At 37.5% G+C, this 72,089-nt stretch overlaps 1 protein-coding gene and 1 long non-coding RNA gene across 3 annotated transcripts; one reads left to right on the plus strand and one right to left on the minus strand.

The window, feature by feature from the left end:
- Window positions 1-10,819: 10,819 nt before the first annotated feature.
- On the minus strand, window positions 10,820-45,945 carry CAND1 (cullin associated and neddylation dissociated 1). Its single transcript, XM_037514034.2, has 15 exons — window positions 45,476-45,945; window positions 36,748-36,891; window positions 30,727-30,881; window positions 29,287-29,410; window positions 27,828-28,084; window positions 27,636-27,741; window positions 26,203-26,348; window positions 22,793-23,085; window positions 20,695-20,836; window positions 18,753-20,246; window positions 17,955-18,050; window positions 15,560-15,729; window positions 15,311-15,475; window positions 12,984-13,091; window positions 10,820-12,356 (listed from the first exon to the last, which is right to left on the minus strand). The coding sequence occupies exons 1-15, from the start codon at window positions 45,541-45,543 to the stop codon at window positions 12,132-12,134; spliced, it is 3,693 nt and encodes a 1,230-aa protein (XP_037369931.1). The 5' UTR covers window positions 45,544-45,945; the 3' UTR covers window positions 10,820-12,131.
- A 158-nt stretch (window positions 45,946-46,103) lies between these two features.
- On the plus strand, window positions 46,104-51,927 carry LOC129145961 (uncharacterized). Of its 2 annotated transcripts, none has more exons than XR_008552210.1 (3): window positions 46,104-46,208; window positions 47,177-47,389; window positions 50,117-51,927. It is a non-coding gene; the product is annotated as an uncharacterized LOC129145961 (long non-coding RNA). The 2 variants fall into 2 exon arrangements; XR_008552209.1 differs by having other exon boundaries at window positions 47,177-47,385.
- The last annotated feature ends 20,162 nt before the right edge of the window (window positions 51,928-72,089 follow it).

The following is a 72,089-nucleotide window of genomic DNA, read 5'->3' on the forward strand; positions in this document are numbered from 1 at the left end:
GACAAAATTAATTTCCAACCTCCCCAACAATTACATGTAATAACACTCAATGAAGTCTTAAAAATTAAGAAATTTAGGGCCTCCCCTGGTGGCGCAGCGGTTGAGCACTGGGCTGTGAAGCTGCCCACAGCCTGTGCAGTGCCAGTTCGATAGCTGGCCGCAGGCAAGGGTCCCACATGGTGCGCAAACCTCTCCTGCCTTGTCCGCTGCTCCCCTCAGCAGTGTACTTCGTCAGTCTGCCTGTTCTGTTCCCCGCTCTGGCTCTGGTGAATTCTCTCACCCTCCCGTGCTTCTGAATGTACCCAGTGCTTGTATAAATGAATAAATAAAATCTTTTTAAAAAATTAAGAAATTTAACCCCAAAATATATATCACTAGTCTTTTATCTATATTTTGACTGTTGGGGGTAGAAGGATTAAGTAAAAAGGCAATTAGAGAAAGAAAACACCAGGAGAGTGGTGGAGGGCAAGGGGCCATCGTGGTAGGAGGGCAGGGCATGTCTTGGACAGGAACAAAAGAGAAAAGCAAACGAGAAAGGAAGACATAGAGCAAGGTAGTCTCAGGGGAAAAGAGAGCTAAAAGGATACCATAAATCAAGTCATCTGACACAAAAGTGGCCCTATCAAAAATACATTAATCTCTGAATCTTTTTTTATTAGTCAATAGTATGCAAAACAGACATTGCTGATATTTACTGATCTATTAACCCAATTCTGCCTACAAGGTCTTTTGTTTTCTGTATTGCTCTGCTGATTTCCTTTACAGTACATGTTACCACCATTTATATATATATATTCTTACATATATGAAAACATAGCCACACTCATACACATAGCATATTTAATATTTATTTTAGGTCTGTTAAAACTGAGTTAACCTATAAGGATGTCTCAATCCTATCTCCAAAAACTATTTTAACAAAGTTTTTAAATCTTAGAAATTCAACAGTTTCATGGCTTAGAGAAACAAGCTATCTATTGGAAATCAAAACAAGGATTGTTTATGCCATGCAGACTTGAGAATAAAGGATCACATTGTGTTCCCGATGTGCAGCCCCAGCTTCTCACCTCAGGGTATAGGAAGGTCCACAATAGCATAATCCTGACTCCCACAACCTAGAATCCATCCTCATGGTATTCAGAGCAAAAATAGAAAGCTTCACTAAACAACAACTTATAAATAAAAAGTATATTAATACTTTTAAAAGAGATAGGAGGTGATTTTTTTAAACCATTTAAGATATAGACAGAGACTTAGCCTAGAACAATGACTTGCAGTACAATGGCTGGTGGTTACACAGCTAGCCGGCAGGGTGGCTCCTTGGTGAGGCAGGACAGTTTGAGTGCTGGAAGACACATGGAGCACAGTATGGAAGGAGTTTAGTAATGGGAAACTGCAGGGACCATCTGACCCATATTAATCCTAATTCACACCCGATGCATGGTAGTTAATGTGATGAGGCTGAATATCTGGTACTCATAAAGGGGACATTATAATGTGGTTAAAACAACAAGGAAAGAAAAGTTTCTCAATTACAAATTACTTAATAATTTAATTTTTAAACCTAGAAATTAAACATGCTTCCTTTTTGTTTGTTTTGGCCACACAAAATGTCTTCGTGTCAATAGAACAAAAATATTCATTGCAGCATTATTTGAAATAGCAGTAAGCTGGGGGAAACTTCAGTATAGGACATCAATGATGGCAGAGCCACACAATAGAATATTATGGAACACTTTAAAAGAGTGAAAGATCTGTATTTCTACTAACATATGAGATTTTTCAAGTTACATTGTTAATGAAAAAAAGGAAGAAGAAATAGCTACCTGTAGGGACACAGGGCAGGTTTTCTATGATCCAGCAGACCAGGTAAAGGAGGAATCAGAGTCCTGGAGCCCTCAGTGGCTTTTTGCAGGCTTTTATTGGGGTTTACCAGATACACAGCAGGCAGGGGTGCTGGGGAGCCAGGAGGCTGGCAGGCCATCCAACCCCCAGCAAGTCTTCACTCTATCTGGGCTCTCCGGCGTCCTCTGCTTCTCTCTCGGCTTCTGCTGCTGCTGGCATCCCCGTGACGCCGCCCTTAAAAGTCCAGTCTCTCAGCCCAGGTGTACCCACTTCAGGTGCCCGCCAACAGGCATGCATTCAGGACCACAGGGTTCCCTCATCTATCCTAATGGCGGGAGGGCAGAAAAGCCTGATACCTTTTACCTACCCTACACTACCATTTGGGTTTAAAAAAAAAAAAAAAAAAACTACAAATAAGTGCTTAAACAATTCCTGGAAGATACATAAGAAATTTAACAGCAGTGCCTCCCGAAGAGAAATTAGACAGGGATGAAAGGGAGATTCTCTTATCTTTTAATTTTCTTTTTTTTTAATTTAATTTTATGTATATTTTACATCATTTTCCTTTTTGAAGATAGCAGGTTTTCTCCTTTCAGGTGTAGTCCCCACAAAATTCCCATCACCAATTCACCTGTGCACCATCACCATAGTCCCTTGTGTAAGAACACATTCCCTCCCGTTTTGATCCCTCTCCCTCTCCCTCCCCTACTGAGTGTCTCTGATTAATAATTGCCTGTTAATTTTGCTTTTTAATTTAACTATTTTTCCCTGATCCCTTATTTGGTTCCCCTACTTTCCTCCTATAAGTTAAATTGATATTTTTCTTTTTCCTTCTGGCTTATTTCACTGAGCATAATCTCTTCCAGCTCCATCCATGTTACTGCAAATGGCTTGAGTTTATCTTTTTTTGATTGCTGAATAGTATTCCATGTGTATATGTACCACATCTTCTTGATCCAGTCATCTATTTTTGGGTATTGGGTTGTTTAGAGAGCTACCTATTGTAAATAGTGCTTCAAAAAACAGAGGGGTGCAGGTGTCCTTTTGAATTAATGCTTTGTGTCCTTTGGGTAGATTTGGAATTGGGTAGGACTGGAATTGCTGGGTCATATGGAAGCTCCATTTTTAGTAGTTTGAGGAACCTCTAACACAGCTTTCCTTACTGGTTGGATCAGTTTGCACTCCCACCAGCAGTGCAGGAGAGTTCTTTTTCTCTACATCCTCGCCAACATTGTTGCTTCCTGTTTTTTTAATATGTGCCATTCTCACTGGTGTAAGGTAGTATCTCATGTGGTTTTGAAAATCTTTTGATTTTCTACCATATGCACATATTATTACTGACTGCAAAACTGTCCAATGTAAATGCAGCAGCCACAGTGAAGCTGTCTTGTTTCTGGCACTAAGATGATTCTATCAAAACGTGTGTGTCCAAAGATCACAGAGCTGGAAATACCATGTGGAATATCTAAAAAATATGGAGGTTATTTATTCACATTTTCACTCAACTCATCATTGATTTACAGCTGTCTACTATGTTTATTACACATTAGTGATACAATAAATCAATAGATAAAATCCCTGCCCACAGGAAACTTAAGAGAAATGCAATTACTGAATGCTATGCCTCTCGACTAAACCAGAACATCCGGGAGCAAATGCCACCAATCTGTTTTAACAAGTCTTCTAGTTGGGATACACACTCTTTTAAAAACTGTTCTAAGAAATGCCTCATATATCAAGACATTTCATCTCTTCAATTAACCTTTTCTACTCTACCCATACAGGATGGGTCATAGGACCTGCATTGCCCTGAGTTTACGAGAGTATGAGAAGTATATACTTCTCACACAGCAGATTTTTATTGTACATCCTTATATCAATCTTTTCATGGTTCCCAGCATGCTTCTTCATGACGGCCCTGTCTCTCACCTACATATCTCTCACCTGGCAAGAACTAGCAAAGTGCTTAATAAGCTTACTGAACAAATGAACATAGAACTACCAGATCTAACGCTCCACAGATGACACTTGGTGAAGGATATAATAAAAAATTTAGCTCTTACAGATGAGGTTTCAGCTTACCACCACACTCTCCCATAGCTGCTTAAACAATGTTTAGTAGTCATTTTCTACAGCACTGTTCATAATCAACATTAGAATTCTTTCAGAAGATACCACAGTTGCACAGGAGAGACAGTGCGTGCCATCACTAAATTGGATTTAGGTACGTATTTTAGCCATATAGTCATATGGCTTTTGAAAGTCTCTGAACTTAACATTTTCCATCTGTGCAATGGGGTATTATAAAGGATGTCTTTTTCTTTTTTTCTTTTTGGCAAACATTTGTTGAGTTGTGCATTAGTTTGTCTTTTAATGTTTCTTAGAATCTCAGTGCTGTATTCAGGGAGGAAGTGAAGTGGCAAAGCCTCCACCTAGCAGTGGCTGCTAGGTGGATCACCTTTTCACTGAGGCTGTCTCATGCCATGGTCCAAGAGCATGGACAGTGGATTGCACTCTTCCTTGGTCATGCCTTCCTGGTAGGTACCATTAAGGTAGCCATAGATACAAGGGTTTCAGATCTTCCAAGCAGACAAGGATTGATTTACGATTATAGGCACCACTGGTATTGACTATACCGCTTTCTTGGTTGTCCATGTCTACAATGATTCCTGCTATCAGATCTTTGTGTTACACATCATCTTAAAGAGACTGATAGCCATGTGTTCCCGGTAGAGGCTCATTTGGCTCAATAATGTGGAAACTAGGGTGGTGAGACTATAGGGTACTGCCTGGATAGTTACTGAGTCCTGAGTGGCAACAGAAAATATGATAATGAATAGGGGTTAGCTTGTCTGTCACTGGATTTGGAGACGTAGAACCCAAGGGTTGTCCTAGAGAGAGCCCCCTGTACAACACCCCGTCGCACAGCAATGGTAGTGGATCCTGTGAAGACTTCCCAGTCTTCCGTGTATTTTTGAGCATCCAGCAGATAGAACCAGTAGAAGAGGTGTTGCAAATAAATGGGAGGAGGATCAACTTAACCAAAACCTGCAATGTTGTAGAGAGCTAAATTCTAGGAGAGGTTAGTCTTGAGCTAAAAAAAAAACAATCACTTAAACTGTGCGGTGAGGATGGAAATGGATACGTTTCAAATAGGGCAGGAATGATGACTTTATTGATAAAATGAGATTAATGGTACTCTGCTTGGTATGGAGATGAGAGCTAAATGTAACAGATAGGGAATAGGAGAACATCCCTAAATAAAATAAAAGTACAAGTGATTTTATGAATAAACTATAAAATCAAACAGATTAAGACTGGGTGAAGACAGAAGTTTAGGAGTGGCTCAGAGGAATGGTGGGAAATAGACTAAAGGACTCTATGAGACCAAAAATCAGGTTAAGGATAGAACTTGATGAAGAAAATGTAGTAGTTCAAACAGTATGTTGCAATGTAAGTTGAAATCACTCTGAATGAAAATGTCCAAGCTTTAACCTTGAGAGTGAATGGTAAAAATAGTAACATGAAGGTTAATCAACTAATTATGAGGTTGGTATGCTGAATAAATCTACAATGAATAGATTGTTTTCACTTGGAAAAAAAACCCTGAAATATGAAGGCAAAAAACATTTCTCTTGCTTGGCCTTGGATGTCACATCTTAAAATTTGTTCACTTTGAAGATGCCAGGGTAAGTTATCAATAGGGAAGACAAAAACAATGAAGGGCGGAGGAAGAGGAATCAGGACATTGGCACTGAATGAAGAGCTGAAGAAAAATTCAGTGGCAGGATGGTTGAAAGAGCTTTGTGATAGGCAGGAATGTCTTTGAGTTTGTGGTGGTGTGTGCAATGTGACATAAGGCCTCTCTCCCCTTTTCTAAAAATGGATCGCTCTGCTCGCCAAATGAACTTAACTATTCTCACCAATGCCATGAGTCTTCAGCTTCTTCCCCACCAAATATGACCAGAAGTGGTGTATTATTGCCAGAAGAAAGCACTGAGACAAATGTGACTCACTAGTCCCTTTCCCTCTGCTATAGAAATGACAATATTCTGAATGGCAAGTAGCTTGGTCATCTTCTATTCTGGAAAAAGAGGAAACAGACCCCCTCATGCTACCCACAATAGATTTGTAGAGTAAGTTGTTACAAACCACCTATTTTGAGGGGTGTCTTGCAGCATAATTGTACATACTGCCAATATCCAATCAATTACTGTCCTGTCAATCTTATCTCAAACTCTTCCAAACCACACTTGTTCAGCATTACATTCCCTCATCTGTATAACTCAAGTGCTAACTAAGCAAAGTCTTTATTTCCTTCTTAACCACTTTCTGAACACCTAATCTTTCAAAGACAACCCTGATCACATAACTACTGAGCTTTTAAATCTTCGTAACTTTTCATCATCCCTGAAATTAAATCCAGTTTACAAGGCCTCCTATAATCTGCCTTTCTTAACTTCTCACTAATCCCTTATATTTCAAATTAGTCATATTCAGCTTCTGAATATACCCAGAACCTCTTCTCTATGCCTTTGCCAGTTCCCTTCCCACTATATGGAGTACTTAACTTTTAGGCTTGTCCTGATCCCCAAACCAGGAACCTCTGCCATGAATCATAGAAGCTTGCATTTCTATTATACCTAATTAATAGTAACTACATAGTGTATCTTCCTCACACTGCCCCCAATTTTAAGCAAATAGCACTACAGTAGGGCAACAGTAATTTAATTTGCCATTGGTCCATTTATAAGAGTGGATGTATGGTAATAAATTGTATAAAAATCTGGACATGTACAGCACTATGACTAGAGACTATGGTAGAACACAGATCAACAGTGTAGTAGCCTCTTATCTGGGCAGTCACATATGCTGAGTATTTGACTGTACTTTAGAGGGGCAATTGATGCTAAAAAAAATTTCTAAACCAACTTTTTATATAAAGGTTTTAAAGACTATGAATTTCATGGTTTCCAAACTCAGCATTCTGGACTTACTCCAACTCTGAACAATCAGACTCGTTAATATTCCTCTAACATTTTATAAAAGGAAAATGACTTAATTTTGCTTATGCCAATTTTTCCAAGGGGAACTGAAATGGTTCAGAAGCTTCAAATACTCAATGATCTTAAATAGGAATTTGGATTTTCTGCCACTTGCCTCTTTAAAACCCTATGTGCAGGTAGCCTCAAGTAGATGCCTTAAGAAGTATTGCCTTGTCCCTTTAACTTTATATATTCTTTAGGAATCATAAATCACTAAACAGGAAATCATCTAACTAGAAAACAAGAAAGTAAATGGACAAACTGTTTCTTGAAGATAATGCAATCTTTAGTCTTTACTCAGTCTTTTTATAAGAACTGAAGGAAAATGCATGTTGTTGAATAGCTGTTTTTTATATATTCCAAAAGCATTCAAACTCTTTTATTGTAGCAGCCGTTTTATCTTATTTCTACCAAGTATAAAATAAGTGTTTTATAGCCAGACAAAAACAGTCTTAAGGGGTTTACTAAAGACCACTCATTTAAATCAGACATGATAATATACAAAATAGAAACCTACTGTCAATAAATGATGGTAATTCTAATTAGTGGAAGGATGATTAGAAGCAGCAAATTTTGTTAGGCAAATGAACTGACATTATCTAAAAATGTTTGAAGAATCTTAGTTGGATATATAAAGCTGATAAAAACAAGAAAAACTGTTCATTAAAACATTGGTTTCTCAATCAGAGCAATTTTATACTTTCCCAAACCTTCAACTCCACTGGGACATGACTCAACATCTGGAGGGGCAGTGGTGGTACTACTACTGGTATATAAGTGGGTAGAAGCCAAAGGCTTTAGTATCTCCCAGTGCATAGGGCAGTCACCCATGACAATCCAGTCCAAAGTAACAGCAAAGGCAGTTGAGAAATTCTGCTCTAAAAGAACAGGTGTTTCTATTAAAAGTATAAATTCTGAAGGAAAGTGGACTTTATTTCTAGATTAAGGAATCAGTAATTTATATCCAGACCTTTTAGGAAAGCTTAACTTAGTTTTTGGATGTTTCCAAGCACATGCAGTATGTCTTTTAAAAGTAATACACACTAGGATTATAGTAAGCTACCATCACATATTTACCTAAGCAAGCAGTTGGGTTTCTATTAAAAGTGATACAAATCAGGATTATGACAGGCTATTAAAACATGAGGTTACCATGGTATCATATATTAACTAGTTCTGGAGTATAATTCGTTAGATCTTTTTCATGAATGAGAGCAATCTAGAGTGAAAGCATTAATTACTTAATTAATCAACCATTAATTACTGATGATGGCTGAATACTGACTTCATATATTCCCTAATCTGGAAAGAACTTTAGTTCACAGAATATAAACTACTTCTCTTTAAGACCCACGTTCAACAATTCAATTTGCCCAAGTCACCACTGATAATTTAGACCAGACTTAAAAGGACTTGTAAAACTCCAAAAGCAAATTACTAAAAATCATTCTGAAACCTGCTACACAGACACTGCAGGGTAGGACCAAAAAAAAAGAAGTTATGTGCAATACTCCCTTCAGTACTTTTAACTGAAGTTGTCTTATGATGTCCAGCGAAGAATCCCACTTTGAATTTAGTGCTAACTTTTCTATTACAAAAAGTAAAAATATGTAGCTCATAGATTTTGAATTAAACTACAGTTATAGGTTCACACATTTTTTTCCCCCTAGTATTAATAAGTAAGCAACTTACTCTATTGTAATTTCCTTGTGCATTTTTAAGAAAATGGCCTTATGTGGTTTGTGGCAGCTTGTCACTAAATATTTCCATGTGTTCCAATTTTGCAACTAAAGGTATCAAAGGAATTTAACTGGAAGTCAGTTAAAAACATAATATCCTTTTACTGAACAGTAAAATGAACTCTCACTATATTGTCCATTTTCCATTCCACAGGGGATAAACAGGTATGACTCTTAAATTGGCAGTCTGAAAATTAGGATTCAATTTAAGATAGACTTAGAATCCAAAATTTGCTAGTTTAGTATCAAAACATTTACTAAATATGTCTAGAAATTGGCAGTTACTTTCTGGTGTGTAGAAACTTTTTAAATTGTTAAATATTACTCTATTATATGGCTAAATACAGTTCTTATGGTTTATTAACCAGTTAAATGAACTTTTCAGCAACTGAGGATTTTTATATATTTCATTGCTGTGAACCTCAACTGTGCTTACACAATCATATTTATACGTCCGAGACCTAAGATATATCCGAGGCTAAGATATCAGCACATCCCTCAGACTTGGTTAGACATGTCCCTACATTATTTAACATTTACCTAACAATAATGTAAAAATAATACATTTGGTTCTTTAATTATGATTATATAAAAATATTCAAAGCACTTGATGAAGTCATCATACTCCAAAAGCTTTTAAGAATTCTAATTCCCAATGATTAAGTAGTACGAGTTATTCTTCAATACATAATCACCATTTTAAAAACTACCAGTGCTATTAATTTTTACAGCTTTTTAAGTTAGGTATTACCATACCAAATTCCCTTTCTGCTTTAGTTTCAGAAGATTACCTAACCTCAAAACTCAACCCCATGTTAATCTTTCTTGAAAGAAATCAAGGCAATTTAAATGTCTTCAAGAAAACCAGCAGTTACTTTCTATTTTATCTCCAGCAAAACCTATATATGAAGAGATGCTAAGCAGAACTTTGTAATACTTAAAAACCTGTAAGCAGTATGTGTGGCGGACTCTGACTGGACCCTACACCTTGCCATTTCCATTCTATCAGGACCACATCACCAATCAAAGTACGGATTTAATCACTATGACTCAGCATCTAAAATCTGAATATTCTTCTGTTGCTAATTTAATGTGTTTATATATACAGTTGACCACTGAACAACGGGATAAGGGTACTAATGCCAGTATAGTCGAATATCCATGTGTAACTTTTGACTCCAAAGTTTAACTACTAAAAACTTACTGTTGACTGGAAACCTTATGAAAAGTATCAACAGTCAACATATTTTGTGTTGGAAGTATTGTATACTGTATTCCTACTATAAAGCTAGAGAAAATATTAAAGAAATCATAAGGGCAAATACATTTATAATACTGTACTGAATTTATCAATACTATAAGTATGTCATCTATTTACAAAGAAATTTTTGTGTAAGTGGACCCATGAAGGCAATACCCATTATTGTTCAAGGATTAATAAACCGTATATATAAAAACTGACCATTAACTATTAGAAAGGAACAGAATCTATTTTTGTATTTCAAAAGACAGACTTTCAGCTGTATTTTAAAAAGCTGGGTATCTTGCAAGGCTCAAAAGGAAAAAAATCGTGCATCTTGGAAGTTAAAAAAAAAGAGGGAGAGGGAGAAGAAAAGAAAAATCCAATACATGAAAAGTATTTGGATTTAACTTTAGACAATTAACTAAGACATTCACACAACATATGCATGTCAGTCTCCTATTTGGTCCTAGAGCCTGCAGTATTGTAATTTATTGTGAAACCATGTAACCAAATACTTAAAATAGATCCACAACATCTATACCACGGTAATGCATAATACATAATATACTAACATCTCAAAATAAATTTCTATTACAATTTTATGCAAATTATGGTATAAGATTATCACCTGCCACATTCTGAAATGGCACCGACTTCATGTAACATTCCATGTCAATGTACTAGTCAAAGTCCTCACTGGTGATGTTTTATGCATTATCATCTGAACACTAGAAAATAAGCTGTTAATCTGATAACCACAGTATGTTAAAATGATTAAAATCACTGCATATTCAGATGGTTAAAGCAGGTAATACAGCAAGAAAAGTATTTCTAATTCACAGTTTCAAAAATAAAGGGTGCAGTTTTCAAATATCTGATTGCTTAAGATTGGTCACTCAATTTAACAACTGCCTCCTTCAGTACATGTAAACTATGTTTGCACAGCATTAGGAGATGTCTTTTATTTCAGAAGTTAGTTCTTACTGTTACAGGAGCACCACAAATTTGAAGAGGCTACAGTGTGAAATGAAATCACTGAAGGATATGTTAAATAAAATTTTTAACTATTATGTAAGGTACTGCAAAAACTTTTGCTTCCCCACAGCACAGACCCCTTAATCAGGAAATATAGTCAACACTTATCAAATACAGTATGTAAATTATCTCTACAAAAAAAGGAAAATCTAACTCAACTAAAGAAAAAAAAATTATTTTTATCTAACAAACCTGTGATAGCCGGCTTCAGAATTTTCCTAAAAATAAAATTCAAAAGCATACACAGTATTTGTATCCTTCCATAAGGAATGTAGAAATCCAAAAGGAATGAAAGAAAAATCTGGTTTTAGGAATTTCTAGATGGAAACACACGCACACAAAATGGGTTAACTTAAAAAAAATCAAGTACTTAAATATTCAAAATTTAAATGTATACGAAAATTTATAATAGAAAAAAGTGGCAAATTGTTATGACTTGATTTGCTGAAAACATCTGCAAATTCACACTGGCATTAATAAAACCAAAGTTTCAAAAATTTACTCCTCTCTCTCTCCAAATATGTTTTCTGTGCAAAAATAAATATCTGAAAATTGCACTAATACAATAATACTTATTTTTAACTTTTGTATTGTGAATAATCTGCACATGCTGCTTTACAGACAATACATATTTGTAAACTTGCTCATGCAAAATTAGTGTGCAGCAGGGACATCATTAATCCCCGTACTTAAAAAAAATGACACTCATTTTTTAAATTGCCAAATCCTCTGAAATATAACAAATCTTACAGATAAATTCTTGTCTGCCAGCTAAAAATCAATTTATGTGGTTGAAACAAAGTTATACAAGAAAAAGAAACATGGTTTTGTCTTGCAGAATTTTTGATTTTTAAATAAGACAATTTATAAAAGAAAGGAATTCATGGTCACAAAATTTTAACATTTTAATCCTAAACATTACAGGGCAAATAGATACTGGACCCTATTTCCATATTCCATAAAATCTAACTTTTAGTTCCCATTTTAAATGTTGCCCTAACCACTGAAACATTAGTGGTTTACAACCGCTGGATTATGGAAATACATATTTCTGAAATAAATGCTACAAAAACAACAATGGAAGAAAGCCAAACAGTCCCCATGAAGGAAAAAAAGTGGAACATTTTGAAGCTCTTAAACACTTCTCTCTCCATGTCTTATGATTAACTTGTCAATTCAGTGCATCATATGGTCAAAGAAATGGTCCCCATATTAAACAAACATCTAACTAGTGTCCATTGATTCCAAGTTAGTGGATGATGAATCTTTTTGGATACTTTCAAAGATGGCTGCCAGTTCAGGATTAGAACTGATCTGTGACTGGAATTCACTCATTAGTGGACTTTTCTCTGCTTCTGGAATGGTTAGCAGGGCTGCTACAGCTCTCATGGCTGATCGCTTTAATTCATCTTGTTTTTCAAACTCCTGTTTTACTGAGTTTGCCTTTACCTGTAACATGAATAAATGTGTGTATTAAACACTATAAAAGACAGCTCTTACACGAACAAAACTCAAACACAGAAATTAAGGAAAATTAATTTCAGAGGTCCAAAGGCACATGAAACTTCATAGTATAAGCCTAACTGTGTTAAAGTTCACTCCTTTTTTTTTTAAAGGGGATATTTTACGCAAAACCTCATTATAAATAAGAGCCATCATGGTGAAACTAGGTCCCAGAGTCTTACCTGTTTAAAGTAAGTTCTGCTTTGGCCTCCAATAAGAAACTACACTACAAACAGATAACTGTGTGTCCTAATTACTTTTGTAGCACCTTCTGAATCTATGAAACCTATGACTTTCCACCTACCTATTCCACCAGAATTAAACAGTTCCAGTTCCTCTTTGGGGCATTATTACACTTTACCCCCATCGATAGCATTACTTCAAAACAAAACAAAAAAAGACCAGCATTTAACAGTGCTAAGTTTTCTATAACAATCCACACATCAACGGGTTAACTTTTAAAACCAACTGTTGCGTATGGTGCTTGCATGGCTAAACATTTGGAAAACTACAGAATTGACTAGTAATCCTGAATACACCAAGTTTGGCCTAAATTGATCTATCAATAATTACCTTGGTTGTACATGTGGCACGTAATGGCTCAACAAGTCGGTCCAATCTCTGCAGCACTGCACTTGGACAAAGGGTAGAGAGTCTCACCAACATTAAAAATGTTAGCATCTATTAGGAATGAAAAAAGACAAAATTTAGACTTTGCATTATTTTCTAAAAGAAAATTCCAAATCCTGACAAAGATTTAAAATGAAAATAACTAGCATGCACAATAAAGTTTCATTTTAATGTCATCTGTGACTTGGAATTACAGATTTGTCTTAAATTTATCTGAGGAATTTTAGTTTTAAGTACCAGTGAAAACTTACCTATAATGTGGTCCTAGAGTACAGAACCAGTGGCTCTCAATCTTAGCCACACATGAGAGCTGAGAACTTTGAAATATTCCTATTCCTCAATTCCATTAAAGACAGGATCCATGGATTCAGGTTTTTTTTTTTTTTTTTTTTAAAAACTCATATGCAACAGAATTTAAAACATCACTAAACAGAAAAATAAATGAGGGCCTCTCTAGTGGCACAAGGGGTTAAGCACTGCATTATGAAGCAATCCACAGCCTCTGCAATACGAATTTGATCCCCGGCCAGCCAGGGAGCAACCCACAAGGTGCAGACCTCTCCTGTCTCACCTGCTGCTCCCCCCTCAGCAGTGTATTTCAGTCAGTCTGCCTGTTCTATTCCCCACTCTGTCTCTGGTGAGTCCTCTCACCCCCTGCATCTCTGGCCTATATCCCAGCTCTTGTATGCATAAATAATCTTTAAAAAAAAAAAAATTGGAGAAAAGCTTTTATAATCTAATTTCCACTGACTTAGCAGATTTTCCTTAAAAAAGACTTATTAATTACTCCATATAAAGTCCAGTAAGCCATATTCTTTTTTTTCTCTTAAGACTATAAATTACACAATTAAATTGGAAGATCCTGTTACTACTACTTTTGGGGGCCCTCTTCATTGAGTGGAGAGTCAGGTTACTAAAACATATGGAAACACGAAAGTTGGAGTTCTGACAGAATGGCTGAATTACAGCCCAACTACTATTTGCCCTACTTGACAAAAAACCACGAATGAAAGAGGAGACAATGCAATTAATTTTTCGAGTCACCCTTTCATAATTTATATTTAAAACAGATATTAGTTTTCACACAAGAGATGATGGGTTTGAATTTGGATGATGATGTAGTGATATCAGAAAAATTAAACTAATCTGAATATTTTTTAAATGGAATGTTTATGGACTGAGTAATGGGAAGTAAGAATATATCAATTTTACCATGAAATATACTCATTCTTTTTATCTTAAACAATTTGTATGATAATTTTTTTAAGAAGATTTATTTTTATACAAGAGCTGGGTGGGGTACAGGCCAGAGGTGCGGGAGGGTGAGAGGATTCACCAGAGACAGAGCGGGGAGCAGAACAGGCAGATGGCGGAAACACACTGCTGAGGGGAGCAGCAAGCACAACAGGAGAGGTCTGCCACGCCATGTAGGAATCTTCCTGGCCAACCGGAAATCGAACCAGCGCTGCAAAGACTTCTGACAGCTTCACAGTGCTGTGCTCAACACGCTGTGCCACCGGGGAGGCCCCTTAAACAATTTGGAGCTAATTGTATTAGCCATAACAAAAATAAAGCAATACTATCCCCAAACATATAAAACAGACATGAACAAAGGAAAACACAGAACAGTTATAAGCAGAGTTCATTCTCTAAACCTAAAAAGTGGGATGATTTCTCTCTAGCTGCTTCTATACAGATTGCTTTGTATATCTGAAAACAATTCTTCCAATGTTATCCTTGGAATTAACAAAACTCTTGGTATTAAATTCAGTACACAGTATTTGAAAATAAAACTCCTTCATTCAGGTAAACAATCATCATGCAGAACAACCCTAAAGACAGCCACAGAGAATTAGCCAAACCAATGACAGGAAACAAATAAAACCCTCTGTAGGTGGTAACTATAGTTAAGAAAAGCCAAAAGGATTATGGATTATACTTTGAACAGCAAATCTGTCTCAACTGTTTTCTTGGGGGGTAGGGGGAAGATCGACGGACTATTCACTAAGAGAGCTGGGGCAGAGAATTTCTTAGAATTTTTTATTGCATTAGGTTTTACTCCCTCCTTCAATGAAAAGGTTTCTGGATTTCTCCTGTATGTCACTGCATTTTAGCATTGTTTCATAATTATGTTTGCATATTAGTTTACAGAACACACTAAAATCAAGACAAAGCAATTTCTCTCCCAAGAGCAAATACACAAGCACAAACTTCAAGTGTGATAATCATAGCAAAATTATCTTAACAGTCTACAGACACAAATCTCTTACCTTAATATCATAATGGTCCTTCAAACCATCTTCAACATGATTTAGAAATTCAAAGATATCTAGTCTATCAAGACAACTATCAAGAAGTGTGTACATACACTCAAAAGCTGCCTTTCTAATATCCAGGCCATCATCAACTGTATGCTTAAATGGACCCATTTCTACCTGTTCAAACAAAAGAATGTGTGGATATAGTTAAATAGTAAAAAGAAAAGTGCAGACAAAAACACTGTAATCTAAATAACTTACCTCTCTTATAAGCTCCTTTCTAACTTTTGTTTCATTGTAAAGATGTGGAAGAACAGTATCTAGAAGATCCCTTATTAATGATGGTTTATTATGTGCTGCTGAATTGAATGTGACCAAGGCTACCCTTCTTACATTCAAATCTGGATCTTCCAATGTTTTTAAGAAATCGCCTAAAAAATTATAAAAGAAGCAACAACAGTTACAGTATGTTTACAATCTGTTTTTCTAAATTGACAATTATTTAAGGGAGATCACAGAACATTATGAAATACTAAGTGAACTTCATAGTTTCTGTGGTAGCACACATTGTCTAAATCTGAGTGGATTTAGTTGATACCTACCTCAGTACCTATAAAACAGGGTAAAGAGGGAGAGCCCCAAAAGTTCCCCAGTTCCTTTTATAGACACTTTCTAAAGAGTTAGGTTGCACAGAAAAGTCAGTCAGCAACAAAGACTAGTAACCTGAATAATGATCGTTAGTTCAAAATTAGTACTTGCACTAAAAGCAATGAAAAATTGAATTCAAAATAAGATAAAGTGAAGACAGCTCTACCACTTGATAAAATATAACATTGTTAAATTACATTTGTTATCAGAAGGCAAAGAGAAAAATATGCTTTCCATCCCCATTTACATTCCTATCATCAAGAAACACATAAATTGGTAAAAGGGTAAGAACACAAAAGGGGGGAACTAAATTTGAAACCTAACATTGGACAAATAGCTAAAGAAAGAATTTTGCCACTTTAACAACAAATATAAGTCTGGATATGCTTGCAAATATGTGGAAGAAATATACTTGAAACACAGATAGTAATCCAAATCACTCCACAACTGTATGAATTTTAACAAGTTAAATTTAGGCAAGCGACTCAATTTCCCAGCTTATGAGTATTATAAAATTTTTAGGGATACTGAACAGAATAAATAGCATGTGTATTACTAAACAGTGCCCAATATATACCTGGTATTCACATGGAGCTACTATTTATTCAACATTATACAACTGCAACTTTACCTGCAGCAATCTCAGAATACACAGGGAAAAAGAAGTGTCAGAAGGACTTGAATGTATTACAACAGCCATTTAAAAAATGGGAGGAAATAAATACTTTAAATATTGCAGATGAGTTAATCATGACTGACCACCCAAGAAAGTTCCTGTACTGAATTAAAAAAAAAGTAAACCTCTGTTTGCTTAGAATCAGTAAAATGGTAAATTAGATTAGAATAAACTATGCCTCTGCTTTCAAAATAAATATGCATGTTCCAAAATATTGCTGGTATTATGGATAAATGGTAATATAAACTAGGATCAGTGGCATCCATTTCCTTGGCCTAAGAATTTCAATTTTCGAGAAGCTTCCTAGGTTGTTCTAATGTTTATATATTCACAAAATAGCAAACAATGTCACAATTCAGTGAGACTAGAATAATCTCACTGACTTAGCTATACCAGTGATACACATTGGTAGACTGCAATCAACCTGGACGGTCTATTGTCAGAATGTACATGTCTCTTCTTTTGTTCTATTGTGTATACCAGGAACACAAATAAACACTAAAACAAGAAAACAGGGTGGTAAACAGAGACAATAATCTCTCAACGAAGACTATTTCTAGTTCTGAACAATAGTACCCATCAATGCCCATGTCCTCGATAAATCCATTCTAAGTTCCTTTAAACTGTATTTTTTCCCTTTCTGGCCCACTGCAGAATGGCATGAAACTGCAAAGCTTCTTTGCAATATCCCTCTATCTTCTCTGCTGGCATTTCCATTCTTATGTTGTGAAGAATGCACCAAACTGAGTTCTGCAGGTTTTTAGTTACTACTAACTCTAGGAAACACCAATGATGAAAACAAAGGAAAGCAATAAAATCAAGAAAGTTAATCCGAAAAGCTGGATATTTCCTTTCTGGTTCTGAAAATTAGCTCTAACCAACTTTTTTCAATTCTTAAGCTTGTTTCCATCTTACATATGGAAGTCCACTAATCTCTTGGGAACTGAAGAGTTACAAGTAGTAATAGAAATTGAGGCCCTAACAACACAAACAAGACTCACTTATATCTGGGTGGAAACTTCAGAGTGGTCAAATAGATCAAATACTCCCTTATCTACTACTTATTTTAGGTCATCCTTAAAATAAGATTAAGAAATATTCAGCTGACTCTAAAGATAACTTAGTGTATTTATTAATTTCATTTCATTGTAAAATTATCTGGTAACATTTTCAAACTAAGTGATGATTAAATGTAAGATAAAAACTTAATTATCATTTTAATGAAATAATTACCAGACCTTAAGAGCATTTTAATTCCTGGTTGATATAGTTACTGAAATTAGTTTTTTTAAACCATTAACTATTAAATAGTTAATTAGTATTTCCACTTACCTATGCAGTTCTTTAATAATGGATCAATAGGTTGTGGATGATCAGAAATAGTAAACTTCACAGCTGTAACCACTGAGCTTCGGGCATATGATGAGCCTAATTAAAAATAAATTATAAGTCTATTGGGTATATAAGCCCACTAAAATCCACCAACACCTTAATCTTTTTCAAACTACTTCAAATAATAGTAATGTCCTCGATTCCTTAAAATTTCTCCTTGATCAAGAGGGGTATCTCTTATTGCTCTCAGGTTACTAATGGAGCGACGTTTACTAACCTCATGAAACATAATCCCATTAGATTTCATAAGAAATAATTTCTTATGGGAAGAAGAAACTAGGAAAGCAGTAGTGGAAGAGGTAGTCTTCACAAAAAGGTACTGGTTAAATCCATAAAAAATGTTAATAACCAATAAATTGCTTATTAAAAAATAGCTATTATTACCTTCTACTTGATCTACAAGATGACACTGGAAAATCTAAAACTCCAGGAGTTTTCATTTGAACTTTAAGTTCACCAATTTTAGTATTACAATTAGTACTAACAAGCTACTTAGGATTAATTTAGAGACAACTGTTTCGCATTTTAAGATCAAAGAGTCAACATTAAAATATAGTAACACTAGTAACTAGAACTTAACTATTACGTAATTACTCCTTATACTTTTAAATATGTCATCTGGCAGTTCATATTCTAACAAGGCAATGGCTTCTCCATGTAACAAGATACGGAAATATTTTAAGTTCATTAGGCATCTTTCAAGAGAAACAACTGCTTAAGAAAAATCAAGGTACCCACCTGATATCAAGTACCCCTTAAGCCGTGGAAGGAGAGTTTCTGGATCAATTAGGGTGAGTTTACCTAGACACTCAGCAACAACATTTCTTGTTCCTTCTTCAGCACACTCACAGTGCTTTAGCAATAAGGCCCAGATGTTTTCGACATATGGTTTAAGGCCCACCACTGATGCAGAGCTAATAATTTCCTTCAAGGAATGCAGCAGAAGGTACTGCCTTTTGGGCTGACTGGTTATCTCTTGTAAGACAAATGGCAGATATTCAGGAAGGTTGCCCACACTAATGCTGCCTAATGCATAGGATGCGGCTGACTTGACTTCTTCACTAGGAGATGAGAAAGCTTCTAATATTACAGATTTTAGTTCCAGCTGCCCGCTCAAGTCAATATGATGCCCAACTTCTCCAAGAGAGAGTAAGGCTAAGAGACGAATGGAATCTGTAGACCTGGAGTTCTTGACATCTTGAATAAATTGACCTACTACAGCTGGGCCTTCTTTAGGGCATGCTCGAGTAAGGGCAGCTACACATTTGGCAATGGAATAATAAGACTGCTTGTGAGTAAGAGCTGTGCTCTGAGAATAAACTGGACCGGTTAGCATGCGTAACAAATCCATGTATCCTAGATTGTTTGTTCCAGTGACAACCAGAGCTTGGAAAAAGTCTAGCATGGCGCTAAGAGCTCCCCCCTGCAACAAGGGTGATCTCACAAGTCCAATAAGTTCATTGAGAATGGATCCACTTATCTTTGAAAGGGAGGAGGGATAAACTTTTGCCAGTGTGGTGAGAAAACTGATAGCCATCTGAGAAACATGCATATCACTTTCGCTGATAAGGGGTGGGAGCTCATCTAAAACTGCATCAATCATGGCAGCTGTCAAGCTGTCACTGTAGTTTTTAATTAGAATATCTAGGGCAGAAAGTGTGCCCAGTTTCAAAGCTCTCTGGTTTTTCCTGAGAAATGAAGCAAGGATAGGAACCCCTTCTCCCAGGACAGGCCTCAAATCTATCTTCAGAGGCGACCCAGCAATCAGTGTCAATGCCTTCACTGTAGTTAACCGGGTAATTTCATTCTTTAGTCTCTCCAAGAAAATCTGAAGTGTATTAGGCAAGTCTGAACCCAAATTGTCTCCAAGGTTGCAAATTATCTGTCCCATACAAGAAATAGCCCTTTCCTTGACTTCCTGATCAATGTCAGCTGCTTTTAACCTTTTAATGGTACAGGTAAATAAATCTTTGATGTAAGGAGTTGCATCAAACGAGGAAGGCTGATCTAAAGGACGAATTACTTTGACAAGTTGTTGAGTAACAAGAAGTGCTTCAGATGTAATCTTGTAAAAAGGGTCTCCAACACAAGCCACCACAGGAGGTACCAAAGCCTGAACGTGAGGATGGAAGACTTGAGGAGAGTGGTTACAGAGGATTACATATAAACATGACAAAGCATCAATCTTCAAATTCGAAGAGCTTGACTTATCATTCAGTGAGAAAATGATTCCTAAAAAGCCAACCAAAAATATCCATTAATTTTTATAATGTTTTTATGAAAAAATTAGAAACTAGCCCCCTAAAATATTGCCATTTTCCATTTTATCACATCATCTCTAAATTAGCAGAAATTGCACAATCTATAGTATTAGAGCTAAAAATTTTAGGAGATATTTTGAAGTTTTTACTTTGCAAACCTCTAACTTTAGGTTTTCAATGTTTTTTTTTTTATTTAAAGAGCAGGTTTATTAGAGAAGGGATAGGAAAGTAAAAGACACTTGCACAGACACAAGCAGGCAGGAAGAGATACACGATTTTTTTTCTATAAAAAATTAGTTTTTGTGTAAATTAGGCAGTCAGAAATGTTCCTTTTGAAGGAAACAATTGTTTGACCTTATCTAAATTTTAATAAAATCTATACTAAGCCCTTAAAGTGATTAACTCTTTTTTTTCCATACCTGGTACAAGTACAGGAATGTGTTGCGTCAGGGCCCCGGGTAATACATTTACCAATTCAGTTAACATGTTAAAACAACACTGCCGGGTCTTCACACTTTTTTCTTTCATCTGTTTGTGCAGAGCTTTAACAATGTTGGGAACCTGTAATTATCACACACTCATTAGCTGGTTCAGCTATTGGTACCTCTTTTTTTTATTTAATTTTTTTTTTAGATTTATTTTTTTATTTATACAAGCACTGGGTACAGTCAGAAGCACGGGAGGTGAGAGAATTCACCAGAGCCAGAGCAGGGAACAGAACAGGCAGACTGACGAAATACACTGCTGAGGGGAGCAGTGGTCAGCAGGAGAGGTCTGAGCGCCATGTGGGCCCCTCCTCCGGTGGCTGGGGAGCAGCAGGGGATCGAACCGGCGCTGCAGAGGCTGCGGGCAGCTTCGCAACCCAGCGCTCAACAGCTGCACCACTGGGGAGGCCTATTGGTACTTCTTAACACAAATTATAGAAGACAAGGAGAAATGGAAGAACTCATCTTTTTTTAATTAAATTTTAGTTCTGCTAACTGCTAAACAAGATTGTTAGATACAAACTTTGCTGCATCTATTATATATGTTCTCTTATAACAGAGAAAAGTTACCACTAGATTTTTACAGAGCAGAGCAACAAAGATATCCTTGATTTTAAATTATGAAATATATAGGCTAAATAGAAATTTAGCCAAATAATTTTTAAACAAAATTTTAAGAGCACAAATTATAAATAGTATTTTAAAAGCACAAATAAGAACAAAAGAAAATTATGGAAAACTATTTAATAGATCTTTATTAGTTTACTGTTACAATGGAATCAATTTCACTTCAAATGTAGCTACCAGCAGCAGGGCCATTAGTCAAGACATTTGTCCTAATCTTTCCAATGTGTCATTAATAGGTAAAACCTACAGACTATTTACTAATAAATCTTATGGGTACCAGAATATAGACACATACTATGTCAAATAATTTTAAGAACCAGAGATAGACGACATCTGACATCTAATCTCCACAGCATCATTAGCATTCCCTGTAATTTTACCCGACCTATCTGCACTTATTTACATGCTTATGTCTACCATACATTGATCTCATTTCATTCTACAATTAATCTTCAAAGTTTACCTTTATGAATAAATTTACCCTAAGTTTTAAAATTCACCCTACTTAAATACAAGATATATGTGGCATATACATCCCCCTCCCTTGGTTTAGCCCCTTACAACATCTGTCTTGGAAGCTATAAAAAAATATGTACACCAGAGATGCCTTAAGGTTTACATATAAGATAGGTGAAAAAGCCTAGCAAATACCAAACATTCAATAAATAAAAATAAAGTTCAGAATATTAGAAAATACACGCTAAGGTGAGAAATATGTATTTGATTTATAAGAGTAGGTATTTGTAAGCATTTACTATGAGGTAGGCACTATATTAAATGCTCACAAAGATCTTCCCATCTCTCACTCTTTTGAACAAGCAGGTCTAAATGAACCCTTATTAAAGGTGAAAAAAAAATCTGATTCCACAGTTCAGACATCTCCATTAATATAAAAAACAAAGATTATAGGGCCTCCCCTGGTGGCGCAGCGGTTTAGTGCTGGGCTGCTGCGCAGCTGCCCGCAGCCCTCTGCAGCGCCGGTTCAATCCCCCACCACCTGCAAGGGTCCCACATGGCGCAACAGACGTCTGCTGCGCCCGCTGCTCCCCTCACCAGTGTATTTCGTCAGTCTGCCTGTTCTGTTCCCTTCTCTGGCTCTGGTGAATTCTCTCCCCATCCTGTGCTTCTGACTGTACCCAGTGCTTGTATAAATAAATAAATAATTTTAAAAAAAATACATTAAAAAAAACGAAGATTATAATGTTATTTCTGTTAAATCAAGAATATCAAATAGAATAAAAAATTTACAAGTAACATAATATGACCAGACATTAACTACTATACAAACATATCCCAGAACTTTGCTTCTCTAAAGATGTTCTTAAACTCACATTGCCATAGAAAAACAATTTTTAAAAAATCACCCTTACCATCATGACTTTTGAAGCCATATTTTCAAACTAACCTGACTCTGAAGCATTGTTAAAGGAGTTTCTCCTTGTTCCATTGCATCAGGGTCACAGAGCCAACTTTGCACAGGACGAGTTTGCTTCAAAAGAGAAAGGTATGCATGAAAAACATCTGCCTTTACGTTCTCTTCACGCTCTTTAAATCTGGATATCAGTGCAGGAGAGACGGTCTTGTAGAATTCTGGAAGCATTTCATGCCTTGTGCTAACTACAGCATCCAAGCACTTAGCAGCTGCACGTCTCACTTTCCAACTCATGTCATCATCGTCACTGTATTCATCATCACTCCCTAAAAAGAAGTTTCAATGTTACGAGGTTATTAATCAAAAGCTTATTATTTATTATAGAACATGAACTGATTTTCATAACTAAGACAGTTCTTTAACTTTTCACTAACATACACAGCAACAAAAAAATCTAGAAACTAGAACTCAGATGCAAGGTTTACATGTAACAGAGAACATGACCTCTACACTCCTGTATGTCCTTCTAACACTATAAAGCTGAATCAATTGGGTAACAAGTTAGGGGATCCAAATATATCAGCAGCTCTCAGGGGAGTCTATAATAACTTTGAAAATAACTGTTATTCTTAGATAGCAAAGACTGGCCCTGATAAGATTTTTTTTTTTTTTTTTTTTTTTTTTGGTGGGACCCTCACCGGCGGCCAGGGAACAAATCGGCGCTGCAGAGGCTGCGGGCAGCCTCACAGCCCAGCGCTCAACCGCTGCGCCACCAGGGGAGGCCCCCTGATAAGATTCTTGAGTGAGAGAAAAAAGATTCCATCAATTAATTGGCTTATCTTCCAATTAGCTAGAGAGCATTGAATGTATCCAAGCACTTAGCAGCTTAGAAATTAAGGTTTACTTAATTTCACCTAAGCACATTATAGGAAAACCCAACCAAATACTGCTATCTTAAGCATTTGATTTTTTTTCACCAATACCTATTTAAATAAAAATTAGAAAGTACTATGAAAGCAGATGAATGATTTTTGCCATAGCACTCCAACTATGGAATTTACCTCCATAGAAAAATTAATTTTAGTAAAAAAAGGTTATAAAACATTAACAAATGTCCTACTAACTGAAATTGTAGACTTTAAGGTACAGTAACTTTATGATAGAAAGATATTTATCACATACAATCCATATATAATCAAGCAGATGAAGAACTTGGTTTGTTATACAGCTTAAGTATTCAGCACACTAAAAACCAACGATCAAAACCTGGCACATATACCTGCTACTGCTCCTTTCAAAGGATATTTCTATTATAAAAGCTAGGATTTTCAGGCCTCCCTGGTGGCGCAAGGGGTTAAGCACCGCACTATGAAGCAATCTGCAGCCTCTGCAGCATGAGTTCGATCCCCTGCCAGGGAGCAGCAGACCTCTCCTGTCTCGCCCACTGCTCCCTTCAGCAGTGTATTTCGTCAGTCTGTCTGTTCTGTTCCCTATTCTGCCTCTTGTGAATCCTCTCATCCCCACACCTCTGGCCTGTGCCCCAGCTCTTGTATGCATAGATGAATAAATCTTTCCAAAAAATAAATAAATAAAGCTAGGATTTTCTGCCATTCATACAACACAATGAGTGCCTACTGCATGTCAAGCACCATCCTAAGCAGAAGAAAATTATTACACCATGTCAGAAGGTGATACAGTGTAACGAGGACAAATATGCTGAAAAAGGAGGGCCTTCCTTGGCCCAGGCAGTTGAGCACAGCACTGTGAAGCTGTCTGCAGCTTCTGTAGTGCTGCTTTGATCCCGGCCCGGCCGGTGAGGGTCGCACATGGCGTGGTAGTCCTCTCCTGTCTCGCCCGCTGCTCTCCTCAGCAGTGTATTTCATCAGTCTGCCTGTTCTGTTCCCTGGTGAATCCTCTCACCCTCCCGCTCATCTGGCCTGTACCCCAGTTCTTGTATAAATAAATAATCTTAAAAAAAAATGCTAAAAAAGGAGATAAGACTATGAAGTAAGGAGAAAGCCCCCTGAGATGGGAGCCTAAATGAGGTAGATGTATTAAGGGAAATAATCAGGTTATCCCAAAGATTTTGGCCTAAAAAGAATAGAGATGTCCCTCTGAGATAGAAAGGTTAAAGAAACAGGTCAAGCAGGGGATGGGGAATGGTCAGAGAGAAGACAGTTTAGACACAGAAGCAGTAAGTCAATTAAGTAGCTACACATATGAACCTGGAATTCATAGGAAAGATCTAGGTTAAAGATAAAATTTGTGTCTTTAGCTTACTGATATTAAAGCTAAGAGACTAGATGAGATCAAGAATATAACAGAAAAGTTCAAGAACTGAACCATGGACTACTCCAAAACTTTGTAAGTTTGATAAGAAAAATCAGCGTGAAAACCGAGAAAGGGGAATTGCAAAGACAGTACTAAAACTAGGAGAGATTGGTATTCTGAAAGTTAAATAAACAAATGCTGCCGAGATTGAGTAACAGGCAAAGTCAAACCCCCGAGGTCACTGGTCATCTTGTCCTATTACTGGAAGACTGGACTCCAGACTAAGGGGAAGAAAGGAATTGGAAAGCATTCTTTTGAGAAGTTTTGTTGTAGAAGAAATTGGGCAGCAACCGTTAGCATCTATGGGGTGAAGACAAGTTTCTTGTGTAGCGTTGCTGCTTTGTTTTTGAAAGATGGATTAAATCACCAATGTTAGAACGTCGTTCATAAATTCATTCAAAAATCAAATAAAAAAATTATAAAAAACAGGAAATTTGCCAAACCACATACCTAACTTACCTATTTAAACATCTATGAGGATTCTTTTAATACTAGCAGAAGAAATAAAACATAAGCAGCTCCTACGTCCTTGATTTGTAGAGTGACATTCTGTTGCTCTGACTGATGACAACATCAGTCTTAGCAGCCTCAGAAATGTTTAGGTTATTCAAGAATGTATAAATGGAACCTCAATAGTATTTTTTTCATTAAAGTAACAATGTATAAGTTGCTCTAACCCAAATCAATTTGAATATGCCTATCAACAAGGACAATTTTTAACATTCATTTCCCAATTTATAAAAATGCTTTATAAAATGTCTGAAGAAAAAAAAAATCATTTATAACAGCTAGGCAAGAGAAAAATACTAGCAATATTTTTTCTTTATATAAATAAAAAAACAAAACTGGGGCACATTAATTTTTTTACCTACTTTTTCATTCAACCTATTCACTAGTGTCTTTCGTATAACATGCATAATTTTTGAAAATACTACAGAATGGTTCAATACATGAATGCCCATATTTAAACCATTTGCTATTGCTGAACAATGAGGTCATTTCCACTTTTCATGGCCAAAACAAACAGTACATTTGGGATAAGAATCTCCTCCATCTATAATATTGGGTCTTTCATGAAAATTTAAAAATTCCTTCTTTTTAATTTAAAATACCTTGGTCATCATCATCACCACCGTCTGCATCCATAGCATTCTCATCTTCATCTTCATCATCGTAATTATAATTTGGATCATAGGTAAGATATTTAAGACAAATATTTATAATGGTGGAAACATGCGGATATACTTCCTTCGGACATCTGAAGGAAAAAAACAAAAGCTGCCTTAAAAAACTGCACTTTTCTCATTTGCCATGTTTTGTTTCACCAGATTTTTCTCTTCCCTTTAACACAATAAAATGGTTCCCACCTTTTGGACATCAATGACACTTGATCCTTCTCACCGACTATGTTTTAAATGACTTACAATTCAAATTACACTTACTTAATTTTAAGACAAATTCCTTCCTGTCTCCCTATTTTTAACAGCTCTTAAATTAGGATAACTCTTGTAATAAACACAATGTCATACTTAATGTGGGCCAGTATCGAGAGAAATATGTACATTTCTCCTCTCAACATATGACTAAAAGAGCAATCCCAGGTGAATGTTATTTAACAACTAAAATTACTTGTGAAAATGCCAGTGTACGTACATTTCAAGTTTGGTCTTCTAGCCATCTGTTAAGAAGATGGAACATATCCAACCCAACAAAGGAGTAATCTGTTTCTCAATTAAAAGGACAAAAATGAATACCACAATCTTTGCTTTTTAACACGTTGATATGATTATAGAGTTACTTCTCAAAACCTAAGTGTCAGGGGACTATGGTAGATAGCTAGTTAAGTCTCAAGACACTGCTATTGTATCATCAGGGCTAACCAAAAAAGAAAGGGGATGGGTGGGGGGGGGGGACTTGCGTATTCAGCCAGAACAGCCTTCCAGTATATATATACATATATGCAGTTTGTATTAATAGAACCATGATGTCCAAATTGAGAATCACTGTATTAGCCATACCTTCCCCAAGTTCTTTAAATAACAGTAAGAAACATTTAAAAAACATATTTAAGGGCCTCCCTGGTGGCACAAAGGGTTAAGCACCACACTATGAAGCAATCCACAGACTCTGTAGCACAAGTTCGATCTCCAGTTGGCCAGGGAGCAACCCACATGGCGCAGCAGACCTCTCCTGACTCGCCCGCTGCTCCCCTCAGGAACGTACTTCGGTGGATATGCTTGTTCTGTTCCCCACTGTCTCTGGTGAACCCCTCATTCCCCGCATCTCTATGCATACCCCAGCTCTTGTATGCATAAATAAATCTTAAAAAAATAAAAATAAAAAAAATAGTTGAGAGGATATTCACTTCAAATACCACACAGCCTATCAGTAACTGCTTAGTAAGAATTTAATTAAAACACATCTGAACTCTAAAACTCCATTCAATAAAATAACCCATTTCTCCTCATCTACCTAAATCCTCATCTTAATTATTCTGTTCTTAAGGAAAACTTTTATTTGAAAACTAGAAATCCTAAAAACTTACCTTCTTACAAATGATTCAAAGGCTTGAATGCAGTACTCTCTTAATTCGTCATCATCTACATTACAAAATTTTACCACCAGAGGAATTATCTTCTCAAGGTATTCACCTAAAAAAAGTATATTGGTTCTTACACACAATCATTTTTTTAATTAAAAAAAAAAAAAAATCTTTAAAATACTTAAACCCGCTTACCTATTCTATGACCAGCTTGCCTACTAATAGCAGCAATACATTGTATGTAGGTTCTTGTGGTTGACATGGAATCATTTTTGGACAACTCTGACAACAGATGTTCAATAAGATCTACAAAGACTATATTTCCACAGCTCATAACCAGATGGCCAAGAGCAATAATGGTTCTTTTCCTTACTGCAAGCCTAGGGCTGGTCAACTGGGGAAGTAGACAGGTCAGAATTGAAGGATGAAAATTAACAAGAAGTCCTCCTTGCCTTTAAAAAAAAAAAAAGAAGAAAGAAAGAAAACAAATGAAATCAAGATGTCCAAACACTACTAAAATGTCTGGCCTCTAAACTTAGCTGTCACTAATCCAAACTCAGAATGAAACTAAATTCTGTTTCTACCAATGCAAATGAAAACATGGAGTTTAGTGAATGCAGTTTTGAAATTTGTATCCCTGAAAACAATTATCCTCATTAGGGATTATATTCTTGGAAGTATATTTAAAAAGAGAAAAAAAAAAAAGTATTTTTCTTGACACTTTCCCCCTTCCCAGATCTCTAAATTTACTATATTGATAGCTTTTCCTCTAATACTCCTTTTCGCAACACTCATAATTTCAACTCTCAAGTCCTCCCTCTAATATTTTTTCTCTACACATCTATTAAATTTCATTGATCATATTAGAACAACCCCTATCTTACAAACCATTTCATAGATGCATCTAATAACTCAACAAAAGCCAGGCATCTAGGAGGAGGTGAGTGCTAGTGATCAAGTCACCCAGGATGGCCAAAAACAAACAAACAAACAAACAAAAAAAAAACCACAACTGAATTTTCACTACTCACCAAATTAAGTTACAAATTCCTCACTCTCTCTAATGTGACTCTAATCTAACAGAATGATTTCCATACTTTCTGATTCATTCTATATTCTGGAAAACTATAATACCATGCTTCCCAACTCCAAGACAACTTATGCTGATAGATTCTGAACCTGGGCACACACACTTGTGTCTTACCCATTTTTCAAAATAAGTTGAAACACCACATTTTCCATAACAAACTTTCTTGATCCTTCCATTTTAAAGCCCCAGAGATACTATATTCCCAATTATTATTGAGTCACATCGTGCCTTAGGTTATATACAGTAATTTGTGTTTTTATCTCCTAAAATACAATTTATTTATATGCCAGGATGTTACTACTTCACTCTAACTATAAATATGTACCATAAATTCTATTAATTACTTTTCAAAACTACGAAATACATGCTTACTATCCAACATTACATGGTAAATATAATTAATTCACTTCTCCCCTGATCCTTAACTATACCTATTTATAAAGCAGCCACAATTTAAATATGAATAATTTTGGACCATATTTTACTGTATTCACCCAAAGGGGTTTTTAATAAATGCACATAATATCTGCACTGAAAGTAATAAAAATAATAGGTATAATTTACCTGCTCAACATATCAGCCATAATATCCAATGCTTCTAGCTGAACAGAGACATCCTCCTGCTTTGCTATTGCACTGGTAAGACGTCCAGTAATCTTTTTACATACATTAGCAGCTAAAGCAGAGCCTGTATACACAAATATGAAACCAAGTTATTTCAAAGCAAGTATATTAAATTCCACTTTTTAGTCATGGCAGTTACCAAATACTCAACAATTCTAAACTTGATTATGAAACTGACTTTAGAGAACCACCTCAGAAAAACAGATTATTTTGTAACAGGTTTTGCTTTTTCTTCAATAAACTATGTATTAGACACAGTAACCTCAGAAGGGGGTCCATGACTTAGAGATAAAATGAATCAGCAGATTACCAGACAACTACTTCTATCCCCTGGTATGAATTTAAGCTAAGGAGTCAGTACAAACACAATGTAAAGATTCCATAATTCCATTACAAAGTAAACTGTTTTCCAGAAGACTCATAAATGAAGGTTATTACTACTTTAAAAGAGACCATGTGGTGAATAACAAGTGAGGAAAAATGGAAGACACTGTAAAAGGAAGATTCACAGTGGCTAATGGAATACTTTTTAGAACCAGTATAAGTTACAAACAAGTTTCAATGAAAGGGGGAAAAGTTATCAATGAGATGATTATAAGTAACACACTTCCAAGTTAATGAAATAATTTACTGATATAACTTGTATAAGAAAAATAACATTGGTATCATGTAAGAGAAAAGCATCAGTTTTGGACTAAATAATAGATTTTAATCTTTCACACCCAACCAGGTAATCAAAACTTTGGGTGAGTTAACCAAATCTCTCTGAATTTCAGTTACATCTTCAACAAACTAGACACATTAAGAACTCCCATTATGGCTGATGTAAATAAAATGATATGCATGCATCATCTAACATAACTAGCACAGTGAATGGTTAATAAATATTTGTTAAGGAAATAAAAGTTATATATCCAGCTTACATTATTACCATCTATATTTTTCCATGGGAGAAAAAAAATCTTAGCTCCCTTTGCAGATAAGACACTAACTTTTAGCCTGCTGGTGCTAGCCAATAGCTTAGCGGTCAAGACCAATTCTAAAATTTACATTACATTACTTCTGTCAGAAGACAAAAGTTAATTTCCTAATTAACTGTAATTCAAAAATATCTTGATTACCAAGTAGTTGTAAAAAGCTCAACTGTGAAGTTATTTCATGGCTGTCTTAATTATGTTGTTTTATACCATAAACTCTGACGTAAAGCAAAATAACTAAAAATAGCCACTCTGAAATAATTCATATTATTGTACAAAGGGTAACTGATTAAAGGGTCTATAAGGATAGACAACTCTCCTCTTCCTTGGGAAGGAGAATAAAAGAAGTACATCAAAAATAACTCCATGTAAAAAAGAAATGGAAAAAAGTACACTCACTTACCACTGGAAGCTGGAGGAAGTTCTCCAATTACTGTTTTAAGGCCAATACTTGAAATATCTCGAAGTTGTTCTTTATCAGAAAGCATGTTAGTACAGAGGGTATCTACAATGGTCTCGACTTGGTATTCTTTCACTTTACTCACTAAAGGACCAAGACTGTAATATAAAGAAAAAAAATTCTAACACACACACACACAAAACCCCCCAGAAAAATACAAACATTCACATTTCTGCCTAGCAACAATCAATACAAAGTAAATACACCTATTCCATATTTAAATTTTAGAAGCAAAAATTGCTTGCAATAAGCAAACATATCTGTGACACCCAATCACCTATAATCTATATTTTCTATTAGTATTTTATACTATTACAGGTTTGTATGTACACCCACTGGCTGAAGGTAAGTCCTTCCTTTGTGTCCTTCCCATAGAATTTAGCACACAATCCAGTAATGTTTCATTTATGAATATTCATTGAGAAGCCATAGTAGTCAAAACTGTGCTCAGTAAAACAAAGAAAGTATGGTCCCTAGCTCCAAAACTTTGCCATCTTGTTGGTGGGTAAACAACTCACATTAACTACTTGAGAAATTAATTTACGGCATTCATAACTTTTAAATTCAATGTTAGAATTTATAGGACAGGATATTGCACCTAAGACATTTTAGGTACTGAATTTTGATGGGATATAGTTAGCAAACAAGAGCATGTCAAATGGAAAAATCAGACTAGAATGAGTTGAATACATAAAGAATGAGGAATGAAAAGAATCACTTGACGCAAAAAGCAGATAAAAACCACACGAGAGAAGACAGGCTCCTAGGCTATTACGGAGACCCTTCAAAGTCAGGCCAGTGTGCTTAGGTAAAAGTAAGAATCGATGTGTATTTTTCAAGCATAAGTGACATGATGAAAACTTGCTCAGATCAATGTTTCACACAGAAATGTTCAATAAACACTGACTGCCTGACTAGAGAAATAGAAGCAAGTGCACTTTGGGTACTCTAGAGAAGGAAAGAAAAATAAACAGAAAGGTTGGAGAAATCCAAGAACAGTCTAATACAAAATGTCAGTGACAAGAGAGACATGACATATATGTGAGAGACATGTGAAATAACAAAAATTGGGAATGAAAATAGATTCCAAAAATCAAAGTTCTAATTCTACCTTCCAATGACAAAATAGCTTTGTTGCAATAAGCCTCCCACAATTAAAAACTCTCTTCTAGAAAATAGCAATCTGAATGATAAAACTAAAGCAGATGAAGAAAAAGTCCACCTAAGAATTCTATTTACAGTGCAATGACCCTTTAAAAAAGATAAATTCAGATAAAAGCTGAGAGAATATATCATCACCAGACCTATACCACAAGAATTGCCAAAGGCAATTCTTTAGGTTAAAGGATAATTAAACCAGATGGTTTAATATTGAATTCACCAAAAGGAATAAAGATGACCAGAAATGATTGTGTATATATAAAGATTGTACTTCTTTCTTCACACTATAATGCATTCATACACAAAAATATGTATTAAAAAAGCACAAAAGACAGAAAGATGGCAAATGTCACTACCAAGGTTTATATTATTTATATCAAGTGGTATAATATTAACTCTTCATAGACTGCGATGAATTTAAATAAATTTACAATCCCTAAGAGGGACAATTTAGAAAATAATACAGAGAGACCTATCTAAAAAGACAATAGAGAAAATCAAAATGAAGTATTATGAAAATGATTCCCAACTTTTGGGTTCTGGAACCTTCTCAATGCTTTAATAATCAACAAAGAGGCAGTTTGAGCACTCTCCATGTCTCCTTCAGTGTGGAAGGATATCCATGTTGAGGGGAATATGCTTTGAGGAAAAATCTCAGATTGGAGGCCTTCTGGCCAAGCACTTGCAATTTCATATTGTTGGAACATTCACTGTATCCCCGGGGGTTGCAGTTTTCTATTAGGTTTGCCTTGGTTGAACCAAGAAAGAAGGCAAACAGATTTCTACAGAAACTATGATTCCAAGAAAGATTTTTGAGGAGTCGAGAAAGGTTATCTTTCAAAATGCAAGTGATCTTGAAATACAAAGGATTTCTTTGGCTTGACTTCCATGGATGTTTGTCACTGAACTAGAAATCATGAATATTTGAGCTAAGCAATAGTTTCTCTTGGTGGGTGTAGGGGAGAGGAGAGAATCAATGACTATACCTTTTCTTTATGTAAGTTGTATCTGTCAATGTTTTACCATATTAAAAATTAAAGGTAACAATAAACCTATTATATGTTAACATAGTTAACATTTTTTACAAAAATAACCAGTCTCCCAAGAAAGTGAGTAACATTAGTTTTATGTTATGCAAATTCATGCTTGGACTTAGCATAACTGGATTCTTAAATCTGCATTGAATCTGTTGTGGTATCACTGTAATGTAGCCTCTAGGAAATTATACTCTGCACTTGTAAAATAGTAAGGGTAACTTAACCCTTTGCACTCCGCTATCCCCTCTCAGGGAGGGAACATTGGTAGCCAATGTCCAGAATGGTTCGGAGTGCAAAGGGTTAAAAGTAACATTTTTAGTATATTATTCATAGTAGTTTCAAAACTGTAAGGATCACAGATGTCCCAGGGGCCATGACTTAAACTTTGAAAAATGCTACTATAAAACATAAATCCAAAAGACAAGAAAAACCTTCAACAACAAAACACATACAACAAATTGAAAAAAAGAAAAAAGCACATCTAAATGCAATCATATCAATAGTTATAATAAGGACCAATGAATTAAATATTACTGAAGGGCAGAAACTATATAAAATTAAAGAAAAAACAGTACCTCTTGTTTACCAGAAAAAAATGTAAAAGACAGATAAAATTGAAAAAGGAAAAGAAACACTTCAAACTAAAAATGTTGGTGTAGCTCTATTAACTTAAAAGTATATATTGGGGGCCTCCCCTGGTGGCGCAGGCAGTTGAGCACTGCGCTATGAAGCTGTCCGCAGCCTCTGCAGCGCCGGTTCCATCCCGGCCAGCCAAGGGTCCCACATGATGCGGCAGATCTCTCCTGTCTTGCCTGCTGCTCCCCTCAGCAGTGTATTTCGTCGGTCTGCCTGTTCTGTTCCCTGCTCTGGCTCTGGTGAATTCTTTCACCCTCCCGTGCTTCTGACTGTACCCAGTGCTTGCATAACCAAACAAACAAACAAACAAATGAATGAATGAATGAATCTTTAAAAAAAGGGGGGGGGGAACTTTAGCAAGACATAGTTGTAAATGTGTATGCACCTAGTTTTACAGCTTTAAAATACATAAAGCGGGGCCTCCCCGGTGGCGCATCGGTTGAGCGCTGGGTTGCGAAGCTTCCCGCAGCCTCTGCAGCGCCAGTTCCATCCCCGGCTGCTCCCAGGCCACCAGAGGGTCCCACATGGCGCGCAGACCTCTCCTGCCGCCCCTGCTCCCCTCAGCAGTGTACTTCGGTCCTTCTGCCTGCTCTGCTCCCCGCTCTGGCTCTGGTGAATGCTCTCACTCTCCCACGATTCTGACTATACCCAGTGCTCATATAAATAAATAAATAAATAGATCTTAAAAATAAAATACATAAAGCAAAAACTGATATTATTTTAAATATGTATTTATGCATACAAGAACTGGGGTATAGGCCAGGTGTGGGGGGTGAGAGGATTCACCAGAGAAAGAGTGGGAAACAGAACAGGCAGATGAACTGAAATACATTGCTGAAGGCAGCAGTGGGCAAGCCAGGAGAGGTCTGCTGCACCAGGTGGGCAGTTCCTTGGCCGGGGATCTAACTTGTGCTGCAGTGGCTGCAGATAGCTTCGGAGGTTGCGTCTTAACCCCTTGAGCCACCAGGGAGGCCCCCAAAATTGATATTATTAAAGCCAAAAATAGGTAAAATGGCAATTATCACTGCATTTTTCTGTAAATCAATGTTGAATCTTATCAGTGCCTTGACAAGAAACCAGTTTTTTCACCTGACTTATTAACATAATGAAGTAAATATAATAATAAAGCATGTAACATGAAACTGCCCTTATACTCTTGGAATGAACCCCATTTAGTCATGGTATATAACACGTACTGCATTTTATTTTGAACATTTAAATGAAACTGGTCTGTAGCTTTGATTGGTGTGTGTGTGTGTGTGATCTTTAGTTAAGATTAGTTATCAGTATTTGATTTAAATAGAAGACTGGAAAGTTTTCATACTTGTCTGGAATAATACTAGAACTATCTGTACTGAAATTATCTGTTCTTTGAGGTTTCAAAGAATTGGGAAAATTTCTGGGCTTAAGTTTCTTTCGGATGAAGAGTTCTTTGACAACTTCCCCAGGTACTTAGTAGTTTATCTAACTACTGGGATTTTCCCTTTTCCAAGAATTAACTCTTGGTCTTCATCTCCTACTAGATTATTTATTTATATTGCAATTCTGTTGTAATTTTCTGGAAATACATCATTTCTTTTCTAAAACGGTTAATTCTAAATATAAAAAGATCATCAAAAGATCAGATTTCTCGTAAATAAAGACCTGTGTACCTCTTAATTCTCAATCTGGGAAAAAGATTACATTTTATTTCTATTCTTAAATGGTAATCAGCATATATTTTGAACAAAACCTAATTTTAATGTTTATATCAAAAGAAAAAATTAAAAGACAAAAAGTATGTTCAAAGTAAAATCATAGACTTATTTACAATATCCTACAATTTATCATTTTTTGAAGGCTCATTTTATTTAAACTTGCACACATCCCAAGTTAACGAAATTCATACTCCCTGTTTAGTAATTCTATGCTAACCAATGACGTCTCATGTTTCCTTGCTCTCACAGCAGGTATGTAAAAGCTTAGCCTAAAACAAACTTAAAACCTTTATAAGCAAATGCAACAGAAGAAAAATAATGAAACAATGCTTTATTTAAATTAATATTAAATGTTATATGATATACAAAATGACATAAAATACCATAGTTTATCTTAAAAGAAAGGCTACATTTACTAATAACATAATATGTAAATTGTTACGAGTGTCTAAAATTTGGTATGCATAAATTCATTATTGTTGGAGTTTACTACGAACTTAAATGCTATACCCTATTACTAAAAAAAAAAAGTCCAACTTCGGTATCTGCCTAACAAGATGCTCCTACTACACTGTGCACACAAGGACAATTTGAATTCCATTAACTTTAGGAGTTTTTCTAACTATTGTTTCATCAGTGTTGATGTATATTAACTATGCTTGTAAGTGCTGCTATTCTTTATCAAATTTTCTTACTTTTACTTCCTTCTATCATTTGTTTTAACTCCCACCATCCCACTCTGAAATATAGATATTATTAGAGACTTGTAGGCCTTTTAACTTAGCTGAAGTATTAGACTATACTCAAGTGAGAGAACCAGTCTTTCTGGACTTTCCTACCGTGCTTCACAAGAACTAAAATGCCACATTTAGTCAATATAAAAACTATGTGGGCATCCCCTGGTGGCACAGGCGGTTGAGCATAGCGCTGTGAAGCTGTCCGCAGCCTCTGCAGTGCTGGTTTGATCCCGGCTGGCTGGCGAGGGTCCCACATGGCATGGTAGACCTCTCCTGTCTCGCCCGCTGCTCCCCTCAGCAGTGTAGTTCTCATCAGTCTGCCTGTTCTGCAGTGTATTTCATCAGTCTGCCTGTTCTGTTCCCCGCTCTGTTTCTGGTGAATCCTCTCACCCTCCCACGCATCTGGCCTGTGCCCCAGTTCTTGTATGTATGTATGTATGTGTGTATGTGTGTGTGTGCGTGTATGTATGTATGTATGTATGTATGTATAAATAAATAGATAAAACTTAAAAAAACAAAACAAAACAAAAAAAACCCTGTATGTACCAAGCATAAAAACTAAACATTCATCAGTCACCTACAAATTCTAATGGATAACTCCAGAAAATCACAGGACAAGACTGAAAAATCTGCCAATGATTACACCAAGTTTTTTAAAAAGGGTTCGATGCAGATAGGGAGCAAATAGCAACTTACCATTTGACGGCTAAGTTTTGTACCTCTCCATTTTTATCTTCCAGTAACTTCAAAATCATTTTCACTACTTTTCTTTCACTATCATCATCCAACTTGATGGAATCTTTCTGAAGTTCTGTCATCAAATCATTTGTAGCCATAAACCTGTCAAAAATTTAAATTTGTTGATAAATTAAAAAAAAAATTAAGCATTAATGTAAAAGATAATTTTCAAATCCAGTGCTAGCATTCATTTTTTCTCTGACCTGAAATACTTTTAAATAAGGTTTCATTACCCAAAATTATCTTTCCCAAGTTAATTTTTATTTCAAATTTACCAACAGAACCTAGAATATTCTTTCATTCTAATTAATTGCATCACTGGTTTTAGAGGGAGAACATCCCCACCTTTTTTCTTTGTGTATGATTTGAATTTTATGTAGGAAACCTAACTATGAACATTCAAAACACCTAATACTGTGTGTTGGACTGAGGGGCCCACTCACATATTATAAATTACTGAGAAACTTTCAAAAACAAATTCTCATCTCCACCCAACTCCCACCACTAAGAATCAGCTATTTTTTCAAAATGATAAAGAAGAGATTCTAGAAGGTTGTTCCACCTGACGAGTCTTCTCCACTTAAGAATCATTGTTAAAGGATGGTTTAATACTAAATAACATGAGAAAAAAACCAGAATGACCAACTGTTTGATCTTAGCTTTAAATGAAAGGGTCCACGGCCTTCCTGGTGGCCTAGGGGTTAAGTCTCAATGCTATCACCCAAATGGACCACCGTGAAGACCTGAGTTCGATCCCCAGCCAGGGAGTTGACCCACATAAGGGCAGCAGACCTCTCCTGTCTCATCCGTTGCTCCCCTCAGCAGTGTATTTCAGTGAATTCGCCTGCTCTGCTGCCCAATCTGTCTGATGAATCCTCTCATCCCCACCCCACCCCACCCCTGGACTACAACTCAGTTCTCCTATGCCAAAAAATAAACACATGAAATGAAAGGGTCCAAAGGGAGATGAAAATAAGATAAACAGACTCGTTTCTTCTCATATACCTCATCATATAGTTCATTGTTTTAAAAGTAACTGCTCAGAATATTAGCACACTGAAATAAAGTTCCTAAACCTGTTTAAAGATCAAGTAAATTTCCCTCTAATTTTTTGGATTCCCTTCACCTACTGAAATAATCAAATTGAAATAAGAATTACCTAATGCTTTTTTAAAAATTTGAACCAGATCCAATTTTAGCAAAAATTTAGTATTTTGTTATATACAGAAATGTCAAAATCCACGCTCCAATCAAATAAAAAACCCACAACTACTAGATCTGAAATGATAAAAGCTATGCAGATAGTGTGGCAACACAGGCAAAAACTGTGAGGGCCTCCAGATCTGCCAGATGTGAAGGGCACACTAATAACATCACCCTGGCCTGCTTCATCAATGCCTGGGACGCAGAGCTCCTTCTGGCACACCACAAGGGCAAATTCAGATGACAGCAGCTGTACTGTCTGTCTCCAGCACACTGAGATCCATGCCACACTGGTCACCACAGTCCATCACAGGAATGAGGTGTGCAAACACTCCAGAACCACAGATTTCTTGAATGACATGGCTATTATACATTCACAGTTGAGGTTGAATAACCTCAGCCTTTTTGTCTCATCTCTCACACTATAAACAAGTGTCCTCTTCTCCATCTCTGCCATGTCTCTTGCACATCTGTGTTTTTTGTTGATAATTTTTCTGGTTTTTAAAAAAAAGATTATTTATGCATACAAGAGCTGGGGTACAGGCCAGAGATGCGAGTGGGTGTGTGAGAGAAAAAGGGGGGGGAGGAGAGAGAGGGAGAGAGGATTCACCAGAGACAGTGTGGGGAACAGAACAGGCAGATTGACCGAAGTACAATGCTGAGGGGAGCAGTGGGCGAGTCAGGAGAGGTCTGCTGCATCATGTGGGTTGCTCCCTTGCTGGCTGGAGATTGAACTTGTGCTACAGAGGCTGTGGATTGTTTCCTAGTGGGGTGCTTACCCCCTTGCGCCACCAGAGGACCCTAATTTTGCTGTTTAAAATGACTCGCGAATGTGTGAAGTGCTGCCTAGTGTTCCTAAGTACAAGAAGGCCATGACATGTCTTACAGAAAGAAAATGTACTAGATAAGCTTCATTCAGGCATGAGTTACAGCAACTTGGGCTGTGAACCCAATGTTAATGAACCAACAACATATATGAAATATGGTGCCTTTAAACAGAAACAAACATAAAACAAAGTTATGAAATGATCAACTGATGAAAATGCTACAATTAAAGGCTCACAGGAATTTACCTTCTCTCCCCTAGAAGCATAGTTCAGTATCCCTAATCAGTGGTAACTTTATAGAACATAACTGCTACAAAATGAAAATCAACACTATTTGCGACTTGCAAGGTTAAAAATCAACAGATCTTTTAGATGAATTAGCTATGGTGATGGTAAAGAATGAGTTAGGAAACGAACAAAGTAGAGGAAGGAAAGTCACAGGATTTGAATGTTATAGTCAGTTATATATCTTTGTTCAGTCTTAGTGTTAATGCATAGCCACTGGCACATAAGAAGGTTCAACCACTCATCTTATGTAACAGGAGAAAGAAATAATAAGCCTGGTTCAACTAAAGATTACATTGGATGACCCCCACTCTTCTGATCTTAATCAACAAAGTTTCAACAATACTGAAATTGAACAAATTGAACAATATTGAAAATGAATTAATGTCCTACAGCTCAACTTCATCTGTCCTTAACCAAAACAGAGGACTGGGAAAGGGGAGAAAAAAAAAAAAAACAAAAAACCGCAACCCCTGCAATCCAGAAACTGATCTAAGGTTCATACTCTAAGGCTCACTACTACTATAAACTGATGTGATGTTTACAGCTAAAGTGAACTGTTTTCGTCTACATAAACAACCTCACAGAGCATCCCTTCAGACACATTCATTGAGCAACACAAAATACCAAACATCCTCCTAAGAAAATGAGTGACTACTACTAATTTACCAGTTTTCCTCCTTAGTTTCTCCTCCCTATAACAGTTAAGATGTCGAATGATAGGCTCACCCCACTATATGACAATATCCAAACTATAGCCAATCTAATGCTTCCTTATACCCTTCCCAAAATTAAAATAGGCCCTAACATTCTCCTACTAAGAAATTCCATAGAGGTCACACTTACTGTAATGGTAATAAACCCAATCTAAGTCAAGGATAACTACACAAGAGAATCACAAGAAGTAGTCAACAGTGCTCACAGACCAAATTTAGGAGCAAAAATACTCATTAAATTAATTAAACGGATATTGTTAGGGATTGGGGGAAGTAATTCAATGATCTTAGAATTTCAATAATGAGTTTAGGTGGGCAACAGCCAAGAAGATTATCTTTTAGTTAATGGGAATCAGTGGGGAAGGCAATGATCAGTTGTGATATTTAGAAATAAAATTCTAATCGGAGAGTAAACAGACTTGGATTGAAGAGGCCAGAGAGAGGGACTACCAATTTGAGTACTACTCATCAGGAGACCAAAGAGAGAAAGACAGAAGGGTTACATCAAAGTTTTCCAACTGGGTCTTTTTGCAGACGATAATGTAAAAGGACAAAATAAAATTTAGAAAAAGCTTAGGTGCGAGATCAGGGAGTTAATGTGTTAACTTTCAGACTCCTACGGGGTGTCAAGTAGATATAACCTACAGGCAGCGCCATCTCATTCACCTACTCAGCAAGCATTGAGGGGAGGAAGATGCCATCATTAAGAACTATACCAGACTGCAAATAGTTACAAATGTGAGACAGTTATACCATGGATCTTAAACACCTGACTGGCTCTACTGGGCTGAAAGGGAAAGGTAAAGTTATTCAGCTTTAGTAAATCCAATGTAGAGAAGCAGAGATAATGGTAGAAATAGGTAATTTGTACTGCTGAGATGAGTAATTCACCACAACCATTCCCCTCATATATAAACATAGGTTTACCCTTGTTTCTAACAGAAGTTCTAAATATGAACCAACTCCATCACCCAGTGAACCAACTGTTTTTCAAAGATGCTGCATACACACAACTGCTATCTCACTTTTTTCTTCATTTATCCCCTTATGAATTAAGTTGGGTAAGTCTTAAAATTGTTCATATGAATAGAATTTTTAGTCCTCTTCTTTCCAGTTTCAACAAAGTTCCTCTCTTTTTCAGTAGCGAGCCCTAATCATCACTCATAGTCAGAATTAGCACTATACCTGTATCAAGAAAAATAACAAAAGTGAAATCAATTACTGCTATCAAGCTGCAAAGCACTTCTATTGCACAAGTAATCATAACTTCAATTAGTATTCCCTGTTACATTAATGGAAATACTGAATTGATACTTTCAGCAATGTTAAAGGATCTACAAGGTACTTTCAGCTATAAAAACCCACGACCCACAATAAGCCTGAAATTTTTGGGCCTCCCCAGTGGCGCAGCGATTGAGCGCTGGGTTGCGAAGCTGCCCGCAGCCTCTGCAGTGCTGGTTCCATCCCCAGCCGCCAGGCGAGGGTCCCACATGGCACACAGATCTCTCCTGCCACCCGCTGCTTCCCTCACCAGTGTACTTCCTCAGTCTGCCTGTTCAGCTCCCTGCTCTGGCTCTGGTGAATTCTCTCACCCTCCCGCACTTCTGACTGTACCCAGTGCTTGTATAAATAAACAAATATTTTTTAAAAAGCCTGAAATTTTTACTAGCATTGTAAACAATTTACAAAAGAAAATACCTTCCAATAGCCAAAATACATAAATAAACATAGTAATATAAACCACTATCAAGCTAGGAGATTCCGAAATGCTAAGATTAAATCAAATGGTATTTTAAAAAAGAATGGTAGATTTTACAATGGTTTTTTAAAGAAACTTCCCCAAATCCTCACAAGTTTTTTTCTTAATTCTGAACTAAATGCCAATCCAAATAAAAGCAACATCTACTGAGAATTCACATGACCAAAGCACTAGACAGAGAATTCAGCTCAGTAAGCTCCCAACTCTCAAGGAATTCCCTGAATAATATTCAACTCCAGCTCCAGTCAACATTATCTACCCTTCTTCTCCCCCAATAGTTTTGTATGTTAAGCTTTCATACTTGTACTACTCATTTTTTCCTACCTAGAATATTAAGATCTAGCACATCACTCCATGTACTTGAATTTCCATACATTCATCTGCTCTGCCACTGTGGCTAGATAACTGAACACTGCCTTAGGCTATTTATCTTTTTACAACAGTGTCTTAGCCATTCCAAGAACATGCAGATTTACTGAAGACAAGCATTAGATCTCAAACTTGTTGTATTCTTCCCCAAGGAATGATTAAAAGTGTCTTCTAACACAAAATTTCAAAAGCCTAACTTTAGAGGAAACTGAGAGTTAAGATCTTATGCTTAAGGTTCCCAAGTCAAAATTCCAGAGAATACAGTAAACAGTTCCAAAGGTATCTAGAAATCCCAAATCCACTACTGTCTCATGGATCTTGGGCAAGTGCTTTAACATGGACACACCTGTTTCTTCAGCCACAACAGAGATCAGGAATCTCCAAGTTACCAGAATCATATAACCAATAGGATCCTATATGTATAAAGTCTACAGGAAGCATTACTATTATGTACATAGATAAAACAGCAATTTTTTTCATTGGCTCTGAATTACATGGGAGTATTTTAACTCAGCTGGTGAAGCATGTGAAAATAAAGGCAACGGCATAACCTCACTCATTACCTCAACCCAATGAACAGTCAATATTCATATTCATAAATGGAGTATTCACATGGCTCATGCTTACTAGTTTTTACTCTGATATCTACAGAAATCATGTACCTACTAAAACAAAATCTTAATATCCCACCTATAAATACAGAATACTAAAACATGGAAAAGGGTTATTATTTTTTTTCCAATAAATTATGCCTGTGATAAAAGTTTTACAAAAGAAATTTCTTAAAACGTTGATATCCCAAAACATTAACGCCTGCAACACATTATCTTCTTTTCATTAACAGACTGTGGTTACACGAAGGTCTAAAATTTCAGATCTTTAGGGGACCTTTTGTAATCACCAATGTCTAAGTCTCTATACAGTGAAAATTTAATCCCTAATTAAATAGTCTGCCCAACATACACAGTTTACAATCCTCAAGACAAGAACCGAAGTCTTGTGACTAGCAGATCATATTTTTTTGGAGTTTATCATGAGAAGAATAAAATTTATTTCTTATATGTTAGATACTCTATGTTAATTAACTTTGCCCTCAAGATCCTTCTGATACTAGGTATTTTACATGCAACACAAATTTTGATAGTTACAACAAAATTAAAATTTCTAATGAAAAACTAGAAAGCATAATTTTAAAATAGAACACACATGCAAATAAATGCCTGTAGCAAAAATATACAGAACAATCTAAAAATACTTCAAATGCTATTTTAATTAATCTCTTATATGTAATTTAATATAGTTAGTTTAGTTTGGCTAGAGAATATTCCATATTTTTTAAATGATTAATAAAATGATCTTAATGCCAAATCCTGGAAGTCATTTATTGGTCCTAAATATCTTCTGTAATATTCACCAGCTATTAGAAATATATCATTATTACACTTTTAGGGAAGTTAACTAATCCTCCAAGAAATGTTTTGATTTATTCTGTCCAAATTAGTAGATAATCCTTATCAAGTGCAACACTAACCATAGCTGAAGGTCAGAACATTATTTCTTTAAAAACCCCAAGCATGTATACATCATCTCTCCCTTACAAGCAACTGAAGGCATCTTGAGTCAATAGTCGCAGAAGATGCATTATCACCTGGCTTGATTTTGCTATCTAAACATATCATCCATACACAAGTCTGACTAGTTGAACAAAACTATATATTATATTATAGAGAAATTGAGACCGAAATTGATTCAATCAGAACGAAATTTAGCATTTATAGAAACGAGCCAAAATGAGAGAAATAGGGGAGAAATCACACACATAGAGCTGAAATTTTTACATGTGTTTGATTCCAATATTTATTTAAATTTCAAAGCTTGAATTGGGTGGTGAGCTAGGCTCACCACTATACCACCCAACGCCTGACATTAGAGGTTTGAATTGGAAGCAAAACTCCAGAGATTATTAAAATAGCATTCTGTTTACCAAATAACAAAATAACTATTATTTCTTCCAATAACCTTGATTTTGGTCCTAGAGCATACAAACCTAAAATACCAAAATACCCAAAACAAACATGTCTTCCAAAATGTCTCAACAGGAAAATCATTACTAACAGCAACCTGGATTTTAAAAGTTTCAATGTAATACTTCAAAAATTCCTTAGGTTGGAAAACTTCCTAAAAATCATTTTTGGTTTTGAAGCCACAAAACCGAAACTATTTTATTGGCCGTTTCCACATGCCAACACACCAATTTAATTAGGAACACAATTATTATATTTTTCATGCTTGTCCATTCACAAATCGTACAACTTCTTCCCAGTTCACAAGGTTTGGACGAATTTTCAGGTGATAGAGCGTATTATTCTATTCATACCCTCACCCCCCAAAAAAGAAAAAGATCTTGAGTCGTAATTTTAAAAATTATTTGCTCTTTCCTTTAAAACGCGCACAAATTACAGCCGCTAAATCTTAAGAGGAGAAACCTTAAGTATCAAAAAAATGACGAGATTGTTAATATCCGGAGCTTTTTAAAATTCTGTGATGGGATAGGAGGCGGGAAAAAAAAATGTTAACTACTGGGAGGCAAAAAAAAAAAAAAAAAAAGGGGGGGGGGGGGAACATAACTCCTCAATGTACATTATTACCAAGGCTGGGAACAGACAGTACAACCTTTGCAACAGAACAGCTATAATAGAGCTTCGCCTTCACCACGGCGATATTAGAAAACGCCTTCTTGGAAGAAGATCCATTCACTCGCTACACTTCCCCGCTGAAAGTTTAGCAAGTCACATTTCTGGCAGTAATTCTGCATAAAAGGATGTGAGAACGAAACCCAGAATTCCCTACTTCGGGTTTACCTGACAAGGGAAAACGGGCCGAGACGCTGGCGGGAAAACCCTGTGGAAGTCAAGTTTCTCCGGTCCTGGGCTCCCCCTCCCCCTTCAGTAGAGAAATAATCCAAAGAAAAAGTTGAGAACCCGGCCCGCCAGGAGCCGGGGGCACCCACCGCGCGCAAGCCGGGCGCGCCTAGGCCCACTCGCATCGGCGAGGACGGCGGCGGGAGCCGGGTCCCGCGGTGGGCAGCACCACGGCCCCGCGCACCCGGCGGCCTACCGCCTCCAGCGGGCGGCGGGCAGAGGGCAGGGTAGGCCCGGCCTCCGGGCTCCCAAGCCCAGAACGACTCCCTTTCCCACCCGGGCTGCGCTCGCCCCTCCACGCTACCTGCCTCTCGAAAATCACATCCCGGGGCCGGGGTGCTGGGGGGAGGGCGCCAGGGAATGCAGTCGGGGCGTCTGGGGACGCAGAAAGGGGCCCGGGGCCACAGGCGGGCAACGGCCTAGAGGAGAGGCAGGGGGTGGGGGGGCCGGGGCCTGCAGCGACCAGCGAGCGGGGCGGTGGGCTGGAGCCCTCCGGAGAGCGGAAAAACAGGTTAAGGCCAAAGGGGTGGGGCAAGGCCTGCGTGAGGGCCAGAGCCGCGGCTGGGGAACCCTGAGGTGAGTTTAGGGTCGAATTTTGGGTCTCACCTAAAATCCTTGTCGCTGGATGTCATTTTTTCCAGCAAATTGGAAATATGGTACGAGGCGCTCGCCATGTTGACGGCCTGGATCCCGCCCGCTGGCGCTGCTGGCCGCTGCCGCTGCTGCTGGGGCTCCTCCTCTCGCTCGCGGCTGCTCCCGCTTCCAGGGTCGCAGCGCGACGCCGACGCCGACGCGGGAGGCGCCTCCTCCGGCTGCCCCCTCCCCGGCGAGGCGTGGGCCTGTCCCGGGGGAAGCAGAGGTTACGGGGCCGGCCTAACGACGGCGCTGCTCGCTGGAGAAGGAGCTCATGGGCGGCGAGGGGGACAGGAGGGCCTTTCCGGGAAGCCAGACACTTCCACTCGGGCACGTCGCGCTCCCACTCCCTCCGCACTCGCTCCCCAGGGCAAGAGGCCAAAACCCGCCTCCTTCACTCCCGGAGCGAGGGCGGGAGACGCTGGACGCCCCGGAAAGCTGAGGTCAGGGTTCACGGAGGGCTCCCCACGCACGCGGTGGAGACGCTAGTTACAGAGCAATTCTGTTGGCTGAGGCGTGTGTCAGTCTGCAGGGGACCCGCCTCTCAGCAGGCATGACAACGACCAAATGGGGCTGTTCTCGCGAGACTCAAAAGCGACGGTTAAGTGCCGGGGGAGGGGTCTCTGTGGAACAAGCGTGCCTTCATCTGAAAATGACTTGATTTTGTCTTGTATGACAGTAAGAGAAAAAGATGACCGTTTCTAAGGTATAGAAGGCCTGGGGGTATTGCCAATGAAGGGGTGAGCCCGGTGATCAACAAAAGCATTGTTAGAAGGGGCTTTCGTTTTCGAATCGACGCATGGCCTACATTGCCTTAACCATGATGGTGGAAATTGCCACGTGAAAACCACAAATCCCAGAATTCCGCGGGAGTGGTACACCATCGGCCTGTGATTGGCCGAAGGAACTTGTAGCTTCCTCATTGGCTCCCGTGGGAGGCGTGAATGCTGGGATTTGCAGTGTGGCCAGACGACCGTGGCGGATAAAAGCTTTACAGCACCGCGCCCTTCGTTCCTGCAGCGGTTTCGAATTTCCTCCCACAGCTGCTTTTACTGTTGTAGGATGTCTGCAGAGCGAGGCGGCTGCGGTCTGGGCAGGCGCATTACGTACCCGTTGGTGTTCTTGGCTGGGGGCCTAGTAGTGACTTCCTAGTATTACCTGTGTACCCTCATCCTCAGTGGCAGCTGAGCCCCAGTTGGGCACCCTCCGTCTGTGCACTGAAGAACCAGCAAAAGGACCATAGTTGATACTAATGGGCCAACGATAGATGATCTAGTGGGAGTCTATTCGCTTTGTTCAGAATAGTTTAAAGACCCTTCTATTCATCTTTTGTAATCTTGATAATCCGGCAGCTGTGTGTTTTTATTCCTTGACATACCCACACAACAATCGGAGATTAGATACCAAATAGATCGTTTCGGTATCCATATGTTTATTTGCTTTTAATTGGAATTAGCTAACTGGCTTTTCTAAAAGAAAAAAAGAAAGAGCCCAGACAGGAGACATGGAAAAATAAATCTCAAATCGGTGCGCCTGTTGAAGAATAATAGTAATCAAAACTTTAAATAGCTCCTTTCTTCCAAGTATCAATACCTTCAGTTTCTCTATCGACCATTCCTATAGTCCCCAAAAGCTTTTGAGTGTCTTCTGAAAGGCTCTGTCATTATGTTACAGGGTGGTCCCCTGAAAAAGGGGAGGTTTCAGGTTCCCTGCCCTAACTAAGAAAGGGTGGAGCTGAGCAGCAAGGAGGAAGCTCCAGAAGATAGTGGGAGAAGGAAGGAGCAAGGGTGGAGAGCAAGAAGGAGACCTGGAGGAGGCACTTGGAGCAGAAAGACATATAAAGAAGATGCACTTGCTTCTTGGTCTTGGACTGGTTAAAACATGTGGGTAAGACTAGTGGAGAGGTTAACAATGGCAGCTTTTATCTTGATTTTGATTTAGCTCTTCCTTACAGCATTGTGTGGCCATTTCCTATGAGTCCCCACCAGAAGGTGTAGACTTGTGGCAAACTTTCCAGCAGCAGTGGGCCTTCTTTGGGCCAACCCTGTTTGGCAGGGCATTTGCCCATGATGGGATGGGTAACTTGGGTGCTTGATTTAAAACTTTATTTTGTTTCTTTGTTGCACACTAATTGTATTAAAGTTCCTTTCCATTAGGTCTTATACACTAGAGTATGTTTTGCCTTGATACAGGCAGATGACAGAACCTATTTAGAACAGGCAGAACCTGTTTAGAACCCATTTAGAACTGGGGGTTGTGGGGTGCCCCTCACTTGCCCTATAACAGTAACTGTGGTAACAGTTGACAAAACAGATGAAACGTGATCTGTCTCATAACCCATACCTAAATGTCCCCTGTCATTATTCTTGTCTACCTCCATGTTTCTTTTTAGTTTTATACTATGTCTTATCCCACTAGTAACATAGCTCATCCCAAGTCAGTTATTGCTAGGTTCCCCGAATGCTTCAGCTGCAGTTAATTCCATTGCTCTGAGCAATCTTTCCATGATACATTTAATATAAGCTACACATACACATGCCACACACTAACAAGCTGGTCATTTTCATGTGTGAGCACACTAAGGCTTGAAATATGTCATCTGGTGACAACCTTTTCTTTTAGTCTGAATATAATCAGACACCAAGTTATGTTTTTTTCCTTTCCACCCTTGTATACTCATTTAGCCTTAATTATCTTTTTAAAAGGTCTTGTCTCCAAACACTGTTAAATTTGAGGTCAGAGCTTCAGCATATGAATTAAGGGGAGGCAAGTATATCCTATATAATATATATCCTATATAATATACTTAGTGTGTTGCCTGCAACATTTAAAAATAATGTAACTAATATTTTTTGCATACTTACACAGGTCATAAAAGGCATCTAATAGAAGTTATCTAATAAGTAATAGGACTGTGATCTTTCAGTCTGTTATTTGTCTCTATCACAAACCATTCTACATAGCTAATTTAGAGTTTTCCAAAACACTGTTTTCATTGGGGTATCTATCTTAAAAGTTTAGTAGCTCTCTAATACCAAAGTCCACATGGTTTGGCAGTCAGTGACCTTCTTCAATCTGTCCTTAACCCTTCTAACCTTTCTTCCATTCTAACAGAGGAATTGTTACTGCCAATTTTTTAGCTCCTCAAATATTCAACTCTAAGTTTCTGTACATCACCATCATTTTCATAACAATAAGCACATATTTAGTGGTCAGGCACTGCATTAACTCATTTGATTCCTAGTTTAAGTAGAACAGGAACTGAGCAGTAACTTGCTAAAGGAAATAATAAGGTTCAGTCATGATTAAAACCCAGTTGCTTCAGAGCCTATACCACAAACCTCTACCAAAATGCTTCTTACCACCTGGAATACCTTTTTCTCTAGGATCTTGAACCAATTATAGTGTTATATACTAGCCTCCAGCTATAAGTTCCGTTAGTGTATGTAACAACTTTAAATCACATCTGCCTCTTTTAAGTAGGTAGTCCATGCCAGTTTTGTAACAGGCACTCAGTAGTACTTTATTTCAAGTTCTTCACAATTTAGAGGTTTCATTTGTGTATCATTGAATATAGCTTATTGCTACAACACATTCCTTTAAGGAGTTGTAAATGCTAAATTAATTTTAGTTGCCAGAGCAGATAAATCTGTAACCCGTGAGTTTGATTTCTAGTCAGTGATCATACTGGAAAACTGATAAATTTGAGATAGAAAGAAAAAGGAGTTCTACAAGATGCTGAGAGGTTCTTTCAATCAACCAGTAAGTTAGCTGAGTTCAAAATCTTTTGAGTGCCTATGCTGTGAATGCACTGGGAATGCAAAAATTCAAGGCATTTTCCTTAGCTTGAGGAACATTCACATTGACCATACCTTAAATTTTTGTTTCAAGCAAAATTGAGAAAATTGCTTACCATAATAATACAGAGTTGAAACAAACATATAATCATGTCCTGTGTTTGAAATGAGGAATAGATCCTGAAATTGACTTTAAAATGTTTAAATAGGGCCTCCCTGGTGGCGCAAGGGTTAAGTCTCTGCACTATGAAGCTATCAGCAGCTACTGCAGCACGAGTTCTATACATGGCCAGGGAGCTAATCCATAAGGTACAGCAGTCCTCTCGTGTCTTGCAGTCAATCTGCCTGTTCTGCTCTCCACTCTGTCTCTGGTGAATCCTGTCTCTCCCCTCCCCCGCACCTCTGGCCTGTGCCCCAGCTCTTGTATACATAAATAAATAAATCTTTTAAAAAAATAAATAGGATTTTTTTTTCTGGTGGAGGACTTAAGATTGACAATCATATTTCTTTTAGTCCTTTGATGTTATTCAAAATAAATAAATAAATAAATGCTTAAATATGGTAAGACTGAGGTGAATTCAGTATAAACATGTAAAATATCAATGTAGGGAAGGCAATGGAAACATTATTTATTTGCTGTAACGAGTAATATGAAATTGTTCCGGTACCACCATGAAATGTTACCTTATTTTGTTTTTCAAACACTTTATCAGAAATTTTCTATGACTCTTAGTGAACTGCATAACTTCTTTTGAAATTTTAAAATTCCAATCTAGTTGAGGTCAATGTCCATCCTAATACCCACTTTTGTTTCTAGATCCTACAGGGCTAAGGAGGATGGTGAAAGAAGACCAGGGGAAGAGGCACATTTTCTTTAATGCTTCTTTCTTAATTGTTGATGCCATCTGACAGATTCCCAAATACTCTCTTGTGAGAATTAAGGTTGGAGTTCTTCAAGGTATCTTTCAGAGGCTTCTATTCTATATACTTCGTGACAGCACATCTGAACACTCCATGGCTCTCCATTTGGCAAATGGCACTTCTAGATGCGGTACTTCAGGAAGATTCAACCCCAGCTTACTGCTAAGGGAACTGTCTACTTTGCCCACTAAAAACTCATGCATCTTCACCATACTAAATGGAGGGAATGCAGGCTGCTGCACTGCTAATACCCCGTCTTTACCTTGCCACTTCTATTTCTGTTCCTCCCTTCTCATATGGATAGAGGTAAGGCACTGGCACTCAGATGACCTGAGGACACCAGGTTCTTTTAAGGGCGCCAACAGTAAGTGCTTCCTTATTGTTCTGTTTTGTTTTTCAGTCACTGTTTTCAAACACATTCTGTCAAATCCTTTCCTTCACTTTCAGTATATATTGGGCAGACCTCAAAGCTCTCCAGGCACTTCCCTTCCTGCAGGGATTCTCATTTTCTCTTGAGTGGTGGTGGGGTATTTGTTCATTTACTTTCATTCATTGGAGTGTGAAAGGGAGGAAAGACCCAGTACCCAGTTCTCTCCCAACTAGTAATGCCTACATTTCTCTTAGAATTCTCTCTTCCCAAGGCAATCTTATATAGACTGGAGGGTATTGGTAGGATGATGATAATAAAAGCACTTTTAGCAGAGAAGTGGGTCTCTTTAAAAATAGGATATTTTATGCCTAATGTTTTGAATATGGTCGCTTCTAAGACAATAAGAAATGTTTCATTTTATATATATATATATATATATATGGAAATAATGTGAAGAAAGATACCACTAAGAATGTGCAAGATCAGTAAAGAGAGACAAATTTAGAATGATAATGACTCTTGTATAGGAAAATGACAGATCTGGAGTGATATGACAAAGAATTTGAAAGGTTTTATGGAAGGTCTGTTTTATGGTTGTTAGAACCTAAATAGGTAACAAAATTTCCAGTGATTTCAGAAGAGTGCTATTGAGTTTGGGTTTTTTTTTTTTTTTTAAAGATACTTGAGGGCTTTAGATCAATTTTCATCATTCTCCCCTATTATTACAAGGAAATTCTACTGTAGCACTTCCCAAACTGTGTACTAGTTCCAAAACTTAGTTCCTTAAGAGGTCAATAAAAATAGATACTCGTGGAGTGTGCCTGATAGCGGGTAGAATTATGGTTTTTAAAAAAGTTTAGAAAATAATTTTCTTAACTGTGTAACATCTCAGAATGTTTCATATGCTAATATGTTATGAATCCCCAATAGGAATATATAGCTTACTATGGATTGGATTGTTTGTAGTTACCCTCCCCTTCCCTACAATGGCAACAAGTCATATGTTGAAGACCTACCCTCCAATGTTGATATTTGGAGATAGGACCTAGGGAGAAAAATTGGGTTTAAGGGCCTCCTTAGTGGCGCAAGGGGTTAAGACGCAACCTATGAAGCTATCCATGGCCACTGCAGCACGAGTTCGATCCCCTGGCCAGGGAGCAACCCACATGGCAGCAGACCTCTCCTGACTCGCCCGCTGTTCCCCTCAGTGGTGGATTTCAGTCAATCTGCCAGTTCTGTTCCCCACTCTGTCTCTGGTGAATCCTCTCGCCTCCCGTACCTCTGGCCTGTACCCCAGTTCTTATATACATAAATAAATAAATCTTTTTTTGAAAAAACACCTCTGGATGAGTACCTGTTTAAAAAAAAATATGCTGTCTTCTTCCCTCAAACTTTTTCTGCAGTGTTGGTGGTATAGTGGTTAGCATAGCTGCCTTCCAGACTTTTTCTCTGTCTTAAATTATTATCTTGCCTTTAATGTCATGCTAATTTTTCTTGCCATTGTATACAAAAGGATGACTTCCTATAGGTGTGTGTTTTTAGAAAGGGTAACCTAAGGAAACAATTGTTCTAAGTTATCTAAAAGTCAAATTGCATAAAGTGATACCATTATTTCAGTTAAGAAATTGGATACATACAGATTTAAAAAAAGAAAATTAGGTTTAAATAAGGTCATGAGGGTTGGGCCCTCATGATGAGATCAGTGCTTTTATAAGAAGAAACACTAGAGAGAGCTTGCTCTATGCCTTGTGAAGACTGAGAAAAAAGGTGGCCATTTGAAATTCCAAACTCTAGAAGTGTAAAAAATAAGTTTCTGTTATTTAAGCCACTCCAGTCTATGGTATTTTATTATGGTAGCCCAAACTGACAAATATAAGGATATACTATTTGCACATTTGAGCACAGTGTTTGAAAAATGTTACCTGTTACCATCTCAATGAATGAGCGTGCCATGATGGGGAGGAAGAGGGTCTTGGTACAAAGTAAGTTTACTCGACATTTGTTTTAGAACAGTTTTCTGCCAAGTAAATGTGAACTGTGCTTTATTAATATATTTGCTGAAAATTGAGTTCAAGGAAAGTAGAGCTATGTTTATTCAACCAGTTATTAATTTCTGAAATAAAATTCTTTTGTTGCCTGTCAGAGCTGATATGTTAATTGGGGAGGGAAAGGGTACTTCTGATTTGTTTTCAGTGGGAACAGCTTTCCACTCAGACACAAAATGCTTCCTGTTACAGATCATTTGTCAATATTGAATTCAACTTAGAAGCAAAAGGAAGTAAAAGCTATGTAAGACTAATCTTAAAAAGATTTATTTCCAATTGATTAGAAACAACCCAACAGCTAGAGTTTTCCCTGTGATCTACTTTCTTCTGAACAACTGCTAGAAGCTCTTAGTAAATTTTTAGTGGAACTCTAAATCAAACTTAATTGTTATTCTATGAAAGGATTATTCTTTTCAAGTGAGAACTACATTTGCAGCATATTAAAGAAACTTGCAAAGATTATTTATGTCAGAATGTGCCTCCTTTGGAAAAGCCTACCTTTTCATTCTTACTTTTGACTTTTATAATATTAACTGATCATCCTGGCATTTTAAAGTCATAATTTTTTTTAAAGATTTATTTTTTATTTATACAATAGCTGGGGTACAGCATGGGAAGGTGAGAGGATTCGCCAGAGATAGAGTAGGGAGGAGAACAGGCAGACAGACTGAAAGCACTGCTGAGGGGAGCAGCAGGCAAGACAGGAGAGGTCTGCCGCACCATGTGGGAATCTCCCTGGAGGGCTGGGAATTGAATCCGCAATGCAGAGGCTGCAGACAGCTTTGCAGTGCTGTGCTCAACCTGCTGCACCACTGGGGAGGCCCATAATATTTTCTAATGTGAGTTTTCTGCATAAACTTATGCAGAAAGATGCAGAGGAAGTGCTAGAATTCCACAAGGGCTGCATTTTGCGTTAAGTGTAGATGCTGTGCTAATGCTGTCTTGCCCTACTACTTTAAAAGGTGTTCTGTTTACGACCAGGTGCAAGTTTTGATTTTTTGAAAAAAGGTGTGAAAAAGTAATTAAAGAGAAATCATGAGCCTATTAGGATCAAGGGTTTAAAATAATTTTAATAAAATGAAGTTGGAAAAATCGTTATTTTAGTGAAATAGATTTGATGAAATGGTACTGAGATTCTTTCAGCAATGGATATTTCACACAATGAAACCTAATAAGTAGAGTGGTAAAAATGCCATATTCTGGGGGGCAAAGTGCTGATTATATAAATATACATACTGTCTATATCATTTTGGAAAACTCACTTTTCTAAGTAAAAAAAGGAACTAAATAAAAAAAATCTCAAGTAAACTCTACATTTCATGGCAAATTTAATAAGTATTTTGCATCAGTTCCTAACAAGTAGAAGAGCTTTGTTGTGATGGGTATAGTTATAAACATTTAAGAGATGTCACAGTCCAGATTGGTGTAGAAGAAAATGTTTATTGATTGGAGCAAACTATTACTTTTAATAGCATAATCAATGCTTAAAAAAGGGAAAAACACACTCCATAGTGTGTATATACCACATCATCTTGATCCAGTCATCCATGGACAGACACTTAAGCTGCTATTGTTCCAACAATATTATAAATACTGCTATTGCAACAGGGTGGTCCCCAGGAAAGGGGGAGGTTCCCTGTTGCACTACTATGAACACAGTGAAACATATGTGGTTTGGGTTGATGGTTTTATATTCTGTAGGTATGTGCCCAAGAGTAGGATTGCCTGGTCATAAGATTTCCATTTTTAATTTTTAAGGTAAATCCAGATTGCTTTCCATAATGGTTGCACTAGTTCATGTGCCTGCCAGCAGTGTAATAAGATTACCTTTTCTCTGAATTCCCTCCAACAATTCTTGTTGATCTTTTTAACATGCACCAGTTTTATGGATATGAGATGATATTTCATTATAATTTTAATCTGTGTATCTCTTATTAGAAATGACGAGGAACAATTTTTTTCATGTCTTTTATCCATGTTGTTGAATTGTCTGTTAATATCGGCTGCTCCTTTATTAATTAGGTTAATTGGTTTTTTATTGAAGTGTATGGGTTTTTCACTATATTGAATAGTAATCCCTTATTTGTTATTTATTGAGTGAATATTTTCTTCCATTTGATAGGGTAGCTGTTTAATCATTTTGTATTTTCTTTTTTCTTTTTAAGTTGAAAAAATCCAAATTGTTTATTTTTGGTTTTAATTCCCTTGTTATAATGGCTGAGTCACCAAAAATATCTTTATTGTTATCATGGAATGTATCACCAATGTTTACTTCTATATATTTTAGTGCTGCAAGACATATATAAATTTTTGATCCATTTGGAATTCAGTTTTATGTATAGTATAAGAGAGTGATCCAACTTCATTCTTTTATATGTGGCTTTCCAATTTTTCCAGCATCATTTATTAAAGACACTGTCTTATATAGATGGATTTATTTCTGCGTTTTTGATTCTTTTCCACTGGTCCATGTATCTATTTTTTGTTCCCATATCATAGTGTTTCTAATACTGTTTTACAATGAAATCTTAAGTCAGGTAGCATGATACCTCCAATTCAGAAGGCTTGCAATTCAAAGCCTTTTGTGTTTCCATATAAATTTCAATATTTTTTGGTTCAGTTTCTTTGAAAATATTGCTAGTATTTTAATGGGGATATTTTGTATATCATTTTAGGCAAGATAGTCATTTTGATTATATTGATTCTCCTTATCCATGAGCATGGAATATACTTCCATCTCCTTATGTTGCTATGTAGGTCCTTTAATAAACTTCTTGTTGTTCTCATTATACAGGTCTTTTACCTCCTTTGTTAGGTTGCTTCTTTTTGAAGCAATTACAAATGGAGTTATTTTCTTAATTTCTTTTGTTTCCTTTTTGTTGTTTGTATATAAAAAGTTATGGATTTTCTATGTTGATTTTGTAACTTTCCATCTTGCTATATTCATTTATTGTTTCTACTAACTTTCTGATGGTCTTTAATATTTCCTTTATATAATATCATGTCATCTGTGAAAAATGATAATTTCACTTCTTTTCCCTACTTGGATTCCTTTATTTCCTATGTTTATCTGATAGCTCTGGCCCAAAACCTCTAGTACTAACTTAAACAGAAGTGGTGACAATAGGCATCCTTGTCTTGTGTCAGATCTTATGGGGAAAGCCTTCAGTTTTTAAAAGTATCTGTGTCTTATTTTTTTTCTTAAACATTTACTTAGTACAAATGTCATTATGTGAGTACATGTAGATGTGCTATTGTTTATATTTTATAAAATGCCCAGTGAATATGCTGTGAAAATACTATAATCTGATATAACCCAAATTATATACATTTTTAGCTTACTCATATATATTGGTAACCAAAAATGACTTTTCAGGTAATATTTCAGGTGTAACTCAATAGCAAAAATCCCCAAATAATTGTATTTAAAAATGGACAGAAGTTCAAAATAGACATTTTTCTGAAGAAGACATATAATAGGCCAGCAGGTACATAAAAAGATGCTTAACATCTGCAGTCATCAGGGAAGTACAAATGAAAACCACACCTGGGGGCCTTCCTGGTGGAGCAAGGGGTTAAAGTATCAGCACTACCAAGCTGTCGCCAGCCACTGTGGCCTGAGTTCACTACCTGGGCCAGGGTACTAACTTACATGGCACAGCAGACCTCACCTCTTTCGCCAGCTGCTCCCCTCAGCAGTGTATTTCAGAAGATCCCCCTGTTCTGCTCACCACTCTGTCTCTGGTGAATCCTGTCATACCCAAACCTCTGGCCTACATCCCCGTTCTTGTATGCATAAATGAATAAAATAAATATTTAAAAATAAATAAAATATTTTTTTTTTAAAAAGAAAACCATCTGTTAGGATGACTATTAACAAAAAGAAAAGTAATAACCAGTGTTGGTGAAGACATGCTGAAAAGGGAGCTCTTATGCACTGTTAGTGGGAATGTAAATTGATGCAGCCACTATAATATTAGTAGGGTAGATCTTCAAAAAATTAAAAATCAAATTACCATATATGCAGCTATTCCTCTTCTCAGAATATATCCAAAGAAAATAAAAACACTAACTTAGCAGTTTTATTTACAACAGCCAAGTCATGGAAAACACCTAAGTGTCCATCAGTGGTTGAGTGGATAAAGGAGGTGTGTCATACACAAACACACATGGAATGGAATATTATTGAACTATAAAAATGGTAATTCTACCATTTATGACAACTTGAATGGACCTTGAGGGCATTATGCTGAATGAAATAAATCAGATGGATAAAAATAAACATTGTATGATCTCATTTATATGTGGGGACTAAAACAAAACAAAATGAAAAATCACCAAACTTCCAGTTATAAAATAAATAAGTCACGAGTATGCAGTGCACTCGTGTATCACATACTGGAAAGTTGCTAAGTGTGTGGGTAGGTATATCTTGAAAGTTTCATCTCAAGAAAAAAAAATTTTCTTTTTAAAGATTTATTTATTTATACATACAAGAACTGGGGTACAGGCCAGAGGTGTGGGGCGGTAAGAGGATTCACCAGAGACAGAGCGGGGAAGAGAACAAGCAAACTGACTGAAATACACTGCTGAGGGGAGCAGCAGGCAAGACAGGAGAGGTTTGCTGCGCCCTCTGGATAGCTCCCTGGCCGGCCAGGGATCGAACTCATGTTACAGTGGCTGTGGATATCTTCATACGTTGCATCTTAACCCCTTCTGCCAGCAGGGGGGCCCAAGAAAAAAATTTTTATTGTGGTTATTATTTTGCAATATATAGAAATATCAAATCATTGTTTTGTACACTGGAAACTAATATACTATCATATGTAAGTTATAATCTCAGTTTTTTTAAGTTATTGGGGAATTCTACATATTACTTATCCAATAAGTTCTTTTTACTAAACAATTAAATTTTGCATAGTCCTAAATCTACTTTACCAGCTTCTCTGAAACTGTTTAACTCTGCTTTAAGCATAATCCTTCACATGACAAATAGCTTAGATACCAAGAAAATTCTTTTTCAGCATTGCATAAATACAGTAATTTTTCAAATGCGCCAAATCTTGTTTCTGAAAGTAAAATACATTGAAATAGTTGCTAATCTCGGGACTTGTAAATTCAAAAGGAAGGCCAGACTAGCCTATACTTGTCCAGTCTAGACATGCATTCCAGGACATTATCAAGGCAACCCGTTGAGGTACAGCTAGAAAATATGAGAAAGTTGGTTTACATTTTGTTTAATTTAAAAAAAATTTATTTGTATAAATTTTCTTTTTTTCCACAGACCATTAGTATAATACTTTGTAACAATTTATAAATAAATTTAATACGTTTACATATGGTGGGGGGTATGCTCAATTATTATTAAATGTTAGAGGTATGCAGCTGAAAACACTGTTCTGGGGGTAAAATATCACTCCCACATCTTCCCACTTTCCAGAGTGCCAAAATCATGTCCAAAGGAGCCTGGATTTCCTCATTCTGTGGACTATGGGCACCATCCCTACCAATCTTATCAGAAGCTGCTGCAGCCCTTGAAAGGAGTACAAGAACTTTGAATCTTGTGCTTTTTCCTGCTGTGGCTCCAAAAGAGGACTTCAATCTCAAATGTAGAAACTGCTTGTTAATTCTTCTTATGCAGAACTCAGATCCACATGAAATCTAGCCCCCTATCACCAACCATCCCCCCAAAAAACACATCTCTTAATGAGAAGCCCTCTCAATTTAGGGAATGAAGGATAATCTCATAGATTGTTATTAGTTTTTGCAGAGTAAATTTTGGTTAAAAAGATAATACTTTTATTTTTTAAAATTTTTTTATTTTAATATTTATCTTAATTTTTAAAAATTTTTTATATTTGCTTCCCCCACCCCTCCCCAGATGAATCCCCATAGAATTTCCTTCTCCAAGGCACCCATGCACCATCACCACAGTCCCCTGTGCTCCTCACTCCCTCCCTCTAACCCCTCTCCCTCCTCCTCCCCTGCAGTATGTCTCTGGTTTACAATTGTCTGTTTTTGCTTTGTTGTGGTTTGTACTGTAATTATTATTTTTTTACACTGATGTCCTATTTGGTTCCCCTATATTCCTCTTATAAGTGCAACCATCCAATAAAAGCCATATACGACAAACCCACTGCCAACATTATTCTCAATGGCAAAAAGCTGGAGGCCTTTCCTTTAAGATCAGGAACAAGGGCCTCCCCTGGTGGCGCAGTGGTTGAGCGCTGGGCTGCGAAGCTGCCAGCAGCCTCTCTGCAGTGCATGTTAGATCCCAGGCCACGGCTGGTGAGGGTCCCACAGGGCGTGACAGACCTCTCCTGCCGCCCGCTGCTCCCCTCAGCAGTATATTTCGTCACTCTGCCTATTCTGTTCCCCGCTCTGGCTTTGGTGAATTCTCTCACCCTCCCACACTTCTGACTGTACCCAGTGCTTGTATAAATAAATAAATAAATCTTTAAAAAAAAAAAAAATCAGGAACAAGACAAGGATGTCCTCTCTCACCACTGCTCTTCAATATAGTACTGGAGGTCCTAGTGAGGGCAATAAGACAAGACAAAGACATACAAGGAATCCAAATAGGGAAAGAAGAAGTAAAACTATCACTATTTGCAGATGATATGATAATATATACAGAGAACCCTAAAACCTCCACAGAAAAACTACTCAAAATAATAATCCACCAGTTCAGTAAAGTAGCAGGATACAAAATCAACACATAAAAATCAGTAGCCTTCTTATACACAATATACACAATCAATCGGAAGAAGAAGAAATAAGAAAACCATCCCTTTTATAATTGAAACCAAAAAATCAAATACTTGGGAATAAACCTAACAAAAGAGGTGAAAGACCTATACAAAGAAAACTATAAAACACTGTTAAAAGAAATAGAAGAAGACACAAAGAAATGGAAAGACATCCCCTGCTCATGGATTGGAAGAATCAACATTATCAAAATGGCCATCCTACCAAAAGCAGTATACAGATTCAATGCTATTCCAATAAAAAGATAATACTTTTAAAGCAACCTTTATGTTAAACATGACTTCAGGATGTGATATTGTATATCATTACAACAAAGATGACTAAATCGCCTTTTTTCCTCTGATAAAGCATTTTGCAAAGACTCAGCCTTACCAATCTTACACCAGCTTTCAATCTCTAAGAGTGTCTTGAAGGCAATTAAGCAGTATGTACTTGCTTCAAGATAACACCTGACATTTAGGGATTATTTTCACAACATATTATGTTAACATCTATCCTGTGATCTAAAAATATGTCACTCTCAGATTGTTTTGATGACATTGAGGACTTAGTTCAGTTGGGCAAGGTTGTCCTATAAAGTCTAATTTTACTTTAAGCGTTTGAGGGACAGGTGACTTAAATAATAAATCTCAGAAGATTCAATCATTTAATGTAGTGAATACTGTTTTCTGACTTTTCTTGTAAATGTCTAGCACTGAGGACTCAGAGTATTCCTTATAGTCTTTCCTCCAGAAAGGGTTGGAATTTTCTAATATAAAAAATTGAGAAAGTTCTATACCATCCTAGGTGTAAAGGAAACTAATTTTCTTCTTGGTTTCCATTTTCTACCAACACATTGTCAAGTTTGTTGTATATAATGCTCTCACTCTGAGTCCACATAATCTCGGAGTGATAGGTTTTATCACCGCCCCGGCCCCCCACACCAACACCCCCCCCGCCCCCCCCCCCCCCGCCGCCGCGCAGGACACACAGGACTTGTTGATGTTGGGTCTTGAGCAGTGGTGAACCAAGGCTCTTGTTTCCAGTGTTTGCAGAAAATAGCATTTGTACCTTTCAAGGTGAAATGGAAGGAATGTGATTTCCATACTTGGTTATGGTACTGCTTGAGTGTGGTCTGACACTAATCTTTCCTAAAATGAATTTTTGAAAAGTAAGCCAAGCTTCAGCATGAAAAAAAGCACCTAAGGGGCCTCCCCGGTGGCGCAGAGGTTGAGCGCTGGGCTGCGAAGCTGCCCGCGGTCTCTGCAGTGCCGGTTCGATCCCCAGCTGCTCCCCGGCTACTGGGCAAGGGTCCCACATGGCGCGCAGACCTCTCCTGCTGCCCGCTGCTCCCCTCGGCAGTGTGCTTCGGTCCTTCTGCCTGCTCTGCTCCCCGCTCTGGTTCTGGTGAATTCTCTCACCCTCCCGCGCTTCTGACTGTACCCAGTGCTTGTATAAATAAATAAAAATAAATCTTTTAAAAAAAAAAAAAAGCACCTAAGAATATTTTTACAACAGTAGGTACTAGTACAACAAAGTATTTGAACATGAAGTGCTTCAGAAAAATTTTTACTGATAACATAAAATACTGTATCTATCAATGCAGCTTAAAAACAGTAGCTATGTGTACAATATGGCCTTCTAACAACCACAAAATTAAAATAGACATTTTATGATTTTTAGATGTACATGTTATCGTGCCTTCAAGATGCTTGTGTTCTTGTTTCTTGGTAGTACAGAGCATCTTAAGAGATAGCAGTAAAATGCTGTCAAATTACAGCATGTGCCTTAATGGCTTTGGAATTGGACAGAAACGCTGAGTTAGAGAACAGGATTCAGAGTTAAGTATCCTTATTTTCTATAGGTCCCTAGGTTTCTTGTAAAGACAAAATGGTCTGTATCATATATTGGTTTGTTGTGAAGACAATCTGGAAATGCGTGTGTATTAAGAATGCCTAGCATCTGGCACGTGGGTGGGCACTATTAGTGAGGCTGTGCTAATCTGTTGGAGGTTTTAAAATAGGATTCTACTGTCCTCCTGGAGAGTGAGAGAAAAAATGGGAGAAATTGGTGATTGTATTTTGGAAAAAGGCAGTTATCTCCCTCTGAGAAGTTTGCTCTTTGAACTGTAATATTCAGCTCATCATTCTGACATCAAACAAATAATTCTCAGAAGTCAAAACATTTTACTAATGTCACCCCCCTGGAAACTTCTGAGGAGTCAAATTAATGCTGATCACAGGTAATTGATTATGTTAGAATCAGATACAGAATTCAGCTTCCATGCTTTAAATCTGTCTGCCTCTTACACTCAACCAGGATTCAGCCAGGCATTGCTTGCTCTGGCATGACTCATAAGAAATTAGAAAGATGTCTAGCCTATTTACATTCACAGCAGAATATCTTTATTCCTATTTATATCTACCAAATCATTTCACAAATCTCCAACATAACATACACATATGCTTTTGCACTTTGTAGTAAAGCTTTGGGCCAATAGACAAGCAGCACTTACCATAAATGTTATAATCGAGTATAGTTTTGTCTTTATTTGCAGCAATCACAATAAAAGAAAATTCAAGTGTGTCAAATAGATAGCTTAGGAGTGGTTATTCTCATCAGAATTTCTTTATCATTATTGTCTTGAAAGCAAAGAACTGGCAAAGGAAAAATCATGACGCTGAGTAATGTCAGGGGCTCTTTAACAATGAAGCAATGGAAAAAAATAATTTACCAAACTTTTATGTTTTAACCTATAAGAGCAGATTTATCTCCAATTAGTACCAGAGCTTTATTTTTTTTAATAATATGCCCCAAATAATTCTCTATATGCCAAATAATTCAAAATATAAATAAGAGCATTACACCAAAAAGAATTATTCTGCGTTAAGGTAACTTTATTAACTCTTTCATAAATGAAGTGAAACTAACCTGCCCCATTGGGGACAAAGGTAAACAGAAAACACTACTATAAGAGGAGTTGCTGTAAAGAGGAGAAATATGTAGAAGACATGGTAAAATTTCTGCTTCCTCATTGGATTTTCTAGCTAACTGTGACTAGAGGTCAGTAACCTATGTATTTCTAGTGTCTGGTGGTAGTTTAGATCAATTAAATAAAAAGATTTATTTATCTATACATACAAGAACTGGGGTACAGGCCAGAGGTGTGTGGGTTGAGAGGAGTCACCAGAGACAGAGTGGGAAGCAGAACAGGCAGACTGACTGAAATACACTGCTGAGGGGAACAGTGGGCGAGACAGGAGAGGTCCACTGTACCATGTGAGTACCTCCTTGGCCAGCTGGGGAGAGGTCTGCTGCACCATGGGGGTAGCTCCCTGGCTGGCTGGGGATCAAATTGGTGCTGCAGAGGGTGTGGATAAATTCAAAGTGCTGTGCTTAACCCCTTGCCCCACCAGGGAGGCCCTCAATTAAAGGATTAACCTTCAGTGTGCCATGGCACAGACTTGCATCAGCTGTGCGTTCCTATTGTTGTTTGAGAAGCAGAATTAAAATAATAGGCAGAATTGTCATTCCTTGCTTTATCTTATCGATGTCACACAATTTCTAGCTCATGTTGGTCAGCTGACCATCCATGTGCTTCTGGGCCATTACCAAGTTATGATTCAGATGAATAAAGTCATGTGTTATGACATATTATTCTCTGCAATATTTCTTTAATCTGATTATCACAAAAGTGAACACATAAGTAAAGGCCTTTAATAGGAGTCTTTTAGACTACAGAAGAAACTATCACCTACGGAGGGTTTTTTTAGGCATAATGACTATGTTCCACATTAAGAAAAACATTTTCGGGCCTCCCCTGGTGGCGCAGGTGGTTGAGCACAACACTGTGAAGCTGTCCACAGCCTCTGCAGTGCCAGTTCGATCCCATCCGGCCGGCGAGGACCCCATATGGCACGGCAGACCTCTCCTGTCGCGCCCGCTGCTCCTCTCAGCAGTGTATTTCATCAGTCTGCCTGTTCTGTTCCCCACTCTGTCTCTGGTGAATCCTCTCACCTTCCCCCACATCTGGTCTGTACCCTGGTTCTTGTATAAATAAATAAAATCTTTTAAAAAAAAAGAAAAAGAAAAATATTTTCCATCACAACTCAGTACTTGCAAATACATACATGTATAAACACACATATACCTGCATCCACAGACAGAGATAATGTGAAACAAAAGTTTTGTGAAACAGTACATACTGTAACTATAGCAAATGCACTGTAATATTTTCCAGTCTATTTTATTTTACTTTTTTCTAAATGGGAAGGATTCGCTAATGAATTGTGATAATAATTTGAAATATTCACTTCTCTAGAGAGTCCTTATAACTTACTTCTCCTGAGAATCTGCTGAGTTTGTCATTATTAGTATACAAGGAAAAATCTTTCCATTCTGCTGGAAAGATTGTCAGAACCAATAGGAAAAAGCTTTGTCACCTGCATAAATCAAATATGTCCAGAGACCTAGACCTGAAGTCTGTTTAACTGCATTCAAAGAATCTTGACACCAATATTTCATAACTACATCCTGATGAACTAGTTAAACATATTATGAACTATGGCAAAAAAAAAAAAAGGAGGGAGAATTCAAAGAACTCTAAAATAAAAATATAACATTATCTCTAATGTTCTCAGAAGGACACATACAATTGCTGTGCTTAGGGCAAAAGGACAATGCCTCTTTCCTGAAGGAAGGGACAGTGGTTCCTTGTCTGAATTCAGCAGTAAAAGGTGGACTGTTTATACCTTGTCCTGCTAAGGGCAAGCTCTATAGTCAAAGCTTTTTATGTTCTTTTCCTCTCACTTTCTAGATGGCTTTAATCTTGCTATCTATTTGCAGTCTCTGGTTGGAAATAGGTTTTTGATATAGCTGTGTGTGCAGTTGGCAACAAGAATTGGGGAGAGCTTCTGTTTGTCACAGCAAAAATGTGGAGAGGCAGATGTGGTGCATTGGACAGAGCTTGAACTTAGAACAAGGGTTTGTCATTTCCACCCCTTGTGAATTATGCTGCCTTGGGGGGAAACAACATTTAACTTATCTGAGTTCCAGATGAATAAAAACATTTAGAGTGCGAGTTATGGTGCTACATTTTGGAAGACAAAAATGACTAAAATATAGTGCATCCCCCTAACATGGATGGAGAAGATAATACTGTAAGATTGTTCTCATAGTATTAAAAAAGAAAACAAACAGGAAATATCCAGCACATTGTTGCAGCCCTTTTAGGATTATTTCTTTGGTTTTGAAGTCATTGTTTTATGAAATATAACATAGATTTAGAAAAGTATAAAAACATTAATATTCAGCTAAATTAATTATTAAAAGACAAACACTTGCATAGCTGTGACCAAGATTAGAAAAAGAATATTGCTATTACCCCAGAAATCCCTTCTTGCTCCACCCAGTCACTATCCCTTTCTCCCTAAAGGTAACCACTTGCTCAACTTTTGCAGTTATCAGTGTCTTGCTTGTCTCTCTCCACATATGTGTATAACCACATATGCATGCATCATAAACATTACAGTTTCATTTTAGACTAATTTCGAACTTTCTATACAATCTGTTCTAGCTGGCTTCTTTTACTCATCACATTATTTTTTAAATTACCCATGCTGGCAATGTGAGTTGTCGTTCATTCATTTCTTTTGCTGTATAATATTCAGTTGAGTAAATATGCCACATTTCCTTTTTTAATCCAGTCTGTCATTGATGGACATCTGCTTTGTTTCCACTTCTTGGCTACTAAGCAAAGTGCTGCAATGAAAATTCTTGGTATACATGCTGCTATTGTCAGACTTTCCATTTCAGATGTTCCAGTTGGTGTGTAGATCTCACTTTAGCTTTATTTTTTTTTAATATTTTCTTTTATTTATTTGTTTGTTTGTTTGTTTGTTTGTTTGTTTGTTTATACAAGCACTGGGTACAGTCAGAAGCGCGGGAGGGTGAGAGAATTCACCAGAGCCAGAGTGGGGAGCAGAACAGGCAGAAGGACTGAAATACACTGCTGAGGAGAGCAGTGTGCATGGCAGGAGAGGTCTGCATGCCATGTGGGACCCTCCTGCTGGGGATCAAACCAGCGCTGCAGAGGCAGCAGGCAGCTTCGCAACTCAGCGCTCAACCGCTGCGCCACTGGGGAGGCCCTCGCTTTAGCTTTAATTTGCTATCTCTGCTTATAAATAAGATCAGTGGGCCTCCTTGGTGACACAGGGGTTAAAGACAGTGCTATCAAGCTATGGCTAGCCACTGCAGCACAAGTTCGATTCACCGGCTGGCCAGGGAGGTGACCCACATGGCGCAGCAGACCTCTCCTGTCTTGCCCGCTGTCCCCCCTCAACAGTGTGCTTCAGTAGATCCACCATTTTGCTCCCCAGTCTGTCTCAGGTGAATCCTGTCACCGCTCTCCCTCGCCCCTCTCCCCCTGCACCTCTGGCCTATAACCCAGCTCTGTATGCATAAATAAATAAATCTTTTTAAAAAATCAAGCCCCTTTATAAGTCATTTGGATTCTCTCATGTGAAATGCCTATTTAAGATTTTCCACCCCTCGTTTTTAATTGAGTTGTCTATCTTTCTCATCATGCTCAGGATGTAATTTCTTTGTTAGTATGTGTAATATAAGTGTTATGCAAATAACTTCTCCCACTCTGAACCTTTATCTTTTAATCTCTTCCTGGTGTCTTTTGAGAAACAGAATTTCATTATTCTGCTTAAAATACAGTAAAAATTGCAGTTACTATATTACAGTGAAAAATATAAGTGGACTCACCATATCAATCTTTTGCTTCAAGTGTTTTTCTTTATCCCAACACTATTTTTTTTAAAAGATCTTTGCCTTCACTGCACTCCAATGCTACTGCTGTGATAAATCAGGCATCCATATATGTGTAGGTCTGCTTGTGGGTTCTCTTTAGGGTTCCTTTGATATATGTGTCTATCATTTACAATAATCCCACAAATCTTCTATATTCTTTTTTTTCTTCTATATTCTTAATGATTTTTATCTACTTATTTAATCAGTTACTGAAAATGCACATAATAATTTCTCAATATTGTTGTGGCTTTGTCCATTTCACTTTGTAATTATTACACGTCAATTTTGCTTTACATATTTTGAGACTCATATAAAAAAACCTTGCCTCATATAAAAAAAACCTTGCCTCCATTTCTCCCAAAAGCCTCTGGGCCTTAAATGACCTTAGTTCCACACACCAAGGTCACACATATTACAGAAAAATGCCTCTGGACATCTTAGAGAAAACCTGTCTGAACCTACAGTAGTAGGTATTTCCCTTTATAGAGCTAAATATTCTTTATACTAGACCTTCCTTGTTCAAAATACTGTTTTTTGTCCCCTGATTGAACACTGATATTTGTTGATCTTCTCACTGTTTGCTTTCTATTTGATGCTTTTGTTATATGAAACTTTCGCTAGTTCATTTCCCCATTTTATCAATTTTGGTTATTATACATATTTTTATTACTCTTAAAGGTGGCCCAAGTTATTATAACTTGCATGCTTAACTTATAAAATTCAATACTATTGCCCTTTTCCTGGAAAACACAAATGTTTTTAGGACAATTAAATTTCATTTAATTCTCTCCAACCTTTTATGATTGTAATGTATATTCATTCTATGTAGTTTGTAAATGCTGTGACTTTCATAGTCAATAATCATTTAGATTTACCTGAAAATTTCCTTATTTAGAAAGCAACCAAGGTGCTCTTATTTTTCCCTATACTTTTGTTCTTTTTTTTTAAAAAGATTTATTTATTTATTTATTTATACAAGCACTGGGTACAGTCAGAAGCACGGGAGGGTGAGAGAATTCACCAGAGCCAGAGCGGGGAACAGAACAGGCAAACCGACGAAATACACTGCTGAGGGGAGCAGCAGGTGGCAGGAGAGGTCTGCGTGCCATGTGGGACCCTCGGTGGCGGCTGGAGATGGAACCGGCGCTGCAGAGGCTGCGGGCAGCTTCGCAGCCCAGCACTCAACTGCTGCGCCAGCGGGGAGGCCCCTTTCCTTTTTTTTTTTTTTTTTCCCCGAGTGGGGTATAGGCCAGAGTTGCAGGGGGTAAGAAGTTCCACCAGAGAGAGTGGGGAGCAGAAAAGGCAGATGTACCAAAACACTGCTGAGGGGAGCAGAGGGTGAGACAGGAGAGGTCTGCCTTGTCATGTGGGTTGCTCCCCAGCCAGCTGGGGGTTGAACTCGCAGGCAAAGGCCGCAGACAGCTTCACAGCACTGCACTCAACACCCTGCACCACCAGGGAAGCCCTCTCCCTTCACTTTTGGGTTTCTGGAGTTATTCTACTCTGGCCTGAAGACCATCTTTGCATTATTATTATTGTGATTCTGTAAATGAGATAATTCAGTTTTCATTTGTCTTAAGGTGACTTGATTTTACCTGCATTGCTGAAGGATTTTTTTTTTTTCTGGTGGAGGACTTAAGATTGACCATCATTTTTCTTTTAGTCCTTTGATGTTATTACTCCACTGTCTTCTGACTTCCTGAGGAACCAGCTATGAGTATATGAGCATAATTGTCCTTCAGTCTAGGATAAACTTCTGTAAAGTATGGAGGCAGAAAGCAGCCCCAAGTATAGAACTTTGTCACTCGTTCTAGATACAACCTCAATCCAGAGTATCCCACCCCAGACACAAAGGCTATGCGGTTTGCTGGTATACAAAGGAGAATCCTTCAATTACTAGAAAGGGAAGCTAGAAAGACAAATTTCACTTGATTTATGATCATGCTTGGTTATACCCTATATTAAGCTTAGAAAGGGAAATTTAACAAAGATCATGAGCATCTTGGCTTATAAACTTGGGATAGTTCAGTGCATTATCTGTTAATAGAAAAACTTTGGTTTTTTAGACTACATTATTATCAGTAGAGGACTGTTGGTTTTAATAAAAGGTCAGTTGAATCTAGTGGCATTTTTAGAAGGCAGGATACTTTGAAATGTGTATTTTAAAGGTATTATTTTTATGGAAACATCAGCATCAAAAACAGTGGAAAAATAACTCCTTGATTTATATTGAGAAGCTAAATATAACCACATGGTTGGCAATAAATGTTTCATGTACATTGTTAATTCCTAGGACTAATTTCAACCTATCATGCTCAAGAGTATAAGCAGACAATAATAGTTTTCATTTGGTATCAGAAGATAAAAGATTTCCTTACTTTTTGCTTTACTAGGTATTCTCTAATGCTTCCCTGACCCCACCCCCACATCTCCACCTTCTCATATCAAAGTTTAGCTAATACATTCTCATCACTCACAAGCCCAGAACATTTTATAGTGGAAACCTAACCTTCCAATAGTTATTTCCATGTGCTCAATTCTTACCTGGTACCTGCAGGTAAGTACTACTCATTTCACACGTGTCATGCAAGAATTTCTTTATGCAATAAAATAGATATAAATATGAAGTCTCATTTTGCTACTTTTTAATGAAAGCTTGCAAATTACAAATACTTATCTGGGCTTTTATCTTTCAGATATTATATTTTATGGATATTCCATTACAGTATATAAAATAATAATGTTTTACAGGTGCATAATAGTCTATGTCTTTTGTTTAATCATTGTATTGATAGCCTTCTGGGTTGTTTCTAATCTTTGATTATTATAATCAATGTTGTTACCAGAATTACAGCAAAGCAAATCTTTTTTTAAAAAAAGATTTACTTTTATTTATTTATGCATACAAAAACTGGGGTATAGGCCAGAGGTGCAGGGGGACTTACCAGAAACAGAGTGGGGAGCAGAACAAGTGGATCTACTGAAATACACTGCTGCAGGGAGTAGCAAGTGAGACAGGAGAGGGCCACCATGTGGGTCAGCAACCTGGCTGGGGATCAAACTCATGCCACAGTGGCTGGCAATAGCTTGATAGCACTGAGATTTTAACCTCTGTGCCACCAAGGAGGCCCAGCAAAGTGAATCTTAAGGAGAGTGTATGACTCTTAGAACAGAGAGTGAATCTTAGAACGAAGTGGGATGGGATCCAGCAAATAAATAAATAAATAAATAAATAAATAGATGCACCTTTTCTCCCTCCCTCTATCCCATGGGCTATCCTGAAACATAGTAGTCATAGACTTTTTTTTTTTTTAAAGACTTATTTATCTATGCATGAAAGAACTGGAGTATAGGCCAGAGGTATGGGGTGGGGGAGAGGATTCACCAGAGACAGAGTGGGGAACAGAGCAAGCAAACCGACTGAAATACACTGCTGAGGGGAGCAGCATGCGCAACAGGGGATGTTTGCTGCATCATGTGGGTAGCTTCCTGGCCTGCTGGGGATGGACAGCTCCACAGTGCTGTGTTCAACCCCCTCTGTCACCAGGGAGGCCCAGTTATAGGCTCTTAAGATCCTTCTCAATCAAGCAGTGAGTTATATTTGAAGCCAGGTGGTAGCCCCCTCAGTATTAGGGCTGTGTTGGCTCTCCCTTCTTCCCTGACTCTTTCTTCATTTCCTTCATTCCTGGGCTTGCATTTTCAGGTAAAATAACAATATGTAAGTGTTCACCTCAAGCGCTAAAGTCTGGAAAACTCAGGCTAAGACTACTGGAACCAGTGATAACTTTTGAAAGCTGACCCCTCAGAATAGAAATTTGGACTTGTGTTTCTCTCCAGTCCCATGCCATTAAGGACCATGTGGCTGGGAGTAGGTGGAGTGGATAGAGGAGGCAATAACCCCTGCTCTTAGCAGCATCAGAATCACTGTAGATTTCATCCGAGGTTAACTGGGATGAACTATAGGGGAAACTGAGGCATAGCACATTCCATGTTTTGGGATGTGAGAAGAATTATGAGCATAAGAGTTATGAAGGAGATTGGATCCCATTTATGGCATTGGGAAACCCAAAGAAGCTTTCATTTAGCCACTTGCCACTATGATAATCTGAGGAGTATTTTGCTGGTTATTAAGCTATTGTTTTTCAATTCCAACCTCACTATTCTGTACTTTGTTTTGTGAAGCTCTGTGAGTCTTATTTCTGTTTTAGCAGAAATTGGCTCCCGTTAGGCTCTTTAAAAAGGGAACACTAGAGGGAGATGGAACTCCTGGAGGAACAACAACCAGCTCCTTCCTGGTTTGTGTTCTGTGCCCATCAGCATCACCCCTCAGAGATACCAGCTTCCGGCGCCCCTCCCCAGGGCCCTGAGTTCCTACTACATGGAACATGTCCAAGTTTCTAGTTTTTAATAAATCCAAATTCTTTCCTTCGTTCTTCAGCCCTTAGAAGGTAACTTTTTTCTATGCTGTTATGTGTGTGTAATCTCGATGTCTTCCTTTTGCCTTTCTAGTCATTCAGTATCTGTTTAACCAATTCCTTATGATACATTATCTCTGTCATATAATTGGATTAAGTCAAGTAAATTGACATGGATTCCCTTTCCAGAAATTATGGATGTAAAGTAGCATCCTGCATTCTGAAAGTGGTTCTCACTGTTTACTTGATTGACGGGACCTGGGCTCAATGGTGACCTGAAGAAGAGGCAGAGTTTTCTCCACATAATGCAGAGAGAGGAACCGAAAGCTTTCAGAGAACGAGTATGTTTGAGTGCACTCATCATCAGTGATCTGCACTCTAACCTCCTAAACCCCCCCTCCCTAAATCATCTCAGATGCCTCAGAGGAGGCATGGATGCTACTTAACTAAGACAACATTAGTGAGGGGAGCACCAATACCCTCAAAAAGCTCTGTAGTCCTTGTCCTCTGCAAGCCAAGCAGGATGTTAAGAGATGCTGCCATGACCATGAGTCCCTGGCTTTGTTGGGGGGGGATGCTGGAATCCAACAGCAAAGCCAATTGGCAGCACTTATTCACTGGAGATAACAGGGACACATTTCCCGTGATGGGCATCAGAATGTTTGACCACCAGCCACATAAATTAAATAGATGGACAGTTCACTAGCTGGATACTTGATTCTTATAGCAGGATCAAGAAAGTGAAACAACACAAATGCCCAAAAATAGATGACTGGATCAAGAAGATGTGGTAAATATACACAATGGAATATTATTCAGAAATCAAAAAAGATAAACTCATGCCATTTGCAGCAACATGGATGGAGCTGGAAGGGATGATGCTCAGTGAAATAAGCCAGAAGGAAAAAGAAAAATATTGGATGGTTTCACTTATAGGAGGAATATAGGGATCAGGTAAGAAAATAACAATAATAATAAATAAGTAAACAAAATTAGCAGGCAACTATAAATCAGAGACATTCTGCAAGGGAGGGGATGGCAGAGGGATCAAAACAGGTGGGAAGAACACAAGGGACTATGGTGATGGTACACGGGTGAATTGGGGGTGGGAATTTGATGGGGACTACTGACAGGGAGAGAGCATATATTGTACAAAAATGAACAATGATGTAAAAAATATATTTTTTAAAAGAAGGAATTAAAAAAAAGAAAAATTAATATCTCATGACCACAAAGCTGACATAAGTCTCTACATTGGAGATTCAAAGCCACTCACCTTGTAGAACTAAGCCATTTCACAGACTGTCATTTGAGTGAAGAAGCGGGTGGATCCCTTGAGAAAGTATCCACAAGTCAGCTACAAGGGTATATTGTAAATCTTCCTCCAAGCTTTCCTCAAAGAGACATTGCAGTCATTTACTATCATGACTGTGCACTAAGGAAAAGGAAATACTCATACCAAGCCTGACAGAGCTG

Source organism: Talpa occidentalis, unplaced genomic scaffold, assembly GCF_014898055.3.
Source record: "Talpa occidentalis isolate TD23 unplaced genomic scaffold, MPIMG_talOcc4v2.1 talOcc4.16, whole genome shotgun sequence".
In the NCBI taxonomy this organism is placed as follows: Eukaryota; Metazoa; Chordata; class Mammalia; order Eulipotyphla; family Talpidae; genus Talpa; species Talpa occidentalis.

What these genes read in the sequence shown, in the direction of transcription:
- CAND1 (XM_037514034.2), bottom strand. Translation starts at nt 45,543, where the DNA reads ATGGCGAGCGCCTCGTACCATATTTCCAATTTGCTGGAAAAAATGACA. An exon ending in TTTGAATCATTTGTAAGAAG is followed by an intron (nt 26,349 to 27,635) that starts GTAAGTTTTTAG and finishes TTTTTCCTTCAG; the next exon opens with ATGTCCGAAGGAAGTATATC. An exon ending in CATTCCTGTACTTGTACCAG is followed by an intron (nt 20,247 to 20,694) that starts GTATGGAAAAAA and finishes TTGGCTTTTTAG; the next exon opens with GAATCATTTTCTCACTGAAT.